General features: G+C 35.8%; 1 protein-coding gene and 1 long non-coding RNA gene across 7 annotated transcripts; one reads left to right on the top strand and one right to left on the bottom strand.

Annotated features, from left to right (window-relative positions):
* Window positions 1–30816: 30816 nt before the first annotated feature.
* On the top strand, window positions 30817–34286 carry LOC127250808 (uncharacterized). Of its 2 annotated transcripts, none has more exons than XM_051274234.1 (11): window positions 30817–31142; window positions 31229–31466; window positions 31567–31808; window positions 31919–32125; window positions 32209–32298; window positions 32408–32506; window positions 32616–32912; window positions 33007–33069; window positions 33180–33264; window positions 33733–33872; window positions 33963–34286. In XM_051274234.1, exons 1-11 carry the CDS (start codon window positions 30828–30830, stop codon window positions 33978–33980), a joined length of 1794 nt encoding a protein of 597 aa, XP_051130191.1. In that variant the 5' UTR covers window positions 30817–30827; the 3' UTR covers window positions 33981–34286. The 2 variants fall into 2 exon arrangements, with proteins under 2 accessions (XP_051130191.1, XP_051130190.1); XM_051274233.1 differs by having other exon boundaries at window positions 32604–32912.
* Window positions 34287–37434: 3148 nt separating this feature from the next.
* Window positions 37435–59331, bottom strand: LOC127251005 (uncharacterized). Of its 5 annotated transcripts, none has more exons than XR_007838824.1 (11): window positions 59141–59331; window positions 56674–56731; window positions 39918–40487; window positions 39706–39816; window positions 39575–39616; window positions 39258–39465; window positions 39089–39178; window positions 38898–38966; window positions 38681–38770; window positions 38525–38609; window positions 37435–37709 (listed from the first exon to the last, which is right to left on the bottom strand). It is a non-coding gene; the product is annotated as an uncharacterized LOC127251005 (long non-coding RNA). The 5 variants fall into 5 exon arrangements; XR_007838821.1 differs by having other exon boundaries at window positions 38525–38770; window positions 39918–40088; window positions 40159–40487; XR_007838823.1 differs by having other exon boundaries at window positions 38525–38770; window positions 39258–39508.
* Window positions 59332–72089: the final 12758 nt, after the last annotated feature.

Genomic DNA, 72089 nt, shown 5'->3' with positions numbered 1-72089 from the left:
AGGTCACCCGTTGTTCCTATGTGAAGTGCATGATGTCTTGGGAGATGAGAGTCAGCTTTTGAACATGCCGGTGGTAAAAGAGTTTGCGGATGTATTTCCTGATGAGATACCGCGTATGCCGCCTCACCGTGAGATAGATTTCACGATTGATATAATTCCAGGAGCAGAACCGGTGTCTAAGGCTCCCTACCATATGGCACCTAAGGAGTTAGCCGAATTGAATGAGCAGCTTCAAGAGTTGTTGGATAAAGGGTATATCCGGCCGAGTAATTCTCCTTGGGGAGCGCCCGTTCTATTTGTTAAGAAGGATGGTAGTCTTCGGTTGTGCATTGATTATCGAGGATTAAATCAAGTTACCGTTAAGAATAAGTATCCTCTCCCAAGGATTGACGACCTCTTTGATCAACTGAAGGGAGCAAGCGTATTCTCGAAGATAGATTTGAGGTTGGGATATCATCAGCTTCGGATTTCAGACGGCGATATTTCGAAGACAGCATTTCAAACTCGTTATGGGCACTATGAGTTTACGGTGATGTCATTTGGGTTGACGAATGCTCCAGCTGCCTTCATGGACTTGATGAATAGAGTCTTCAGACCATATTTGGATAAGTTCGTTGTGGTCTTCATTGATGATATATTGGTGTATTCTTTGAGCGAGGAGGATCACGCGAATCACCTCAGGTTAGTGCAACAAGTATTGAGGGAGCATCATTTGTATGCTAAACTGTCTAAGTGTGAATTTTGGTTGAACGAAGTAGCATTTTTGGGGCATGTTATTTCAAGGGATGGTGTTTCGGTCGACCCATCAAAAGTGAGCGTTATTGAAAATTGGCCCCGACCAAAGACGCAGACAGAGATTAGGAGCTTTTTGGGGTTGGCCGGGTATTATCGGAGGTTTGTGCAAGACTTTGCACGATTGGCAAGTCCATTGACATCGTTGTTGAAGAAAAATGTCAAAGTAGTGTGGAGCGAATCATATGAACAAGCTTTTCCAGAGTTGAAACGGAGGTTGACAGTTGAACCGGTATTGGCATTGCCGATAGATGGCCGAGAGTTCGATGTGTATTGTGATGCGTCAAGACGAGGATTGGGGTGCGTGTTGATGCAAGATGGAAGGGTGATAGCGTATGCTTCGAGGCAGCTTAAATCGCATGAAGAGAACTATCCAACTCACGACTTGGAAATGGCGGCTGTCGTGTTTGCTCTCAAGATATGGCGACATTACCTTTACGGAGTTCATTGCAAGATTTACACTGATCATAAGAGTTTGAAATACATATTCACTCAAAAGGAGTTGAATCTGAGACAACGGAGGTGGTTGGAATTAGTAAAGGACTATGACTTGGATATTTTATATCAAGAAGGCAAGGCGAATGTGGTTGCTGATGCTTTGAGTCGGAAGTCAAGTCATGACGTATGTTTGATGACATTACCCGTAGAGTTGTGTCATGAGTTCGAGAATCTGCAGATTGAGGTAGTGGGTCCTAAGATGATTGAAGGATATATGGGTGTCTTATCGGTTGAGCCCGAGATTTTGAGGGAGATTCGGGAGGCTTAGGTTGATGACGATGATTTACTCAACTTAGCGATAAAGGTGCAACAAGGTGCCATAAGCGAATTCCATGTTGGTCGGGATAGAAGCCTAAGATTTCGAGACAGATGGTGTGTACCCAAGGATCGGTTGGATATTAAGGAAAGGATACTTAAAGAAGCTCATAGTTCTCCATATTCAGTGCATCCCGGTTGCGATAAGATGTATAAAGATTTGAAAGGACGTTTTTGGTTGCGCGGTATGAAAAGAGACATTGCAGAGTATGTCGCCAAGTATTTGAATTGCCAAAAGGTCAAGGCTGAGCATAAGAGACCTATGGGTTTGTTGAGACCGTTGGAAGTTCCGGAATGGAAGTGGGACTCGATTCCTATGGATTTTGTGACCGGATTACCAAAGTCAAGATCGAGCGCGGATGCCATTTGGGTAGTTGTTGATCGATTGACTAAGGCAGCAGTTTTTATCCCGATAAACATGACTTGGAGCATGCAGAAGTTGGCAAGGTTGTATATCCAACACGTGGTGAAGAGGTATGGAGTTCCGGAGGTGATTGTCTCGGACCGCGACCCCCGTTTTCAGTCGCATTTTTGGCAAAAGCTTCAGAAAGAGTTCGGTACTCGGTTAAGGATGAGTAGGCCTTTCATCCGATGACCGATGGGCAGACTGAACGCACCATTCGGATTTTGGAAGATATGTTGCGAGCTTGTGCATTGGATTCTCAAGGCCGATGGGAGGATCAGTTGGCTCTAGTGGAGTTCTCCTACAATAATAGCCATCAAACGACCATTGGGATGGCACCCTTTGAGGCTTTGTATGGGAGAAGTGTAGAACGCCGTTGTGTTGGAGTGACCTAAGCGAAAGGGTTGTATTGGGGCCCGAAATGATTGAGGACATGATGAATCAGATTCGTAACATCAAGGCTAAGATGAAAGCCACCCAAGATCGCCAGAAGAGTTATGCCGACCTTGCTCGGAAGGATGGGCATTTTAAGGTGGGTGATCATGTATTACTTAAGGTCTCACCGAAGAAGGGTGTGAGGAGATTTGGTATTAAGGAAAAGTTGTGCCCGAGGTATGTAGGGCCGTACGAGATCATCGAAAGGATTGGAGAGGTGGCCTATAGGTTGGCCTTGCCGGAGACATTGAAAAGGGTTCATGATGTTTTTCATGTCTCTCAATTGAGGAGATACGTGGCTGACCCATCTCATATACTTCAGCCGGAATTCTTGGATCTTCAGGAGGATTTGGTGTACTCAGAGCAACCTATTCAGATTGTGGCTTTCAAAGTTAGATCGACGCGGAACCGTGAGATAAGGATGGTGAAGGTAGTGTGGTCGCGGTATGGGGTTGAAGAAGCGACATGGGAAACCAAGCAAGAAATGCGAGGAAAGTATCCAGAGTTGTTTGAGGTAGCTCCGGGCGTGCATATCGATTTCGAGGACGAAATGTCCTAAGGGGGGAAGGATGTAATACCCCGTAAAATAATCGCCGGAAGTTTGCCGGAGTCGGACAAATTTCATTTTGGGCATGATTTATTTTGGTCTTTTAGTGTAATAAATTAAAGAGTAGGGTTTAAATTAGAAGTAAAAATTGAGTTTGGGCCAAAGTAGAATAAAATAATTAATAAAGGGCTAAGTATGTTATGTTAAATAAAAGAATAATAATAAAAAAAAAGAACAGCAGCAGCAGCCATCACGCCGCCGCCGCCAGCCCTTCTTCTTCCTTGGGGATTCTTCTTCTCCAAAATTCTTCCTTTTGGTCTCTTCTCTTGAAATAAGTGGGATTAATCTTAGATAGATTGATATGTTCTAATCCCTAGACCCCTTCTATTGATATTTTTCAAAATTATTGTCAAATGGGTTTGCCTTAAAAGTGTTAGGTTTTGCCAATTTCTTCTAGAAAGTTGATTATAATGTTTATGTGAAGATTATTATTGGATGCTAAATTGAAAATCGTGGAATTTATGGGATGAGTTTGAAACCCTAGTTTTGCCCTAACCTAGTTATGGTTATTTTGGAAAAAGATTTACGATTATATTTAAATATTATGATTTTTGGAATTAGACCATGCCTATTGTGACTGAAATATTTTTCGAATATTTATTTGGCGAAATAAAGTGTTGGGTCTAATATCCTACTTTGCATGGTTAAATGTTGACAATTGGAATATTTTGAGTTTAGAACACTCATTTTGAAATTGTCTAAGAGCATGTTGAGTATTTGGTCAAATTGGTAATTGAAACTACCCGTCGAGTCCGATCAACTCGTCGATTGTTTGGATGATAAGGCATAGCCTTCCACCTCTGTGCCTTGCAAACACATGAGGGTATACCGGTATTTTAGGATAACTAGCTAACCTTGAACTAGATCTCGAACGGGCTAGGTCGAGGGATCGAGATGGCAGGTTCCCTTTTTGGGTGATTCCGATGTGCCCGTCATTCACGAAGAGAAGGTCTTTAGACCGTCATCCGTGATAGAGGGTTGGATTGCGTACAATCCCCTCTTGGTATGTTATATTGCAGACTAGAGGATTGTGGGCCGTGTGGCGCCCCTCGCAAACTAATATTAAATTGATTTACGTGTACTTTGGATTTCGAACCCTTATGTACACATTGTGGAGTTTCCTTTGAGGGTTATGACCCTATGTTCGTTATGTGAAATTATGTGACGTGTCATACGAAGTAATAAGGTTGGAAAACCGGGTCGAGCCGGCCCTAATTAAGGCCTAGTGGAGTTTTCTTCGTGATATGCTCATCGCTATTATTTGAGAATGAAAAGGAGGTATAAGGGAGGCGCTAAAAGACTCGTGTGTGTGAGTTCTCCTTATGTGATACGTGTCATTTTATTCAATTATCTTTTTCAAATCATTTTGTGGCATTATACCGTATTAATTTATCTTCGATTAATTGCGCTTACTTAACCGTTGTGTTGACCCTCTTCTTACGATCCTTTTTGTAGGTGATCATGCTTCCGTTATGCCTAAATGATGCATTTACGTCATATGATCCATCGGGGGAAATTAGAACTACTTTACCTTCTAAGATGTTTTGAGATTCATTGATTATATTTAAAGACTAATGCCTTTTGAACTATTTCCAATTTATGTTTTTTTATTCGAACTTTATTTACTTAATTGATAAGCCGGTGCGCTTTAATTCTAAGTTCCTATTAGTTGTTGGTATTTATTATTTAAGCCTTAGCGCCACAACGTAGACTCGTAGGTTGATGAACGAGCCTTCCGGTGTGGCGTGGCGGTGACGCTCCGGTTTGTGCCGGCCGTGGTGTTACACATATAGTCTTCCAAGAATTAGAGCTTCATCGAAAATTTCATTTTACTTATTCAACCATATGATAGACAAATTGCTAAGATTCATCTTGCTTTGAGATCCTTCATATGTTTTCTTCAGGTTGTTTCTTAAATTCCATATAGTGTTAACTTTTTTTTTCTTTTTTTTTCTCATATCAAAATTGCGTAGTCCAATATTTTTTCTTTACTTTTTCTCACTCTGCTCTAAGTTCTAAAAGTTTCTCTTAAAATTGCATAATTTTTCTAATGCTTTCATCTTTGGAACTTGTGAGTTCTTTCAAGCATGTTTCACTTGTCTAGGATATGTTAATCACAAATTCGCCAAGTAATGAGCACCAGCTGACGAAAACTAATATATAAACGCATGCATATTTTCTCAACTGATATGCACACAAAAAGTTTGCAGACAGATCAAACGATGCACAAACACATTGTTAGCAATTATATGAACTAGCAAGATTTTTAACCCAGTTCGATTACAAAAGACTTACATTTAGGGGGTTCCAACCCAAACATGATTTTTCTAAATTGAGAACAAGTTGAGCTTACACAAAGTTGTGTTCATCCCCTTCAAGAATTACTAATTTACCTCATCTAGGTTCCTCCATTAGCCATGGATACTCTCACACCAAGCTCACTCTTTCATTCTCTGTAAATCATTTCTATGTCTGCCTCACTCAACAAGATTGTCTAAAAAACTGTTACCTTCAAGAATCTATCACAGAAAATTTACTCACTAACCACTAAATTGTTACAACCGATTTTATTCCTCCTATGGAGGGGACCAATCATATCTAATATGGATCTGGAGAGATAATGAGGAATAATTCACTTTTGGGCATTCTTTTATTTTGATCTTGAACTCACAAAACCTATTAATTTGATCTCGTGCAAATTGGGCTACCTGTGAACATCGACCAAAATACTAATATCAAAGTCCACTGCTAATAAACTTCTCCTTTTTTCTTGTTGATGTTTGCCAACCAACAAAGAAGAGATGCAACATAAGGGGCGCAACAATTGAGCAATCAAAACAGCTCCCCCTAAACAAGCTAACCAACCAACCAAACTACCAAAGCCCCCAAATGAGTAATCATCAGAAGTACAAACAATCAACAAATGTTCTCCTCTTTAACAGGTCAACCAGACCGCCAAATAGAAATACCAACAGTAACTCCAACAACTACTACTTTATTTCCCCATTTGGGGAACATCATCCCGAAAAGGGATAGGATTTTCATAAACATTTCTCACCAATGACAGGTTGAAACTCAATTATTTCCACGTGGACAACCCTATGACTTCTTCTTTCAGCGTCTTATTGCCCGTGATGAGTAGCCATCATAATGTGTGAGTAGAGAGAGGACAAAGGGAAATTATGAGATGACTGTGAAAGACGTCTAACAATAGATCAAACTTCCTTCTAACACCATTTCTGTAATTCCAAACTCCCTTGAGAGATGGATTTGTCTAGGTTGAAAGCATTCAATCAGCCCAATAAATATGCGAGTATATGAATCCCCAAGAATAGTTCAAGAGTTATCATTATTCAGCCTAACTTCAATTGATTTTAACACTACCCTAAACACCCTAATGTGCAAAGCTTCATTCAACCTTTTAGCCCAACATATTCACTTTCAATATGCCTTAAACAGTGATTAGAAATATTTCACTTCACAAATCTAATACGATCTCTTACCCAATCAACCATGCAACGAGTTGTGTACTTGTCCCATCCATCAGTTGGCATATTCACTAATAGGAGCTCATACCAAGATTCCAATGCAGAGCTTTAGATCGATTTAAATTCAGGCCTTTTGTTTGAATATCTTTCAGTTGGGTCCTAATGATGTTTGCACCTGCTTAAGGAGAAACCAATTTTCATACTTCATTTCTTTTGAATTGCAGTCGTTCTTCTTGCATAGTTGCCACCTAATACCTATTTTCCAAAGCTTCAAAAACATTTTTCCAGTTCAATTTTAGAATTAAGGCAATTCAATCAAGCTAGCTCTTTGAAATTAATTATTTTTCATCTTGTCAGCTTTGGGCCGTAAAGATCTCCAGTTACCAGCTCTGGTGGATGATTCTTATTGGCTTTGGTGGAAAATTTCTTTTTGGTTCAGGGTTACTGTTTTCTTCTGGTTGTTTGTCTGTTATCCGAACGCAGTCTGACTCTCCCTTACTTCCATCAGTTGTATTCAAATTTTCTCCACTATGTTGTTGTTCATATTTCAGTTCTTTGTCATCGGAGCTGTGATTCTTTTCCTTGATTAGCTCGTTAGAGAATTTCACAATAATTGACTTCATCACTATCGTAGTGCTCAAATTGAACACCTGATAGGCTCGACTATGTGTGGAATGCCCCATAAAGATTGCTTCATCAATTTTTTAATCAAATTTTACCAAAGAGCTCTTATACTTCATAACATAACATCTGCATCCAAAGGTTCGGAAGTAGCTCACATTAGGCTTCTTACCTTCAACATCTCGTATGGTGTGGACGATGTGTGAGGCCTCAAGAAGACTCGATTGATGATATAACATGACGTACTTATTGCTTCAGCCCGTAGATTCTTTGGAATTTCTTTTTGATGCATCATGTTCCTAGTCATCTCTTGTAGAGATTGATTTTTCCTCTCAACGAATTCATTCTGCTTTGGGTTCTTTGGTGCATAAAATTCATGCACAATCCCATTTTTACTGCAAAACTTCTCGAAATCCTTATTTTTGAATTCTTTTCCATTTTTATTGCGAATCCTCATCACCTTAGATCTTGTCTAATTAGCCACCTACTTACACAACATTTTAAAGGCTTCATAGGCGTTCTTTTTTTTTTTTTTGGTTCTCTCAAAAATCATACTCAGGTAAACATCGTATAATCATCCACTATGGCAAAAGTATATTTCTTCCCACCAATGCTTTCTATTTTCGTCAGCCTCATAACGTTCATGTGCAGCTACAAACATCTATTTTTTTAACGTTTATCCAGCAGCTTGTGCTCTAGTTTATGTTGTTTCTCTTTGCAACAATCTCCACACATAAAGTTCTGTCATTTGATAGTTTGGGCAGGCCTCAGACTACTTCCAAATTGTTGATTCTAATAATATTTTCTATGTTGACATGGCCAAGCTCATGTGCCAAAGAGTAATGTCCTCCTTTAAGTAAGCAATGCTACCTCCGGAGAATTTTTCAAGACAACAATTATTCTTCAATCGAGCTCCACTCATAATATGTTGTCCCTTAGTCAAAACTTCACATCCTTCATTAGTAAATTTAACTTTCATCCTATCGTTACATAGCTGGCTAATGCTAATGAGATTTATGTTGAGATCTTCAACATGATATACCTTCTTGAGCTTGAGAAGTCCATCAAACTTCAATCCCCCATGACCTGAGATTTTTTCCTTAATATCATCGCGAAAAGTGACATGTCCACACTCTACTTCACAATAATCCGAGAGAATATCCTTCGGATGTGTCATATGTCTTGAGCATCCGCTATCAAAGTACCACATTTAATTTCTCCGTATATTTTGAGATGACAAAGCCATATGACATGCTGCTTGTTTCCCTTTCGGTCTCCATTCCAATTTGTCATAACATCATTCTTTAGTGCTTTAGATGGCCAACAAAATCTCCTTTCAAATACAAATCTTGAACAATATGATTACAAATTATTATTCTATGCCAAGGCTGTCCGCAGTAGGCACAGTTCCCTCGAAGACTAGACAGTTCTTTGCCTTTTTGCTCATATCTATAATTTTCCAATTTTTGATAATATTTTTTTTCTGTTCATATAAATGTCTGCTAGCAAGCATTCCACTGTTGATGAACTTCGTGCAAGATGGATTATCAAGAGTTGATCGAAGAGGGTGTTATGTGCAAATTTTACATTAACACAAAGAGGTTTCACACAATAAATAAAATGCAAAATATTTTGTTTAGGATAGTAATCTCTTTTGTTTTAGATTCTTCTTTAGTATGTGAGATTTCTGAGTTGATTATACCATCTTGAGTATTAAAGGCAATGATTTTAGCAGACTCTTCTTCATTATCAACATCCTTATCACTCGAAATCATTCTCAAATTTGCAAGTGATTCTTTATTTTTTTGGGGATTATTTGACACTTAAGACTATATTACAAGGTTTCCTTTTTGTTTTTTTTTCTATTTGTTTCCTTGTTTATCCGAACAATAAGTTGATCATTTTCCAAAATTTTTGTTGTGAAACTCATATGAGTCATCAACTACCTCTCATTTTCCTTCATAACTATTGAAACGTGATCTACCTGACCCTAAATCAAAGCGAAAAGACTTTCAATTGGCAAGGTTCCTTTTGGGCTTATCCTAATTAATAACAAATAAACTAAGGGTTTAGGGTGTTTTGGGGAGCTTATAAATAGATAGCTATGGTTCCTAGTCGTATGACATGATTGTAACTCTCTGAATCAGTATAATAAAATCTCTCTGGTTCCTGCCCGTGGACGTAGGTTGACACACCGTCACCAAATCACGTAAAACCTCGGTGTTCTTTATTTGTTTTCTTTCTCGTTTTCTCATAACAAGTGGTATCAGAGCCATATCTGATTGATTGAAGATGTCCTCGTATAATTTTGATCTGGAGAAGTTTAATGGGTCGAATGACTTCATGCTCTGGAAGGTCAAGATGAGGGCACTTCTGATTCAACAAGGATGTGTGGCTGCGTTGGAGGGGGAAGACAAGCTTCCTAAAGACACGAATGAGGAGATAAATAAGGAGATTTTGGCAATGGCTCATTCCGCGATCTTGCTGTCAGTTACTGATAAGGTGTTATGGGAGGTTATAGATCATATAACGACTTTTGAGCTATAGAATAAACTATGTGAGAAGTACCAAAATAGCTCTCTCACCAACAGGCTATATCAGAAGCAACATCTTTACACCCTCCGGATGTCCGAAAGTACTCAAGTAAAACATCATCGTGATACCTTTAACCGTATAATTCTTGATCTTCAAAGGGTTGAGGTTAAAATAGATGATGAAGATCAAGCTCTAATTTTACTGTGTTCACTACCTGGTTCATATACAAATACCATGTTATATAGTAGAACTACAATTTCTATTAATGATGTGAAAGATGCCCTTATGTCCAAAGAATTGAAAAGAAAGGTTTCTCTGGAAGAGGGTTCTGGTTCAGGTCTATTTGCAGGTAGGGGAAGACCACATGCGAGGGGTAATAGGAATAGGAGGTTCCGTTCAAAATCAAAATCCTCTAGCAAAGTTAAGTGTTATTTTTGCATGGAGAAGAGGTACATTAAAAAGGATTGTCCGCAGAAGAAGGGAAATACAAAAGTTGATTTTAGTAACAGTGGCAGCAGTGCTGCTGTGGTACAAGACAGTTCTGATGATGGGGACTTTGGTGAAGTTCTAACAGCGTGTAGTGCTAGTACTGCTGATTCCTGGATTATGGATACCAGTGCTTCTCACCATATGACGTTCTCTCGTGATCTACTCACTTCTTTTAAGGAGTGGAATGGAACGGTGAAGTTAGGTGATGATGGGGTTCTAGCCATAAAAGGGAGCGGGATAGTGCAAAAAAATTGCATGACGGTACTGTTAGAAAATTTGACTATTGGTATGTTCCTGAACTCAAAAAGAATTTGATTTCTCTTAGCACCTTAGCCAAGAATGGTTTAAAATATCACGGCGAAGGTGAATGAGTGAAATTCTAGAAAGGTGCTCTCATGATGATGAGGGGAAAACTGCAACATGGAATTTACCTTCTATCGGGCAGTTCAGTAATGGGAACAACGGCGGTATCCCAGTCCTTGGATAAACATGATGACATGACAAATTTGTGGCATCGTTGATTGGGTCACATGAGTGAGCAGGGGTTGTTTGTGCTGAGCAAGCAGGGCTTATTTGGTGGGGATGTGACAGGTAAAATCAATTATGTGAGGCTTGTGTAAAAGAGAAGCAACGCAGGGTGAGGTTTAGTACCGGTCATTACACTTCAAAAGAAATTCTGGAGTATGTTCATTCAGATTTATGGGTCCCTCTCTGGTGAAATCGCAGCGCAGTTATTCTTACTTTGTCACTTTCATAGATGATTAGTCAAGAAAAGTTTGGTTGTACTTTTTGAAAACTAAAGATGAGGTGTTTGGGAAGTTCAAGGAGTGGAAGACCATGGTTGAAAAACGGACGGATAAACAGGTCAAGACTCTAAGAACTGATAATGGGTTGGAGTTCTGCAACGCTCCATTTGATGATTTCCGCAAGAAAGAAAGTATAGTGAGGCACCGCACTGTACGACACACACCACAACAAATGGGGTTGCAGAGCGAATGAACCAAACCCTCATGGCACGTGCTAGGTGTATCCGCATATTTCCTGGCTTATATAAGCAATTCTGGGCTGAAGCAGTTAATACTGCTAGCTATCTGGTTAATAGATCTCCATTAACTGCAATTGACTTAAGAGCAGCAAGATAATACTATTTTGATAAATCCGATCAACCAGATCAGTGAAAACCTCAAGGGAAACCGGTTGAGAAGGAAACTAATGACGCTGATACTGGGGTTGAAGATTCCATAGCAGCAAAAAGGGAAAAAGAAATATTCAGAAACCAACTAGGTTTGCAGGATGTGTCAATACATGTGACATAATTATGTGGCTTACGCCTTGGCGGTTGGTGATAATCTTGGCTCTGATGAGCCAAAGACATATAAAGAAGCTGTGGCGAGTAAAGATGCAGAAACCTGGATTATAGCAATGAATGAAGAGATGCAATCTCTTGAAAAGAACAAGACTTGGGATTTTGTTGCACTACCGAAAGGGGTAAAGCCAGTGGGTCTTTAAAAGAAATGAGAGAATTCCTAGTGTTGAACCTCCTAGGTTCAAGGCGAGACTAGTGGTAAAAGGGTTCTCACCGAAGGAAGGAATCGATTGCCATGAAGTCTTTTCTCCTATGGTGAAACACAAAACCATCCGGGTTCTTTGGCAATAATGGGTGCTTTTGATCTGTAGCTGGAGCAGCTTGATGTAAAAACAACATTTTTTATGTAATCTAGAAGAACGGATTTACAAGAAATGAGGGAATTCCTGGTGTTGAAACTGCTAGGTTCAAGGCGAGACTGGTGGTAAAAGGGTTCTCACCGAAGGAAGGAATCGATTACCATGAAGTCTTTTCTCCTGTGGTGAAACACAAAACCATCCGGGTTCTTTGGCAATGGTGGGTGCTTTTGATTTGGAGCTGGAGCAGCTTGATGTAAAAACAACATTCTTTCATGGTAATCTAGAAGAACGGATTTACATGTCTCAATCGGAGGGGTTCAAAAGTTCTAAAAAGGACGAGGTATGCTTGTTAAAAAAATCTCTATATGGCTTGAAGCAGTCTCCAAGGCAATGGTACAAGAGATTTGACTCTTTCATGGTGTCTAATGGTTATACTCGTAATATGTTTGATAATTGTGTTTACTCGAAGAAAGTTTCTAGTGATTCCTTTTTGTATCTGTTGTTGTATGCGGATGATATGTTAATTGCAGCTAAAAACATGGTTGTAATTAATGGCTTGAAGACTCTACTAAAGGGTGAGTTTGAGATAAAGGATTTGGGTGCAATAAAGAAAATATTTGGTATGGAGATCTGGCGTGATAGAGAAGCAAGACGGCTATGGGTTTCTCAAGAAAAGTATATCGAGAAAGTTTTGCAGGCATTCTCTGTTGATCAGTCCAAACCGGTAAGTACTCATTTGGTGGTACAATTTAAACTTGATTAGAGCACTATACTGGCTACAGATGAAAAGGTTAGCTACGTGAAGACGGTTCCATATTCAAGTGCAGTTGGAAGTCTTATGTATGCGATGGTATGTACAAGACCGGATCTCACTTATGCAGTTAGTGTGGTGAGCAGGTTTATGGCTAATCTGGGTAAAGCTCACTGGGGAGCTGTAAAGTGGATCTTGCGATATCTGAAAGGAGCGTGTGATATTTGTCTGATATATTATGATAAAGGCCATGGTGATGGTCTGGTTGGCTATGCAGACTCTGATTACGGGGGTGATTTGGTGAAATGAAGATCACTGACTTGCTTTATCTTCACTCTGTTTGGATGTGCAGTAAGTTGGAAGTCTACTTTACAACCTACAGTTGCATTGTTGACAACTGAGTTGGAATACATGTCAATGACTGAAGGTATTAAGGAGGGTATCTGGTTACATGGTCTGGTGCAAAGTTTGGGTCTGAAGGTGGAGAAACCGATGTTATTCTGTGATAGTCAGAGTGCTTTGAGTTTGGCTAAAAATCCAGTGTATCTTGAGAGAACCAAGCATATTGATGTAAGGTTGAATTTTATCCGTGATGTTCTGGAGGAAGACATATTTTCTATTCAGAAAATAGCTACAGAATACAATCCAGCTAATATGTTGACAAAGGCACTACCGACGGAGAAGTTCGAGCACTGCTTGGACTTGGTGAATATTCGCAGGAGGTAAAGTCCTCTCGGGGCATCTGGCAGGAAGGAGACGACTGAGAGATACCGACGAACCTTTGGCGGTTGGAGAAACTCCAAGTCAATGTGGAGATTGTTGAAACGTGACTTGGATTTAACGGTTTACCCGACCCGAAACCAAAGCGAAAAGGCTGTTTCAATTGACAGGGTTCCTTTTGGGCTTATCATAATTAATAACAAATAGACTTAGGGTTTAGGGTGTTTTGGGGTGCTTATAAATAGATAGCTATTGTTCCTAGTCATATGACATGATTGTAACACTCTGAATCCGTATAATAAAATCTCTCCGGTTCCTACCCGTGGACATAGGTTGACACACCGTCACCGAACTACGTAAAACTTCTGTTCTTTATTTGCTTTCTTTCTCTTTTTTTCATAAAAATAACATTAGAGTTTTGTTATTGTTTGATGTTCACATGTTCGATTTTGATAGTAATTCGACTACTAATTTGTCAAATACGTCAATTGTCTTTTTAACTTCATACGTCTTGAAGATGTTATATTTCAAAGTATTTATTATGGTAAATTGCATAATACCCCTATGTGTTTTATTATAAATGTATAAAATAACTTGTATTTTACTTATTTTATGAAATTTTCGTATACTATATTAAAGTTTTGCATAATTAGGTGCATATTTACCACCAAATCAATTTTGGATGAATATGATTTTTTATGTATACTTTAATGTAATATAAAAACAATTTACACAATAAATAAACATAATATATTTTATGTATTTATAATAAAACAAATGTGGATATTATATACACCTAATTGGACTAGTGTGACTTGTATTGCTGACCTAATTTAGAGACTATTAGATTCGACCGAAATTTACCCAAAGAACGTTGCACTCATCTCACTACTTTGATCTCTCTCTCGTCTTTCTCTCTATATTTATTTGGGCATAATTGTCTATAATTTTTTTGTATTTTCGAACTCAGCGTAAATCCCTTGTGTACTTTAAAAACTGCATGGAGCTCTTTTATATTTTAAAAAATGTTATGAACTTCTTTTCACATTTTTGTGTAATGAGAAAATGATTTTCCATCTACATTTTTTTACATGGTAGAGGATTTCATAACCGTTTTTGAAACTATAAAGAGGCACAATACAATTTTTAAAGTACATAAAAATTTAAACTGAGTTTTAAAACTGATAAAGAGTATAAACAATTTTGCCTATTTATTGTACACATCCACTACATATTATATACATATATGTGTAAATATACATATATTTATATGTGCTAACTTATTAAGAAAATTTTTGCTAATATATATATATATATATATTTATTTATTATTTTTATATATTATTATGATTTGCTAATTAATCTAATATACTCCTCCCGTCCCATAACTACGCATCCGTTTGCTTTTTGCACGGAATTTTAAAAATATTAGTATTATATTGAAATGTAGTTGTAATAAAGTAGAAATAATTAAATAATCTTATTAGTATTGTGTGATATAAAGATAATGACATTTTGATAATATATTGTAAGTTGTAAGAGTATTTGTAATGTTAGGTAGATAATACAGTTACTGAAAAAAATAGAAATAGATACTTTGTTATGAGACAGACTAAAATGAAAAAATTAATAGTTTGTTATGAAACGGAAGAAGTATATAGCTTGTTTATTTATTTAATTTTGCTAATTTAATTTTTTAGATTTAAATTAAATAATCATGTTCTAATATTAATATATTTAAGATTTTTTTATTTGTTTAAATACTATTTATATCTGTTAACTTGTTGAGTAAAATTTTACTAATATATATATTATATATATTAGTATGGTTTGCTAATCGATATAGTAGATATTTCTTATTCATTTGTTTATTTTTTTGCAAATTAATTTTTTTTTTCAAATTTAAATACAATAATCATATATGTACTGAAGTTAATGTATTGAATATTTTTTTTTCTTGGTACAAATTGAAGTTATATGTGCTAGTTGTTTGAGAAAAATTTTGCTAATATATACTCTTTTCATTGTTCAATTTTGTGTTCATTTGACTAGACTTCAGTTTTAAGAAAAATATGTAAAAATTTAATTTTTTTTTTTTCAGAGTAAAGAAAAAATATAAAAATTGTATCTTTTTACTATAAAAAAATGATAATAAATTTAGATAAAAAAAAAAAAAAAGTGAATAAATTTGGATGACAATAAAAAAATGAAAAAAAAAAAAAAAAAAAAAAAAAAAAAAAAAAAAGAAGGGTGAATAAATTTGGATGAGAAGAGGGAGTATATGCGTTGATAGGCAAAGACAAGAGAAAAAGTGATTGCAATCAAGCGTCCATTTTGTAAAGCGAAGAGAGAAAAAATGTGAAGTTTTGTTACGAAAGAAATTACTATAAAATTACATTATGTTAATCTCTACTATTAAATTAATTAAGATTAAAGCTAATCAGCATCAGCAGCCTAACAGAAACATTTACATATATTATATATATACATACAAGGTACACTTAAATATATTACATATAATATATCTCTATGGTTACCGTACCGATTAGCCCTAATCCGTCCTATTAGAATTTAATTTAATAGCAATCATTAATTTATAGGATAAAATAGTAATTTCAATTAATATATAAAGTCACTTCGGATCATCAATAATCTTTTCTCATTTCATTGCCACAAATTATTCTCTCCTATTAATTTTTTTTTTAATCAGATTCAATTAACAAAATAGAATTAAGTTTTATTTTTAAATTTTCTATTAAAACTAAAAAAATAAACTTAATACACATAAAAAAAACACACAGGTTTAAACATAAAACATCACATACACTAAACATTAAAAGCACATATTTAAATATTTTCTACGTCCGACTCTAAGGGTCTCATTTACTTTTTGCATCATTATAATTAACATTAATAATATTATTATATTTATATATTTTTTTTTGCACAAGTGTAATTATAATATTATTATAAGACATTAATAAAAATATTTTTGTCATTTTTTTCTTAATTTGTACTACGTTTTCATATAATAATTAATATTCAAATATCAGCACATAAAAAGTAAATAGGACCCTTAGAGCCGGACGAAGATAGTATAAAACATCACATATACCAAAAATTAAAAGCATAAGAAAAGATATAGAAAAAATTATTATTTTTATTTACTAAAAATTATAAACTATATAATTATAAAGTAACTCTACAAATATAAGTTTTTTTGTATGTATCGGAAGAAAGTAATGATTATATTCTTAAACTTGCTTAATTTAGATTTTTTTGGACAAGAAAAATGTTTGTTACATGTTTGGTACGTACTTTAGGTCTTTTAATGAAAAAGAAAGATTAATTCACATGCATACAGTTTACACAAGAAACAGTGAGATGAAATTGATTAATTTAGTCCACTATAAATTGAATCTAGAATAAATATGAGACATCCACAGTACATTGCATCAGGTTCTTCCTCTCACTCTCTTTCTTTTTTCTCCCCAGTATTTCTTTCTTTCATTCATTCTCTATTTTTTCCTTCTCCTTAGCTCTATCCCTATTGTGTCTAATGAGAATTAAACTTGTACTATTGTTTTTTTATCCTTTCTTCTTGATTGTATTCTGTAATGTCATTGTACAATAATGTTTATAAATCTTTTATTATTTCTAGGCTTATTGAAGAATCAATACTTGGTTTTGGATTAAAATAAATAAATATGAGAGAGAGTTAGACAATAAACCTCTGGAGCCATCCAATGATTCACACTAGTCAATATCAAATGAATAAATATAGAAGATCGTTGAATTAAATTAAATTAAATATCATATATATTAGAATAAAATAAAATTTTGATGTAATAAATGTGTGATATTTAATTATGCACATATGTTAATTTTTGTACAATAAGTATCAATTACTAATGCAAAAATTTGCTTAAAATGGAAGATATCGTATAAATATTATGTGTATAAATAGAGCCATAATAAATTTGAAAGCAAAGTAAATTAATCTCGTCAATAAAGGTAATATTTAAATTAATATCTTCTGAAAAAAAAAATGATATAAAGATCTTGACGAAAAAGAAGGGGCACAAGCAAATCATTCAAGAATGAAAAATAGCATCCGATGAAAAATGAAGGATTATAAAAAAATTTTGTTAACCAATCAAGACGCACCACGTGGCACCATCCGAAAAGAAAATCAAGGTCACCCCTCCCATATATATAGGAGACTTGGCCCATTCATTACACACCGAAGTTCATTTGAAGACTCGCGCAAAGGTAAGTCTCTCTAAACTCTCTGCAATGTTCTTCATTGTTATTCGTGTCCTTCGAAGCGTTCTTTGTTGAAAAGTACTGATTTGGACAAATGATCCAATATTGGTTGACGAATCGATGGAGTTAACGTTCTTTGTCGTATGCTCAAGTCGGATGAAGGATTAAAGCTCCCAAAGCCATTGAGGAATCCATCAAAGCCAAGGAAGAGCCTCCAAAGTTCCTTCCAAAGTTTCAAGATGTTCGGCGCGTTCTTCATCAAAAGCATCTACTCGGCCCTCTTCGATCCAAAAGTCAAAGGGACACGCCGCCAAAAGCGTTATGAAGCACCAAATCTACCTTCTCAAAGATCAAATTCCTTCAGATAATCCAAATGAGACATTAATCCAAAGTCGATGATCAAAATCGTCAACACGTAGACCAAAGCCCTCTAAAAGCCGGCAAAGCCAAACCGAAGACCAAATCCCTTCGGATCAAAGGAGCCATTCAAATCCAAGTTGAAAAATGAATCGACCCAGGAAGAGAATCAAAGGATCCAAATAGAGAATAAGACTCGCATATGTTTAAATTAAATGTAATTTGTACAATTATAAAAATATAACACAATTTCTTTTTGTCTACAAATATTTTTTTTAAAAAGTATATATTTAAAGGAGAAAGCGCCGGTTAGAACCAAAACTGAATATTCAAAAGGCCGATTGAAAATTCTCAAGAAAAAAACAATCGAAACCAAACTATGAGCAAAACCGTTTTTGGTCAATGTTACTCATTCTTTGTGGTTGATTTGGTCAATATGGTTAGCTAAACCCTTCTCTCTTTCTCCCCCTTTCAAGCTTTAACCAAATCAATATCGACCGACTGACAATGCTTCTCTTTCTCTCCCCTCATATATTGAACGTTGATCGACCTTATATGGTGGTTGACTTGTGGTCAGTTATTTGAAATCAGGGTTTAGGGTTTAAGGAATCTAATAGTTCGATTTGGAAGTGATTTGTGAAAGTTACTACTTTGTACGCTTTTCAGGACGCTAAAAAAATCACTCAAATTTTCAAATTTTTGTAAATCTGATCAATGTAGAATGACTTAATTGAAACTGTCTTTCCTAAGAGATTGGTACTTCTTTATGGCAGTTGAGACTTTGTAAACTAACACAAATTTATCAACAAAAGTGATGAATACCTACACTGAAATCAGATTTATTAACAATCACACCGATGTACAGGTAACGAGTTAAAAAAATATCAGCGAGTACTCGCAATGGTCACAAAGGACCAGAGATCAACAGATCAACACATTAATCAACAAGGAAAGTAACTGTGTTCACAAAGGAACACTTAGAACCATTCACTGCTAGTCATAAACCAACAAATAAGCAAAGTATGTGAAACGATACAACCAGATTTAAGCCGATCCAAACATAGATCACTTCAAGTGTTTTCCATGGGCCTAGTACACCGGATCCTCAGATTAAACCACACCAACTCACCAAATCAACCTTGTAACTTGCAGAAGGAAGAAATATGAAAGAAGTAACACAATAATAGATGTAAGTGAGAAATTTATTGCAAATGAGATAAAGAAAATTCGATGCGGAGATCGATTTGAGAGCAAATAAAGGCGAAGGCGAAGTGAAGCAATTTAATTAATTGCATGCAGAGATCATGCATAAGTAAAGAAAGTGTATGAAGTAGCGTTTGTGTGCTATTTGTGTGAAGTAGGTGTATGGAGGAAGATAGAGATGGAGATGGTGTGCACAGTGAGTTCATGTGAGTGAAGAAAGATGGAGGCGAAGTGAATGAATGTAATGACTTATGTTCCAGCCTTATTAGGGCTAAGTATATATATATATATAGTATATAGTGTATGGTGGGCTCAGCCCAATGCGAGGCCCAAATCTAAGGCCCAGAAAAATGTATAATCTTTTTAACATCCCTCATCACTTGAAGGGTCATCCTTAGCAACCTGAAACAAATCAAGAAGATGGTTAAGTTTGTACATATGAATAATATATTTTGTTCCCAAACTTTTGGTTAACATATCAGCACGTTGATTTTCTGAAGAAATGAACTTAGTGTATACTACCTCTTTTACAATATAATCCCTAACTAGATGGCAATCAACCTCAATATGTTTTGTACGTTCATGAAACACGAGATTTGCAACAATTTGAAGAGCAACTGTATTATCACAAAATAGGTTAGCAGGTGAATCATGAGATATATGTCAAGCCTTCAAAACACCAATGATCCAAACTATTTCAGTGCAAGTAGTTGCCATTGCACGATATTCGGCTTCAGCTGAAGACCGACTTACTGTGGACACTTTTTTACTTTTGTATGACACCAAGGAATCCCCGAGGAGCACGAAATAACCTGTCATAGACTTTCTTGAAATGGGGCAAGAAGCCCAATCAGAGTCACAAAAGACAAATATATGCAAATTTTGATTATTTGAAAAAAATAGCCCTTGACCAGGAGAGCCTTTTAAATATTTTAAGACTTTAAGGGTAACAGTAAAATGAGATTGTTTGGGCTTATGCATAAACTGACTTAGCACTTGAACAGAAAAAGCTATGCCATGACGTGTCATAGTAAGATATATCAATTTTTCAACAAGTTACTAATATGTAGTAGGATCAGACAAAAGTGGATCACTTTCTGTCATAGTGTTATCGAGTTTCCAGAATTTTTTCCATTGGAACAAGGGCTGTTTTGCAGCCGAGGACTCCATATTGAACAAGTAATTCAAGTGTATACTTACTTTGACAAAACACAAGACCTTTATTACACTCAATTGCCTCTATACCTAAGAAGTATTGAACAACTCCAAGATCTTTAATCTTGAATTTGTCGTGCATGAACTACTTAAAAAGAGAAATAGCATTTAGATCATTTCCAGTAATCAGAATATCATCAACATATACTAAGGAAACAGTGATCAAGTCATTTACAGTCCTAACAAACAAAAAGTAATCATGAAAGGATTGAATAAAACCAAACTCTAGCATAGCTGTCTTTAGCTTCTCATTCCATTGTCGAGGAGCTTGTTTCAATCCATAGAGGGATTTCTTCAAAAGACAGACTTTTTTCTTAAACAGATCTGCATACCCTTCAGGAGCTATCATGTAGACTGTCTCATTAAGATCTCCATGCAGAAACATTATTAACATCTAATTGGAAGACTTTCCAACCTCGACTAAGGGCTAGAGATACAACACAATGGACTGTAACCATTTTAACAACCGGTGAAAAAGTTCCATGAAAATCAAGACCCCCCCTCTGATTGTATCCCTTAGCAACGAGACGAGCTTTATATCGCTCAATACTCCCATCTGAATTATATTTTATTTTGAACATCCACTTACAACCAACAGGCTGTCTATTACTCGGTAAATCTGAAAGAACCCAAGTATTGTTTTCATTGAGAGCTTGCATTTCAAGATCCATGGATTTCTTCCACTTTGGATCTTGAAATACTTTACTAACAGAGTGCAGTTTAACATATTTATCAAGGTTGGCAAGAAAACACGAGGCTGTTGGAGAGATTTATTATGGGATTTGACACACATTGTCTATTGGATATCTCACATTAGCATGTCCTAGAACACTTCATAATCTCTCAAGTATGCTGGAAGTTTGGATACTCTATTAGACTGACACTGACATCTGCCTTCTACAGCCTCATAATATGAAATGATTGTATCTAGTATGTGAGTATTCTCACTAGAACCATCTGTGTTGCTGTCTGAGGTTGCAAACTATTGTGAGTCCAAGTGAGAATCTTGGACATCAGTTACAGGTGTCATCAACGGATTGCCTTCACAGATTTGAAACATATTATCATAGGCACTAGTAAGGGTTGTTGGATTGGTTTCTTTGAATTGCAGAGGCGAGACATGGGAGATATCCTTAAAGGGAATGATGGTCTCATGAAATTTAACATCACATGACATAGAAACAGTGTTGGATTCAAGATCCAACATCTTGTATCATTTTCTATTTTCAGCATACCCAATAAAACAACACCTGGTACCACGAGTTTGGAACTTATTAGTAGGATTTACTACTGTGGCATAGCATAGACAACCAAATACCTTTATCATAAACAAGTCGGGCTTACACTTATGAATTAGCTCAAAGGTGCTTTACCACCTAAGAGAGGAGTGAGAGTTCTGTTTATTAGATGAACAACAACAAAAAGGGCATCTCCCTATAGAAAAAAAGGACAACTACTATGGAACATGAGAGCACGAGCAACATTAAGGATGTGGTGGTGTTTCCGCTCAAAAATTCCATTTTGTTGAGAAGTATACATACATGACTTCTGGTGAATGATTCCCAGAGAGGAGAACAAAGAATACATGGAACTGTTTAAGAACCCAGTTCCATTATCAGAGCGAAAACATTTAATTGTTTTCCTAAATTGATTTTTTATGAGAGAAATGAACTTTGTCACACAATTGCTTACATCAGATTTAACAACCAACAAGTATACCCAAAACTGCACGGAAAAAATCATCTACAAGCGTTAAGAAGTATTTGAACCCTCCTCTAGACTAAACTCGATAAGTTCCCTACACATCTCCATGAACAAGATCAAAATTCGAACTAGAATTATGATTACTAATAAGAAACGGTGTCCTAGTTTGCTTGGCTAAGTGACAAACATCACAAACTACTTCCTTTTTGCAAGAGAAACCAAGATCAGATTTAAGCATACTAAAACTAATATTTGAGGGATGTCCTAAGCGAAGATGCCAAAGTTCATAGTGACCTAGAGCAGTGACATTACAAGACTTATGGGAGGATGACACTTCTAATGGTAGTTTATAGAGACCATTACTGAGTTTGGCAGAAGTTAGAACAAATCCATCAATAATACTATAGATAGTACAACCACCTTTAAAGAAAGACACAGAAAGTATCCCTAAAGAGACAAGCTTTCCAACTAACAACAAATTGAGAGTAATTCTTATAGTGGAATTTTCCCCTTTCGATTACTAACAGTTTTCCCTGTAGGTAAAGTAATGAACAGAAGGCAATAGAAAAAATTTTAACATCACAAAGAATATTCCTATAAGCTACCATATGGTTAGTTGCCCCTGAGTCTAGGATCCACTCACAACAAATAGAGGTATTACAAGAAAAAGTTAAAGACATACTTGCCATGTTGAGCTGTGACTTATCTTCACTTTTTTTTTCGTGCAACAACCTGATCAATTAATTACAAATATCTAGAGCTAAAGAGACTTTATTTGAATCATATTCACTTCCAACATTCAGAGGTTGGCCACTCAAAGTATTTGCAGTGTTAGCTACAAACTTATTTTGCCTAAAAGTTTGTTTTCTATAAGGATAACCAATTAATTGGTAGCATCTTTCAACTAAATGACATGTTCTACCACAATGAGAGCACTTTAAATTTGGATTATTTGCATTTGATTTAATTGTCCTTTTGGCAGCAAAGAGACCAGTGTGTTTAGGACTTTCTATAATTCCATATATTTTCTTATGGGACTCTTCGTGTGAAACAAGATTAAAGCATCAGCAGCAACAGAGGGAGGAGAATCCATAGCTAGGATAGTACTTCTAACTACACTGAATTTATCATTTAAGCCCATTAGAAATTGCACAAGTTGATGAGTATGTTCATATGTATCTAAGGAAGACTTGTCAGCAAATACACATGTCTACAGCTTTGACAGATGCTATATGATCCTACAGAACTCTTAAATTTGAGTAATAAGTGCTTACACTATCATTTCCTTGAGTGCAGTTATTTAGTTCTTTCAACAGAGCATATGTATTGGCTGCATTATTCTTTTTATATGTTTTCTTAATTTCAGACCACAAATCAAATGCTTTAGTGTGGAAAACAAGAGTTTTATAAATGGATTTATCCACATAATTTAATATCCAAGACATGATCATAGCATTACACATGCTCCATCTTTTAAACAAGTCAGGATCAGTAGCCATAGGTACATTACCTTCAACAAAGTCAAGTTTATTTTTTCGTAACATGGCTATAGTAATTGCTCTATTCCAGATTATATAGTTTTCACATCCAGTAAGAACACATGAAACCAATGAAGTATTAGATGAGTCTGAGGCATGAAGATACAAAGGATCGAAGTAGTTCGAACTCACCATGAAGGTATTATTGGACAAACCTGAAGTCTGAGCAGTACTTTCACCCATAGTGAAAGACAACAGAAAGTGAACTAAACGATACCTGTCACAATGGTCAACTATTGGATCTCTTTTAAAGACCAGCCACTTACTTATAAACGAGGTGACAATAGAACAGTTCAAACAAAGAGGATGAAGCTTACAGAACTCCAAAGATCACAGTAGTGACAACACCTGCAAGAGCAAAGAGAAAGGCTATTAGCGAAGCTTTGATACCATTTCACCCATAGTGAAAGACAACAGAAAGTGAACTAAACGATACCTGTCACAATGGTCAGCTATTGGATCTCTTATAGAGACCAGCCACTTACTTGTAAACGAGGTGACAATAGAACAGTTCAAACAAAGAGGATGAAGCTTACAGAACTCTAAAGATCACAGTAGCGACAACGCCTGCAAGAGCAAAGAGAAAGGCTATTAGTGAAGCTTTGATACCATGTAAACTAACAAAAATTTATTAACAAGAGTGAGGAATACCTACACTTCAATCACATTTATTAACAATCACACCGCTATACAGGCAGCGAGTTAAAAAAAATATCAACGAGTACTCGTAATAGTCACAAAGGACCAGAGATCAACAGATCAACACATTAATTAACAAGGAAAGCAACTGTGTTCATAGAGGAACACTTACAACAATTCACTGCTAGTCATAAACCAACAAATAACCTAAGTATGTGAAACGATACTTTGGATCAGTTCAGGTGCTTTTCATAGGCTTAGTACACCGGATCCTCAGGTTAAACCACACAAAGTCACCAAATCAACCTTGTAACCTGTGGAAGGAAGAGATATGAAAGAAGTAACACAATAATAGATGTAAGTGAGAAATTAATTGCAAATGAGATGAAGGAAAATTGATGCGGAGATCGATTTGAGAGAGAACGAAGGCGAAGGCGAAGTGATTTAATTAATTGCGTGCAAAGATCGTGCACAAGTGAGGAAAATGTATGAAGTAGAAGTCAAAATGGGAAGATGTAACGTGCTATGTGCTTTGTGTGCGAAGTAGGTGTATGGAGAAAGATAGAGATTGAGATGGTGTGCACAGTGAGTTCGTGTGAGTGAAGAGAGATGGAGGCGAAGTGAATGAATATAATGACTTCTGTTCAGACATGCATTCGTATATGTGTAGTTTTGAAAGTCTCCAGTAAAATATGTTGTTATCATACAAATTGTTGTGATGTTCATGCCTAGCTACACATGGGTTGTGGATAATATATGAGCACACCTAACAAGAGTAGCAGTAAGTCTGAATGTTACACTACAATTTATTATTTGGTGAATTTTTCGAATTTTTGCTTGAATGCTTACTACTAGTTGTTCTTGTTGGTGGTTCAACTATATTGTTGTTAGTAGTTGTTCTAAGTATTCTTATTGGTTTTGTTTGACAAAGGAAATGCTGATGCCATTGCTTTTGCTTTGTGATTAAATTCAGGTTTTATCATATTTATGTAATTTTTAAAAAATCTTTTCATATGCTTACTTTGGTAGTTTTGATATACATTATAGAACAACGCCGATTACTTGAAATTTGAAAGGTATATGGGTTTTGGTTTTTCCATACAAACCACTTGCTGGGAGTAGACAATTTCCTAGTCTTATTGCTAGATCCATGAAAACATACCAGCATATTTCCTTTCATGCAGATGTAAAGAACTTCTCAACTGTATTTGGATTGTCTATATCATAATTTATCACTGCATCTCTATCATTATGAAAATCATGCCATAATTGTAATAATAAATATTGTTTTACTGTTTCTTTTTGGTATATTGTACAATTTATTTTTTTGTTTTCCTCTTTCGGCTTTTCTAGAATACTGTCATATTTCCTTTGAGGACTGTGACAATCGAAAGTGCTTTACTTCTGTTGTCTCCGCAACTCGTTATTGTTGATTAACGATTATCCCGACATTTAGCATTGCCGTCTTTGCAACTCGCCATTGTTGATTAACGATTATCCTGACATTTACCAACCCAATGGATAACATCCCTTAACATTAAGGTATGTTGATTGCTGAATTCAATATTCATACACCTCTTTACATTTGAACTTAGATATGAGATTGAATTCCATAGCTCTCCTTAGGAGTAATATGACATTGCTAAATAGCAATCTTTTTTAACACTTTTTATTCTCAAAATTTTTTCTGATTTGAATATGAATACCAAATATATATGTTATATCCCCGTCTTCGATATTTTTAGTTATATTGGGCATTGACGTTCATAGTTTCATACAATTTATTGCTCGATTTGTGTCCGTTTGTTTAAAACACGATATATTTTTAAACAATCACTTTTTTATATTTACGATAGTGTTATATACATTATATTATATTTTAATATTATTTTTTAAAAACAAGCCTTTCATTATTTTTAAAAAATTGAATGATAAAAATATTTTGTAGAAAAATATGTATACACATCCTTAATTAATATATCTATATAATTTAATGAATTTTATTTTATTCCTAATAATACATATCAAAACTCATGACATTATAAATTGCTCAATCGGCATTATGCCGCAACAAGATATATATATATATATGATGAGTCTAGGGTATCTAATATTAAAAATAATACTAATAGAATAAAAACACTACCAAAAAAACGGCCTTTCACCACGGCCCGAGAGTTCGTAACAATAACATCGTAACAAATAGTGGTTTTAGTTACGTGAGTATCCGTGACAAAAAAATTTCCTCTTGGTCAACGTTTCAAGTTTATTAGTTACGCAAAAAAAATGTAACAAATACGGAGATTGTAGACTTTGGTCAAAATAAGATTTGTTATGATAGTTTTTCGTAACAACTGGTTAAATAATATTAATTAAAAATTTTTTTGCAATAAATAAATTAAAAAAAAAAAGAAGAAAAAGGTAAAAACGCATCTGCGCTTTCACTCAACAGACAAAATAAACACGCTTGTAGAGATCTAGGGCAAAAAGATTTCACTTTCCCATACTTAGAAAAATCAGACAAATTGAGGGCATAGTATTTCGTCCCCTCCAACGATCGACGACTCCCTTCTTTCTTTCGCCGACGCGACGCGCATAGTTGTGGAATTGAATAGGTAGTCCGGCGCTAGCGTCCAAGTAATGTTTTAAAGTTTTCTCCAGTATTATTTGTTGTCGATTCGCAGTTCTTCATCTCTTCCTATAAGGAAAAATCGAATTAGGGAGTATTAATATTCAGCTTCTTCCTCAGGTTGATACGGAGCTCTGCTTTAGGGAGTATCTTTAGGTACCGAAAGATTTCTTCCTCATCGTTACAATTTGTGTGTGAACATAGGTATTGAGCCCAATTTTGATTTTTCTTTCTGGGTATATATTGTTCTTTCATGATATCTTGCGCTAACTCTCACATTTCACAAAGGTGTGGGGGTGGATTTTCAACTATATTTTGTTTTATTTTTCATATTTGAGCTTGCAGTGCCGGGCTGCCCTGCCCCTTGTGCAATTTACTTTTTTTTATTCTAGATTTAAGATAAGACTGTTATCAAAGTGATTCTTAATGTGTGTCTTCATTAATAACTCAGCCTCATAACGAAGATAATTTAATATCTTTTATCACCACATTTTCAAATATGATTTTGAAATAAAATAAATAAATAAATGTATATGTATGAAATCAAAAAAATAAAATATTGACAACTGCACAAAATGAACTTGAAAAGCCACCGGCTTGTGAATTAAGGATTAATAGTGCGAAGACCAGAAATTGTTGAATTGATTAAGCATCATATTCGAAAAGGGTGAAACTGTAAATGGTGCTATTCATACTACCCAAGTTTCTTTAGTAAAATTCTACCATTCAATAAGTGTTTTGGAAACAAAATCATTTTTGAAGCAGTGAATCAGTTGCTGAATAGTATGATAAAGATGATGTATGTGTGGAATGGAGAAGGAAAACAAACAAATGGGTTTCGTAACTAACTCTATCTAATTCATTCCATGAATATATGCATACACATGCACATGACATGCATTATCATCTTTTTCTCATTGTTTGTTTGTCCGTCTTTGAAAAAGCTTTGTATTTATTGTTGTTGCATTCATTAATATTAAGTTGCTTCCAGATATTGCTGATGTTGTGGGCTTAAGTTAAATTAGGCGAGCTGTTCATTGGATAATTTGCTTAACTGCTGTAAACTAATTTAGTTTGATGTGTGCTAGATTAATTTAGTGAGCCAACAGTGTTTGTAATGTGTATATCTTAGTTGTTGCTGCAAATTTAAGTAGTTCTAGCCTATCCTGTTAATCAATCTCGTTGTAATTGTAATAGGCTCAGTCAGTTCAGATTGTTTAGGTTAAATTTAATTTCTTACTATGTCTGTGGTACATTAGATAGTTAATATAATCTACTGTTGTCATTATACTTAGGCTAGTTTAATTATGTTGTTCCTTGCTTGGTTAGTCGTCAATTCGTCAGCTTCATTCCCATCAGAATAATAGCATTTCACACTTGTAATCCTTTCTTTTAGTTTTATGTACTTCAAATGTTAATCCTGCCATCATATAATACTAAAAGTGATATATATATGTACCAATTCAATCCTACAATAAGTAATGGATATTGTAACGTAGTGCATGTTTAACTTTTGTAGTAGTTTGTGCTATTTTTACTGAAAATGAGTGCATATTTAACTTGTATTTTTTTTTTTACAGGATACTAAATTGTGGAGACAAAGGCGTGCAGTGTGAATTCAGGATAAGCATACTTGAGTTTAATGAAAGGTCTGATTTCTTTTTAATGCATTTCCACTGTGCAAAGCTTCTAATTTTTCTATGTTTTCTCGGGTGGTGGTGTAATGGACTTCAATCTGGAGTTGCATAAACAACAGTAGGGTTGTGTCGAAACCTGTAGAATAGTCATAAGTAGGTGCTATTTGCTATCTTTGCTTACTATGTGAACGATTGACTTATAAGAAATTTCGATAGCACCGATTTGATATGTTAAATTGTCATATCTTACATTACTGCTAGTTACTGGTTCCATGAAATCTTCTATGTACCCAATGATCGATTGCTAAACTGCCATCATGTTTGATGCATCCATGATTATGTTACTAGCATTCCACTTATTTTTGCATTTGTTTCTACTATGCAGCGATGACATTAGGGAAAGGCGCAGAACCATGAGCCAGAGCAGAAGCTGAACTTTGAGAATTTATTAGTATTTTCAAATCTATACAAAAGTTCCTTTGGATTATGTGTTTACTGTGCATGGACTTAACTAGCGCTGCTATGTACGCAAGGCCACGCCCTCTGCTTCAACTCGGGATTTGCTTGTCTTTCCTCTACTGAGGTTGTGACACTCTATCCTTACCTTATCTGTCTGTGCTTGTTTTTCTTTTTTTGGTTCATAGAAAAGAGATGCATTGAACTGTACAGTCGTGCTGCATATGATATGGATCTTAATAGATTGCTTCTTGCCTTCTTCATTTTCTTCTAAACCTCACTGATTTTGATTTTCTGTGGAGGTCTCTGCAGGGCACTGCTTCATTGGTTTTCTGCATCTGTATGCACTTGTGCGTGGGATCTTCAATTCGGAAGATTGTGGATCTCAGCTGGCTACACTGCTAGATTCCATGTTTGTTGCGTGCTCTGCTCTGCTCTCCTTAAATAGATTTGTTCGATTAGGACTAAAGATGAAAAGATAGATGCTTTGCACACTCCTCGGCGGCATATAATCTCCACCTGTGCTTGCTTGGTTGCAACGATTGATTGATTGATTGATTAACTCACTCTTTTAGGTTGTATAATTGAGTAGAGAATTGAAAGCCCATTTTGAAAATAAAGAAGAAAGCAGGGGAGGGGGTCTGATCTGCTGTAGGTTTTCCTTAGGGTGTTATACAGTTTCAGCGGAGCCATCATCACATAATACTAAAAGTGGTATATATGGTTCTAATTCAATCCTAAAAGAGGGAATGCATATTGTGAATTATTGCATGTTTAATTAATGTAGTACTTTGCGCATTTTTCATTGAAAATTAGTGCATGTTTAACTTATGTTTTTTTATAGGAAGTGAACGTATGTCAACGCAGGCGTGCTGTGCTCATTCAGGATACCTAGCTTTGAGTTTAACAAAAGGTCTGCTTTATTTTTTATGCTATGCCACTGTGTAGCAACTTTTCTGTGATGTATGTTTATTGGGTGGGTGGTGCAATGAAGTGTTAAGTGCATTCCTACGAATCTAAAATATTTTTTTCCCATCAGATTTCAGAATTATTTCATATTTGTTTTAAAGGGTTTCTACTAGAGGTGTAATCAACATATAGAGGACCCAGGTTCCTTGTCGGCATGATTGAAAAACATCATCACTATGAATTCTATCCTACAGCACGGGAAACTCTCTTCATCGATCTGCACCAACTGAATAACATATTCAATTTCATTATTTCAAAACACATTTGTGCATTGACAATTAACTCAAAGTGCATGCTTAATGAATTTCCTTTGTCGGAACCAATACCATTTTTTTTGTAACTTGGTTGTATGCGTCGATTTGTCGGAAGCAACACCATTTGGGCTATTTTAACTGAAAATGAGTGCATATTTAACTTGTGTTTTTTTACAGGATACTAAATTGTGGAGACAAAAGTGTGCAGTGTGAATTCAGGATAAGCAACATTGAGTTTAACGGAAGGTCGGATTTCTTTTTAATGCATTTCCACAGTGCAAAGCTTCTAAGTGTTCTATGTTTTCTCGAGTGGTGGTGTAGTTAAGTGTTATGTGCATTCCCACAAACCTGCTTTACTCTTTAGACATCAGATTTGAGCATTTTTTTCATATTCGTACAAAAGGGCAAGGAAAAATTTAGAATAGTAGGAAATTTTTCTTGACCCAAGTAGGGTATGGATAATTCTTGCTGCTCTAGTATCTAGAGATGACGCTCAGAATTTTTGGCGGAGCGTAGACATCATTTAATTCTCATTAAATGGCATCCATAAAAGGTTCTAAAGTGGAGATAATGGCTGATTTTAAACCATGGGCCTTAATGTTGTGATTTTAAAAGGTTCTAACACTGGTGTCTTGCAGGTTATGGGCAAATCTCAACGTGCTGCCGTTGGAGGGTCACAGGATCCGGCAGTCTCTCCCGCAAGACGTTTTACCCGGGCATCCGCACGTAACAGCCCCCTAGAGGCAACTCATCCCGCAAGCAGGAATCCATCGCCCATCCGCAATCCCACAAAGAAAGTGACAAAACGGAAGGGATCTCGGGTCTCGCCACTGCTCCAGCGACTCCGGTCCATCACATCAGAGTGGGAGAAAGAGCGCGATGCTCGTCGTCAAAGCATGAAGCCAACATCTTCCACTCGAAGGGCAGTGCTTCAGGATTCAGAGGGCCCTTTGGAGGTAATGTGGTTCCTTTGCCGAAAGCATGTCCTTATTTGAACTCTCAGTATAACACTATAATAGGCTGACACTGTTAACCCCAACAGGAACATGATGATAGGGATGTTCCATCACTTTTTGATCCGACGGCACTGACACAGGATGACGATGATACAATCCCCCCCACACAAGCAGATGACGAGACACTTCCGCCGACGCAGGACATGGAGACTGCAGAGAGTGATATGCCACTCTTGGATGAAGGGCCAGGCTCCGACCCCACTCTGATGACAGGAACAGAGGCGGGCAATATGGCACCATTGGACGAGATGACATCGCACGACGGTTTGGAAATTAGCCTTCAAAGATTACCGATTACATTTAGTGACTTCATATTTTGCATGTAATATCCTTATTAGAACATGTAATCTCCTGTTTGTGTCAGCTGGTTCGTCAAAGAAAAAGCAGGGGAGAGGGGCGGCACGAATGCCGCGTGGATGGGGAAAAGATCACAGGATGCTTGTATTCACATCGCCGGATGGTAAAAGCATCGTCGGACCCGACGTAAACGAGTACAAGACAGCCATTGGGGTCATTGCACGCAACGGAGCTCGACTTCCTCTACATTACCCCACGTTCGCTGAGATACCGGAGACGAAAAGACAGGGTGCATGGATGGAGGTTCAGGTGATGCAAACTTCATTAAATTGAAAGTTCTTTTATTTCATATAGATTCTTATATATGGCCCTACCATCTTCTCCGGACCTGGTGGAAACCGTGTGAAACGGCATTCCAGAGTAACAGCGGATTACCAGACTCAGCGGAGAAAGTGGTCTTGGCTGACCTAAGGGAAGTTTGGAGGCACTGGAAATACAGCATCAAATCAACTTACTTCAATCCGATCGAGGACGATGAAGAAGCACTGAAGAAGGTTCCCTCAAGCAGGATTGTGCCCGATCAGTGGCCGAAGTTGGTTGAGTATTGGCGCGACGAGAAGGTGAAGGTACGCATAGGGACATGCCAAATTAATATACGTTAAATCTGCACGGGCATGGACTGAGAACTAAATAACTTTGATTGACGTAGCTTCAATCCAAGAAAAATGCGTCGAACGTAGCGAAAAGAAGCTTTCCACATCGTACTGGGCGGAAGTCATTCACGACTCTGGCAGAGGAGGTACCTTTTATTACAATTAAGTAATTAGTCATGTCATGCTCCATCCCCCTATTTTCCTCTCCTGTATTTCATTATGTTTTCGATGACAGAAGGCCTTGTATTGCTGCAGATCAAGGCAAAGGGGAAGGACCCCGACAATCTGGAGATTTGGATTTCCAGTCGCACACAAGGCAAGGGAAAGGATGACCAAGAAACCGAGGAGATATTGGTAGAATAAATTCGTTCCCAACTTAGTTACAATTCAGTCAGTATTTACATCTCTAACAACAAGAGCAAGTTCGGCCTCACTTAAATCTTTCCTGTAGACTTATTTACAGAATGAGCTAAACAAGGTTCCCCCTGAAGGGCGGACTCCCTCTGTTCGGGAGACTCTGTACCGACGGGCCCTTGGGGGAAAGATTAAGAAGCGGTCAAAGGTCGACAGTGCGGCAACTTCAGCTCATCCCCGCAGCGAGTCATCTGGTTTAACAGACAGTGTAGCATTCCAGCATGGGTGGGAACAACTACAGAATGGAATAGAGGAGCTGAAGGCAATGATGGATGAGTTCAAAACCATCAAGGCTGATGTGTATGCATTCATGCACAGAAACTCCGGAGCGGTTACTGGCCAGGCAGTAAGTATTCATAATCCCTGACCTGTTTGGTATGAGTATCCCATGAGATTTGGATGGCGAAGGAATTTACCATCCTCGGCATGTTATATGATAGGGCACATCTCGTATTGATTCAGTCCCTGAGATTCCCAGGCCTGTGTCCGAGCCAAGCATGACGGTATGATTCCGTGACGCCCTGGAGTTTCTTAGAAATCAGTGCAGTGTCTAATTTAGGCTACTCTTGACTGCGTACTACCTTATCCAACTCATATGCCCTGTCTGTTGTAGGTCGGCACACATGTGCTTCTATTATCCCGCACCGGTGAGAAAAAAGTTGTTGCAGAGGGACTTCTGCTCTGCCCCCCTGGGCCAGGTTGGTCCGGTATCTTTGAGGATGTTTAATTAAACTTTTAATATGCCTCAGCGAGATATCGTAGGTTTTCGTGACTGTTCAGGCCTCATATTGCGTATTAGCATGGATTCACTAAGTGTAGAAGTATACAATGATACGATCCGTGGATTTCCAAAGCGATGTAGACTGTTAATGTAGGGGTGGTAAAATAACTGCTATTATGACGACCCATGTTTATTGAAGGATGTTTGGTTTAAAGATCAAGCTGCAATTACATAGGAAATTAGGGTATAATGTGCTTCGCTACCTAACTCATGAATGTAATACCATGTACTGTACGACATGTCTGAATGTACGTACTCCTCTTGTTCTAGTTCCAAAGTATTACACTTATAATGTCTGTGTTATGACATGTTATATATACAGTTCGAACGTCTGTTGATATATATGCTTGAATGTAATCAAAAATTGCTCTTGTGAATGCTGTAGGTGACACACTTTCCTTGGTCAAGGTCTTCGTGACATCCGCGTCAGTCCCGGACACACCCCTTATTTTGCCGACCATTTCTGGGGCGACTACCCTTCGCGATGTCGTCGGCGAAGATCCTATTGAGTGGAGCTACAACGACGTAAGGATCTACTTTAATACCTTTCTTGTATTGCCTTCCGAAATTTATAAGAAGTATGACTTAAAGTAATCTCTGTGTTGGCAATTGCAGCTCATGCGCCGGGCTTGAAATGTTGGTACCGATACACCCATGTTAATTGCCCCGTTTGTCATATGGATTGAATGTCGAACCTGTCTTTGGATGGATTGTGTTGAGTTTTTGTTGAACTATGTCTGGAATTGATGCGTAGACCTTTGTGGTTTGAATTCGTTTGGTGAAAAATGTGCCTAATGGGATTGATGGATAACCGTATTTGCTTATTGCGTTGTTTACTTCTGTTTGAACTGTTAAGCACGTTTTGCGGAACAGGTTGTTGATGTGTAGATACTAGTAGGCTTGTTCTATGGGTTGCTTTACTTTGTTGGTAGGTATGGAATTCAGATTTTAGTATGAATTAATGTTTGCGCGGGGCGTAATGATGATGATGTTTATAGCAATCTTTGTATTCGTAATTTATTTTCGTATCATACGCATCACAGCAGGTCCATTTGTTACGAACAATTTCAATTGCAGCGTACCCCCTGTTTTTCACAATACGCTATTTTTCCGTAACAAAAGGCCAGAAAATTGTTACAAAAAGTGGTCTTTGGATATTTGTTGTTACAGACGGTTTCGTGACTATAAGTAGGTAATATTTTTTTTACGGGGTTCAATGCCGTTACAAATAGTCGTAACAAAAACCAAGTTCTGACAACCGGTCAATGGAAAACACTTGTAACGCGAGGAACTTCCGTAACAAATACCGTAACTAAAAGTCCTGCCACACGCGCGGAAGGATCTACCTTTCGTTACGAGAGAAAATTCGTAACAAACATCGTAACAAATACCATACTTCAGGGAGCGTTGACCGATCGTAATAGTTACGAAAAGTGGCGTGGCAAAAAACATTCGTTACGCGAGTACACATTACGGAAAAAAGTCGTAACAAAGGCGTAGCAAATACGCAAATTGCACGAAATATGGCTTTTTGTTACGATTTTCCGGCCGTAATAGAAAACAGTTTTTTTGGTAGTGAAAGTAATAATGATTTGTTTGTGTTATGTATGCAAATTTTACTGTTCATCATAATTGTTGTACTTTCGTTGCTTGCCGTTACCAATATTTGGGCCAAGAATGAATGGAATGGGTCAGCTATATATATATATATATATATAGTGTCACTGTACCAACTTGCTAATATCAATGAAATTTCAACACCCTGTTTGATAATATTATGGTTGTATGGTTGTTATTTTAGTATTTTAGGAATGGTAGAATTTTTATTGTTAATTATTGTAAATTATGAAGTATCTTGGATGTAATTTTTATTATTTTTTAAACATTGTCAGAAAAATAATATTGTATTCTTCTTGTAAAACACAGGTATAAAAATTCTTGTTGAGACTAGTATGGTAGATAAAAGAACAAACAGTATAAATCAGTCGGCTGTGAATTTATTCCTTAATATTTTTAAGATTTATCGAACAAATTTTGTATAAAAAATACGGCGAAATCGAATAAATGCAAACAACTTAATACCAAAACGGAAAAAGAAATCACAATTAAACAAAAGCATATTAATTTCTGAAAATTAAAACAAAACCAACAGCCCTAATGTTAAATTAAAGAAAGGCAAGACTTTCCTGCTCGTTCAATTCGAAATTGGGAATTGCACTACTCTTTCTTTTTATATCAGATTTTGATGGAGGATAATGATGAGAACGTTGTTTGCTGGACTTAAAAGAAAATAGTTAATATTTTGGGTTTTTCTATATAATTATATCACATTAGTTAACTAAGGTCCACTGTTATAGCCCATTTAATATGATATATATATATATATGTATATTTAGAAAAGTGTAAAATCAATTCAGTTTAATTGTATTATGAAATTAGAAAGCGTAATCGTATTCCTCTTATCTCTTTAAAGAAATTCTACAACTTCTTCAATTTCCACCGCCGCCGACCTCCTCCGAGTGACAACGTCCAGCAGCTCCGGCCAGCGACGACAACAACTCTCCGGTCAGGAACTCCGGCAGAAGATCAATAGCAGTGGCAATTTCTCCGATTGACACCGAAACATCATATCTTCTCCTTTCTCCGAGGCACTCGAACGGACTGCGGGAGAACTTGGACGACAACAATTCATTCACCGGGGAAGGGATGGTTGAATTTCGATTTCGGCTCAGTCCATAGTACGAGAATGACCCGAGGTAACCACGACCGCAAAGTAGAGGCCGGCTCTCACCCTAAACTTCGACACCCACCGAAATCGGCTATCGAAAAGGTTCGACTCTTACCGGAATCACTAACCGGAAAACCTCACCGAAGACTAGTAGTTTCTCTCCCTCTCCGTCCGCTCTCTAAATCGGCTTCTCAATTCTAATTATGAAACTAACACCCTCTCTCTTCGGTTTTGTCTGGTAAAATCGCCTCACCAAAATCAACAAATTTATTCACCTAATTTGGATAAAATATGGATTAAAGGGCTTGGATATGGACTAAAGGGATTGGGCCGAATTTAAAGGGATTGGGCCAAATTCGGTGGGCTAATGTACCAATTCATTTTATTTACCGAGGGGTTAAGTTAGATCTTGAACAGCCAAAATTCTCAACACTGTCATCGTATGCTGTTTAGCCTATCTAAGTATTTTAAATCGGTTGTTTCTATTTTGGCCCTTTTATTTTGTTATTGTTTTTCTATTTTTTTATTTCTATATAATGGTCATCTAATACCTAATTTTAATAATATGATTCTTGATAAATACTGTATTTCTTAAAATAAATTACATATTGAGATAATATGTACAATTTACATAATCATAAAATATCAAAAATTCAATAAAAAAAAATTATTTCTTATAATATTGACATATTTTTTATACTTAATATAAATATATATATATACATACTGCCAAAGGTCAAAATTTTGTAACAAAAACCCTTTTTCGTGCAAAATAGTTTTTTGTGTTGACTCTGTTACAGATTTTGACCGCTTCGAAAAATCGTGGTACAAAAAGTCTTTGTTGCAACAAAATTTGTAACAAATAACGGTGGTTAACCCTCAAACTAAGTACATGTTAATTACATTTGTAACGTTTTTTGTATGTAAAAAAGCATCGATCATGTTTTTGGATCGATATATATTCGTAACAAATAATGCAGAACAAAAGTTCAATTCTGTCATAGAAATATTTGTTATGATGTATGTCTGCAACAAAAAATCCATTACAAATGTGTGATATTGTCAGAAAATTTGTTGTTGCATACTTTGTTCGTAACTAAAAATGCGTTACAAAAGTAGATCCCTGTATCAAATAAATTGTTTGTTACAAAATTTTTCTGTAAGAAAAAACTAGGTACAAAAGTCAAGCAACCATAAAACACCATTTGTACTGGCCAATGTCTATAACTAAAAATACACTACAAAAGGTGTCCCTGTATGAAATACAGTTTTGTCGCCACAAATACATTCCTGTTGTCTAAAGTATTTGTCCAGATTAATCTGCGTAATAAGTAATTTAAAGCATAATCTTATGTCCCAAATCCATGTTCATACTACACAACAACATCAATCCAACAATGTTCATAGTTCTGAGAAAAATAGAATATTAGGCATCAATAGTGCTTTAAAGCATCCCAAATAAAACACCAAGCCGTATGCCAACATAACAAAATAGCAAAATTCAACCTGCTTACGCCAACAATCCCATATCATACAACAAGACGATCTTATAGGCAACTAACTAACACAACTACGAATAACCTAGCTCATTGAATGCAGAATCAAGGAGGAGGCAATCAAGGGCGGCAAACCAACTGCAATGTGTTTTCAAAGACATATAAGCATTTATTACGGAAATTAAAGTAATTTAATTCCCAAAAGAATAAAATAAATAAAAGTGCAAACATTCTTGTAAGTCCACTCGATATTATCTATGTCGAGCACCTCACTGAGGATCTTTGCTCAAGCATTAGTTAGAAGGATAAGTGCGGTTTCCGGGACCATTACAGTTGTACCATATACCTTAACAATGGCTAAGGTATCGCCTATGTAAATACGTAAAACAAACACTAGTTATGAGAAAGGTGCAATTCTTTTAACAAAATGGATGAATATAATAAAATATATAAATATATCAAGAAAATAGTAGGTCTTGGAACTTCGTAATAGAATGAAAGTTACGCTTTATCTTCATCTAGGACCCTATCTTAAATACAAGTATAGAAATGTTTAAACCTGAAAGCACTAATAAAGTAGGTTGACCCACAAACATTATAAAAATAAAAAACACAACAAGGAACTACGAAACAACTCCCCTAACACCAATAAACTAATTATAAATAATCAGAAAAAATGTTGGCCGAGCCTTAAGCATTAAAAAAATTCCATGTGGTGGCAAACCTCCGGCAAACAAAATAAAAAGAGCAGTCTCTCCAATAGTAACAAATAACCACCAATCAAGCCCTACAAATACCATTCGACGATACAACTACCTTAAACCCAAATAGACCTGCCCCACAACAATATAATTAAAAGCTAGATATGACAATATTACACAAGAACCATTCTACTTCCATTTCACGCTCTATAGTTACACAATCAAAAGCAGAAATATGAAGTCCAGACGAACCTGGTATAGGGAAGCTTAGCATCACTCATTCGCTGACCACACGTTTCTCCTATCCTCGGGAGAGCAAACGAACACGTGTTCCAATCTACGCCAAAACATTTCTTACGATCGTCAACATAATTTCAAACAAACACGTGTTCCAATCTACGCCAGAACCTGGTGTAGGGAAGCTTAGCATCACTCATTCACTGACCACACGTTTCTCTGAACTGTTAGGATTTTGTTGAGTTCAGAATTGAGATATTTCTGCATAATACAGTGAGTTGAAAACAAATGTAATTACATCACGTAAGGGATGAAAACACAAAAAACTATGTTGTTCTTAACAAATAGTTGTTGTTACTAAAATATCATCAGTCGTCTCATTATCGACCTGTTGTCCCTTGGTGCGAGATGCCATTCAAATTTCCAAGCTATCGGGTTGTTTGCCATTGGCCTTTATCTACAAGTACATTTACCCCTGCCTTACTGAAAATGCTCATGCAAGGAAAAAAAGGAAAGACAATGGCATATACATGCAACAAGATTTATACTGTTAAGCTAAAAAATAATGTAGAGACAAACCTCCTCAGCGAAGACGTCAAATGATTTTCTGCCCGTTCTATGTGGAAAACTTCTTTTCACTACATTTGCCGCATTACTGCTAGCAATATCCTACAAAGAACATACATGTGAGCACTTGATTTGTCCGGTAACAAATCCTAAGAAAAATTGTACTTCGTCGAGCACGTACTGTAACTTTTTTGTCTTTCTAATAGTGCACTAGCAACGGCTACTGATCTGCAACAACTCGCTCTTTCGGAGCTATTTTCAAAGGCCTCTTCATCATTCTCTATTGGAGTGAAGTGTGAGGCCTTCACATTGTATTTCTAGTGGCGCCAGACGTCTTTAAGGTCAGAGAGCACTACCTTCTCAGCAGAATCAGGTAGCGCGTAGTTTTTCTAAAGATAATTGACCCCATCAAATAGTAATGTTTCACCTAGACTAGAAGAGATCGGGCTAATGTAACTTTAAGTACAATGACAGAAACATTCAAGATCCACTTCGTACCTGTACCTCAGCCCAGATCTCCTTTTTAGTTGTCTTTGGGATCTGTTGAAATGTCGGATAGTCAAGGGGAAGACGTAGTCCATTTATTGCTATCACCCCAAGAGCACTATCGTATTCATGAACATCGGTACCTGTTATCCGCTTGCCGTCGTATGACACAAATACAAGGAGGGGGTTGTCACCACCCCAACCACGAGGCATCTTCGTGGCACCTCTTCCAGTTTTCTTTTTAGAAAGAGGACCTACAACAAGTCATGGTGTCCAATATAGTTGTTTGTAGTTATATATTCATGTGAGAATGAATCCATAAATAAATCAACACAACATATAGAAGTAGTAGTACCATCATCCTCTTTTGTTGTATCATCTTCGCGAATGTCATTGCCTAATATTTCCCGGAGTTGCACGGCCTCTATTTCACGTGTTTCACCGTTGTCATCAATATTGTAATTAGTTGGAACCTAATCTTCAGTTGGACCAATTTTCTCATTATCCTCTTATTGCCCTCTTTTGACTATGACAATCTTCAGTTAGCATTTTAAATATTCGTACTTTAATAAATAGAGAAGAGAACAAGGGTGCACCTCTTCCTCCTCCAATGCATGAGATTCCTGGAGAATACTTCGACAGACTGTGGACCGAGTTGTAGTTGATGGCGACCTGACATCACGTTTTTTTTCCACTCCACGGTAATCAAGCGTAATCGGTCCAGCATAGGTGATACGTGCGCCCCAGTTCAAGTACTTGTATTTTTCTTGGCGGGAACCACTTTCAAGGGAAAAGATTTATTCGGAACAGCCTTAGACGACGGTGATGGAGTGGCACGCGCAAGTGCCCTAGTGACACGGCGCAATGGTGAGTTGACAAGATCTTGAGAAGTAGTTGCTTTTCCTCAGCTGGTTTTCGCCATTACCTGAAATAAGAAATGGTATATGCATTTATAAGATGTCCATAGGTGAAGATGCAGTGTGTAAACAGAATTATAACACCAAAAAAAAATATATATAGAGCATGTAAATAGAGGAACATCCAATATCACAACACTGGAATGACACTAAACACGATTGATAATTTATTGTATCAACATAACTAAGAAACAGGAAGGTACCTGAAAGTCGGTTTATGATATTGTGGTATCCTATATCTACTACGTATATATTACCTCCCAACAATATAATGCAACCAAAAACTCCAAAAAATTGGGAGGGTTCCAAAAAGTCACTTCATAAAAAAGGAATACACTCCATTAAAATGAAGTGTAGTCTGATTCTTCATACGAATCCTCTTCAACCGTCCCTGCTAGACTAGTGCCTGCATCCATGTTTGTTTCACCTTCCACTAGTATCCTCTCTACAGACTCCCTCAATCAATAATCAGCCACCTCCTAGAAGTGCAACCACCATCAAGGATAAACCTTGAGCTGAAATTATCATCCATGGTCGTGTAAACATCATAGGTATCTCTCCTAGACATTGGAACAACAATGCTCCAGTTTTCATCTATAGGATCGATGATGTACCAAACCTGTCTTGCTTGCGTAGCTGAGATAAATGGTTCATTTGTTGGGAGATTTGTTGTGTACATCAAGTGTCGAAATTTCACCATCTTGTACTCGTATTCATCATCCATAACACCCTTCTTTAGGTCCACCCAGTCGCATTTTAATAGAAGGAAGCGGATTTCATTATTGTATTCCACCTCTACAATGTCAGTTACTAACCCGTAATATGCGACCGAACCTGCAGGAGGATTTGGGTCTCTTGCACTTGCGTAGCTCATGGTCTCCTCATTGACCATCACACCAGCACATCGAGTCTTTTTTCCTTAGTCTCTTGATTTAACTCGAAAACGGATTCCAGAGATTATGCAAGATGTGAATCTTGTTGCGTGTGTGCAAGATCCTTGTGCTGATGTCTTCATATAAGCAGTGATTTTGCCATCGAAATTGTGGGTAGGATCCTCTACCTATACACAATTTAAGTATGTTTCCATCCACATTAAATGTGTTCAATGCTTATTGTACCCAAAATTTTTAATTGTGATGTTCATGTACGTACATGAACATCACCCTGGAAATATTTTGAAACCACCATAGAAATATTTTAGCGTGGATCTGTTGCACTTCTCGTGGACTTGCATTGGGTCACATTATTTTAATACTTTCAAGATGTACACTACGGAAGAAATAGGCACCCCCACAGAGTTTAGACATGGTCACCCATAATAAGCCAATATAGTACTAATTGAAGATACATACCTTCTGAGTGGACCAATAACTTCCATATTGTCTAATATGTATTCATGTATTTGTTGCAAAGTGATGAAATCAAGGTTGTACTGGGTCCCAAAAAGACCACGCCCTCTCATTGATCCAAGATCGTCATTTCTCACTCCTCGATTCTCTTTAGTCTTTAAATCTCCAAGATATCTCGAACAGAATGTCATACACTATTCTATGAGGTATTCTCATGCAATTGAACCATCCGGGTTCGCATGGTTCCATACATATCTTTTGAGAGTACTTAAATAAATTTTGATTGGATACATCCACTTATACTGAACAGGTCTTCCAAGCATTGCCTCATCCGGTAGGTGAATAGAAAGACGCTCCATAACGTCGTAAAAAAAAGATGGGAAAATTTTCTCTAAGTGACATAGCGTCAGAGTAATTCTATCTTGAAGCTTCTCAAGATCACGTAGTGTGTTGTTTGTTGAACACATTAGATTGAAGAAGACACATAGTTCCATTAACAATACAACGTCTTTGGGCAAAGCTCTACAAGAATAGAAAGTATTTTTTGCCACAAAGTCATACCATTATAGTATCAATAGTACAAAAATAATGGGTTCGGAAGTGCACAACATACCATCAGGCTGCAACACCAAGGATTCGCTACATGAGAATGTGGCAATCATGGCTCTTCAAACCCATATTGTTTCTTGTTCAAGTTTGAATTGATGAGATAAATTAGAACTGAAACCATCCGGAGGTCTCAAATTTTTTAAAACTGATAGGAAGATTTCTTTCTCAAAAGACGACATGGTGTATACGACAGCCGGTAAATAAACTCTACCATTAGCCTTGGACACTGGATGCAAAGAGTTTTATATATTCATCAATTGCAAGTCCTTCATCGCACTAAAGTTGTCCTTTGTCTTCCCCTTAGTGCCCAACAAAGTATGCAAGACATTTTCACAAACATTCTTTTCATTGTGCATCAAGTCAAGATTATGTCGTAAATCATGATCAATCCAATATGGTAATTAAAAAAAATGTTTATTTTTTCTTCCATATGGATGCTTTTCTTTGGTCACCGTGACGTCATTTTCTAGATAATTGAGCCACGTGTTGTGCAACCATATCCTCCTTACGGTAGATAGTAGAAATATCCCTCAACTGATCATGTAACTTGGCAACAATTATGCGCATGACGTGGGCCTCGAAGTTCATTGTTCCATCAAAGGAATTCCGATCACGTCGTATCCTATGCCCCTCGGGCAAAAAATACCTATGGCCACAGCAGCAAACTTTGTGCCCATTCTTCAAATAAGCTAAGTGTGTCCGCCAACCACAGTTGGGGCATGCATTTCCCCTGCGGGTTGGCCATCCAAATAACATAGCATAAGTTGGAAAATCACTAATTGTCAATAGTAAGGCGACACACATTTGGAAATGCTCTTCACTTACTGCATCAAATGTCCCATAATTCATTCAATTTAGTCACAAAAGGCTGCAGAAACACATCGATCCGATCGTCCGGCCCTTTAGGACCATCAATTATTGTAGAAAGGATGAAGGATGGTTGTTTTATGTCCCTGGTGGTAGATTATAGACCACGAGCATCACTGGCTATATGCTATAACTAACACTCATTTTACTGAAAGGGTTGAAGCCATCGGACGGCAACCCCAATCGTACGCTCGAATGTCACCCGAAAATAAAGGATTTCGAATATCGAACCTTTTCTATGCCAAACTATCATCCGGGTGCCAAAAAACGCCATCATCAACATGAGATTCAACATGCTACCATATTGATGTTGTTGTTTTCAAGGATAAGAACATTCGTTGCAATCGGAGAATTAACGGAAAGTACCTCATCGTTTTTACTAACATGGTGGAGCTACCTTCAACGTACCTCCTTTCACCACATAGAACGAAAGCTTGAAGATCTGCATCTTCTCCGGTGAACAACATACAATTGTTCATGCATGCATCTATAGTCTTACAAATAAACCCCAACTCTTTTGTTATTTTGTTAGGCTCGTAGTAGTTCTTCGGAAACACCACATCATCGGGTAGAGCATCCCTTAACAAGGTTAAGGAGCTCAAATGATTTATTTGACCATTGACACAAAACCTTCAAATGCATAAGGCGTGCGATAAATGATAACCTACTCAATTTTTTACATCCCGGTATTAGGTCATTTTACAGATATTCTAATATATCTTTCAATCCTTTCGTACTGCTCTCTAACTCATCTTCAGGATCCACATCATTTATGTTTGCATGATTATTCTCAGGGTTTACATTATGTGAGATAGCACACTCCTGCAGAAGCAAGTCTAGTTCATCTTCCCGTTAAAAAGTCATCACATCGCCAACTAAGTTACTAGTGGTCGTCTCACCTCTTGTTTCCCAATGCCAAGTCCACACATTGTAAGATGTGTCAAACCCATACCTAATACCACTACCAAAAAACAGGGTATTAACCACGGGCTGAGGGTTCGTAATAATATCATTGTAACAAATAGATATTTTGGTTACGATAAAAACTGTGACAAAATAATTTTTGTTCGGTCAACGTTTCAGGCACAGTTGTTATACAGAATTTTACGTGACAATTAAGAAGAAGGAAAACTTTGGTTGAAATAATATTAGTTACCATTAATTTTCATAACTAATGATATTAATTTATTTTTTTCCATTTAAATTTAATATTTGAAATTTTCAAAAAATTACAAATATATATATATATATAAACACGCATTGGTAAGACATCACCCAAAAATCTCAAATACAGAAATTAGGGCACACCTTCTTCCCCTCTCCCTCGCGCTTTTCTCCAACCTCCCTCGCACTGCACTGTACTCCCCTTCCTTCCGCCGACACAACCATCATCGTCAAATTGGTTGTATTGACAAGCTACTCCGGCGCCGGCGTTCATGTAAGGTGTTAAGGTTTTGTCCAATAAAATTCACTGTGGACCTACGGTTCTTCGTCCGTTGCATTCTCAAACTAATATTTTGAGGAACACAAAAAATTGGCTTCTTTAGGTTCATACGGGTTTGGGTATGCCATGATTGCTTTCTCTTTGTTCAGGTCCGTGTCTAGAGCAAGCTTTTGAGGTCGATTTTTTAAATCTTTTTTGCAGAAAGATTGTTTGTTAATGATATCTAGTAAGACTCTAGGATTTCTCCGGTGATTGGTATGATTTAATTGAACTAAATTTAGAACGAGATTCCGTAGTTGAAATCTGCACAGTGGGCTGCTCTAGGTTATGTGCAACTTTTTCCGTTCTGGGTTTCAATATTGGATGTAATGTGTTGTGGGCATTTTTGGTTTTTGTTAGGGAAACGATGGATAATTGCAGTTTTGATGGTGATTTGTTGTGCTTTTACTATTTGATATTTTCTACTCAATGAGGAAAGCATAAAATCAGTAGGGTTCTTAGTGTGATTCGTACGCCTAGTCAGTTTGGGATGCGAATGATCAAGTGATGGCATTAGGTGTAGTTCAATGTTCAGTTTGTATAATTGAGGAATCAATTTGTTCAGCTCAACAGGTGCTTGTGAATTTGGATTCAATAAACAGGAAAAAGAGAAAAGGGGAAGAGATTTGAATTTAGTAAATGAATTCTGATTGATAAAGCATAATAGGTTAAACCAAAATATAGATCAGGAATGGAGATACCTTACACAGCTCACTTGATAATTGTTCAGATTTCCGCTTAAATGTTGTATGTTATAGTGTTGGATATGTTTTCCATTTTATCTCTATGAATGGATTGAAATAGCATTGTTTATACTTCCGATCTTACAATATATCGTAATAATAACTTATGATTCAGTATTACAGATAGGCATTAGACACCATCATGTATAAAAGGTTGGAGGTAGCATAGTTGTAAATGGATTGCTAAGGTGCAAAGCCTGCATTTTTTTGTTAATTAGTTATATTTGTTGTGGTTTAGTCTGTATTTACCGAGTAAATAAGGATACGAAAAGCATATTTCTGTTTCTTTAAGTTTTCTCAAGCTCAAACCTACTGGTTCTATAGTCCCCTTCTCAAGTCTGCTGTTATGTAATTTTGGCTAAATTCCTTAAATGTGTACTACCCTAGTCTCTAGTGTTTTTTATCTTCTAGCTGTAGAAAATTTTGAATACCTTGTAAAACTGGAGGTCATCTTATCTAAATCCTGCATGATTATGGGCTTCAAGTATCTCATTGTTCATTTGCAAACATCTAAATGGTTGATAAAACTAACACTATGTTGTATAATGTATTTAATCCTTGTATCTTAGACTTAAATAGAGCCACGACTAGTTAGGATAGAGTTTAGATGACGAACATGATAATGATGATTTTAAACATACAAAACACCTAAAATCAGGGTGGAAATGGATACATCAAAGATGATTCTGATCTCAAATTTAAATAAACAGTTGGTATGAGACCCGACACACATTTTATGTAATAGTACATACTTGCTGGTTTCATAAGAAAGATTTGCGACTATTGAAAAGTATTTGGCCATGTTTTTTATATTTGTTACTCCTGTTAGGGAGGTATACAACGTCGGTTTTCCCTTTATATTGTGAAGATTTTGTGTTAGTTATGAATACACAATATGTGTCTTGCATAGACATAAATTTCATTTGTTTCTAAACAATGTGAATAACCTCGTTCTTCTTATGAAACAATGTATACCCGGGGAAAAAATATGCAGCATGGTTTTACTATGTGTGTTAATTTCACATAGTGTCGAGATCCTAGAATTTATAGGGGAAACAACAGTAACTTATGATAAATTAATGAAGGAACTAATTCAAAGGCTTATGTTGCAGTTTCAGTCCTTTCATCAGCATGTTATACTAAAAGTGATATATATGTACCAATTCAATCCTACAATAAGTAATGGATATTGCAACGTAGAGCGTGTTTAACTTTTGTAGTAGTTTGTGCTATTTTTACTGAAAATGAGTGCATATTTAACTTGTGTTTTTTTTACAGGATACTAAATTGTGGAGACAAAGGCGTGCAGTGTGAATTCAGGATAAGCATACTTGAGTTTAATGAAAGGTCTTATTTTTTTTTCAATGCATTTCCACTGTGCAAAGCTTCTAAGTGGTCTATGTTCTTTGGGGTGGTGGTGTAGTTAAGTGTTGTGTGCATTCCTACAAACCTGAAATATTCTTTGGACATCAAATTTGAGGATTTTTTCATATTCGTACAAAAGGGCAAGGAAAAATTTAGAATATTTAGAAATTTTTCTTGACACAAGTAGGGTATGGATAATTCTTGTTGCACTAGTATTTACAGATGACGGATCAGAATTTTTTGCGGAGCATAGAAATCATTCAATTCTCATTAAATTGCATCCATAATAGGTTCTGAAGTGGAGAAAATGGCTTAGAGCCTTAATGTTGTGATGAATGTTATATTTTACTTATAAGTGCAGTACATGGACTTATAGGTACCAAAATGCAGTTTCTTAAATCCGATGCTATAACTTTGTTCTTTTAAATTAAGGGTGCATGCCCGTATCAAGACTTAAACATTACGAGTTTGAATGCATGTTATGTTGATGGAATCACATGTATATTGCCTTTTTAGATGGATAGGAGTTGGATAGACGATGCGAACCATATCTCCACTCAATATTTGGATGGGGGTCAGGGCTTTCTTAGATTTTGCGTTCAAATATAGGAACTCTGATGCTTCCATCTATTGTCCCTGTACGTCCTGTGGAAATCGCATAACAAAATCTCGTAGGGATATCTTGCTCCATTGTATTCACTATGGATTCTGACCAATCCTACAAGGTCTGGACTTGTCATGGGCAAGGAGAAGTGAACCATGCGGCTGCAGAAGACAATGTTCCAATGCGTTGGGAGGATGAACTAAATCTTCTGTTACAAGAGTGCGCAACAGCAGAGGACACCGGGCCGGGGCCCAGTAACACCGAACCTCTTAATGATAAAGAGGATGAGCATATACATCGTGACAGTAAGGGGTACAGAAAAATGTTAGAAGATGTAGAGAAAGAGCTTATACCAGGGTGCAAAAAAATGAGCAGACTCTCCTTTATCGCTCGCCTTTTGCACTTGAGGGTTTTGTGCCACTCGTCTAATAAATCTATTGACTTGTTGTTAGAGTTGTTAAGGGATGCACTTCCAGACGATGTTGTCCTCCCGAAGAACTTCTATGAGGCTAACAAGATCACGAAGGACTTGGGGTTCACATGCAAGACTATCCATGCATGCATCAACAATTGCATGTTGTTTATCGGGGAAGATGTTCACCGTGATGCTTGTGTTGTGTGTGGGGAAAAACGATTCACACAGGGTAAAGATAGATCTCCCGTGAAGAAGTTGAGGTACTTTCCGTTGATTCCCCGATTGCAGAGATGGTTCTTATCTTCCAAAACTGCATCTCTATGCGATGGCATGCCGAAGGGCGTGTCAATGATGGCAAGATGCGTCACCCAGCAGAAAGTCCTGCGTGGAACGGGTTTGATCATCGGTACCCCACGTTTGCTGAAGATATTCGCAACGTACGCCTTAGGTGTGCCATCGACGGTTTCAACCCCTTTGGAACTTTGAGCGTCAGCTACAGCATTACTTGTGATATATAATCTACCACCATGGCTATGCATAAAGCAACCATCGGTCATCCTATCTACAATTATAGATGGTCCGCAAGGCCCGGGGGATCGGATCGACGTCTTCCTTCAACCTTTGATGGATGAGTTGAAGGAGCTTTGGTATGACGGTGTTCGGACATATGATGCGAGAAGCAAGGAGGACTTCCAAATGCGAGCTGCGTTGCTGTGGACCATCAGTGATTTTCCAGGTAATGGTATGTTGTCAAGGTGGCCAACTCGTGGGGCGAATGCATGTCCTGTTTGTGGTGTGAAAACTCATTCCAGGTATCTAAAAAATGGCCACAAATATAGCTACTGTGGGCATCGAGGTTCCTACCGAGTGGGCATAGAATGCGCTATGATAAGCATGCATTTGACGGTATGATGGACTTTGAGACAAAGCCGTCTCGCTTGACTTCCAATGAACTGCTCCAGCAGCTTCAGGATGTGCGAACTGAGTACCGTAAGGTTGATCTTATTCAGAAAGTTGTTGCACAGAGATCCCAAAAGCGTATCCGGGAGGTAGATGTGAACCAACGTACATGGAAAAAAACAGAGCATTTTGTTCGAGCTCCCTTATTGGGCCGAGAACGAAGTACGTCACAACCTCGACTTGATGCATATTGAAAAGAATGTGTGTGAGAATGTATTGTATACATTGTTGGGGACTAAAGGAAAAACAAAGGATAATCTCAACACAAGGAAAGACTTGCAGTTACTGCAAATACGCAATTCTTTGCACCTGGTCTCCGGCCCGAGGGGTTCTATATACTTGCCTGCTGCTATGTACACTATGAGTAACCCAGAAAAATGAATCTTCCTATCTATGTTGAAGGATCTACGACCACCTTATGGATTCAGTTCAAACTTATCGCGTCATGTTAGGGTACAACAACAACAACTATGGGGTCTTAAGAGCGATGACTGCCACAGTCTTATGCAACGACTTCTTCCTATTGCAGCCCGACGGTATACCGTTGTAACACAATTATATTACTTAACCAAGTCACGCTTCCTCTTAATATAATTAAAGGTACCCCTTTATCACTTCTTACAGGTGTCTTCCCAAGAATGTTGTGCACGTGTTGATTGAACTTTGTAACTTCTTCAATTCTGTGTGCTCAACTAGCAACACAGTTCGTGAGCTAGAGCGAATACAAGAAAGGGTTTCGTTGACATTATGCCACATTGAAAAGCTATTCCCACCTTCATTATTCAATGTGATGGAGCATCTGCCAATCCACTTGGCTGATGAGGCAATGGTCAACAGTCCGGTGCAGTACCCAGTGGATGTATCCCATTGAGAGGTACCTTGGTACTCTAAAGAGGTACGTACGGAAACGGGCCCAACCTGAGGGTTCTATTGCACGTGGATACCTTATGGAAGAGTGCGTGACCTTTTGCTCAAGATATCTCGGGGACATAGAGACCAAAGAGAACCGGGGTATTCAAAGTGATGAAGAAGGGCCAGATTACAATACGATGCGTCAGATTCATGGTTACATCCTACGAAATGTAGATGCAATAAGTCCGATACGAAGGTTATTTCACCTTAACTTCACAATACTTGTATGCATTCTTTATTGATGTTCAATATATTCCAATTTTTTTGCACTGTAGGATTCACGTGGATAGTATTAGGTCCAGTCGAGGTCGCGCATCTCTGCGTGAGGTGCAGCGCCAACATAACGAACAATTTACGTCATGGTTTCAATCATATATGAGTATCCTTTACCAGTAACCCTACACGGGAACGCCCCAAAAACAATACCGAAACCATGAGTGTTCATCAACTACTTTAGATCAAATGTATGTAGATGATCCAACGCATAACGATGTCTGCCCAATCTTGGATTGGATACGTGCATTGGCCTGTGGACCATTGTGTAGTGCAACACGGTACTCTTCGTGCATTGTTTCTGGAATACGTTATCGGGTTAAAGATCGGGATGCAGGAAAGAGGACACAATGTGCAGGTGTTATGGTTACTGCAGATACAGTAAGTTACGCCTCTGCTAGGGACCACAACCCACGAGAAGGTTTCGTGGCATATTATGGGATTGTTACAGACATTGTAGAGGTGTACTATGACAATCTACAGCAGTACCTTCTTTTAAAATGTGATTGGGTGGATCCAGAGAGAGGTGTTAAAGAAGATGAGTTCAAGTACAAGCTTGTGAACTTCAATCATCTGATGTACCCAAAGAACTTGCCCACTGATGAGCCATTTGTCCTGGCAACCCAAGCCAATCAAGTTTGGTACATTGCAGACCCGGTTCAAGAGGATTGGAGTGTTGTTGTTCCGGTGACTCGGCGGGACACATATGATGTGTATAGTACAATCGATCATAGATTCAGTACTAGGTTCGCTTTAGATGACGGAGGCAACGCCTAGAGAAGCTGCCGACTTTTGGCTAAGGGAAGACGTTGAGAGCAGCTACTTGATGGAACAACACAGATTGACAATGCAGAGATTTCAGCTCGGCATTCAGAGGAAACCTCCGAAGATGAATATGCTTAGTGGTGAAGAAAGAAAGCGGGCATTTTTTATTGTATATAAATATTGCTTGGTGAACGCCCGCATTTTGACAATGTGACAACCACACTTCCTTTTTAAGCTCCAGTATCAGAATAAATTTCACCTCTCAACATATGGTACTTTTGTCCCAAGGGTGTATCAGTTCAAGTACACCTTAGGTAACAACTTTGAGTCAATCATCTCATTTCATCAACTCTATTTTCTATCGTTATATGTTCTTTATCAGCTACATGCATTGTTTGTTTTATTATGTTGTGACTTTTGTGTTGTTTCGCACAACTCCCTAATGCTTATAAGTTGCAGGTTATGGCAAAAACTAAACAAGGTGGCGTAGGAGGGTCCCAAGATCCGACTGGCTCGCCCATAAGACGTGTTACCCGGGCATCCGCACGCAACAGCCCCGTAGATGGAACTAATGTAGCTAGAAAGAACCCATCACCTATGCGGAAAACTGCAAAGAAAATGACAAAACGAAAGGGAACGTGGGTCTCACCATTGCTCCGGCAAGTTCGCTCCATCACATCAGAGTGGGAGAAAGGGGGCAATATACATCCTCCCACCAAATCAACGACATCGTCCGCTTGACGGGCAGTGCTTCAGGATTCGCAGGGGCCTGCAGAGGTAATGTTGTTCTTTTGCGTCACTTGGTTCTTAACTGTCATTGAAATAAGTTCGTAATGTGCTGACAGTGTAACCTAACAGGAACATAATGCTAAGGATATACCAGCTTCCTTTTAACCAAATGCACCAATGCAGGATGAGGATGAGACAATACCCCCACACAAGTAGATGATGAAACAATCCCACCGACGCAAGATATGGAGACTGCGGAGAGTGATATGCCGTTCTTGGTTGGGGAATTGGGGCCCGACCTTGTGGCGATGGAAGACACAAAGGCGGGCGATATGGCACACTTGGATAGGATAACATCAGATGGCAGTTTGAAAATCATCCTTGACAGTTTATGTCTTGCATTAACTAATGACGAAAGTGCTACACACGCTCCTTATAATAACATGTAATATCTTTTTTGTATTAGTTGGTTCCTCGAAGAAGAAATAGGGAAGGGGGCAGCGAGAATGCCACATGGATGGGAAAAAGATCACAAGATGCTTGTATTTACATCGCCGGATGGCAAAAGCATTGTTGGACCTAACGTAAAAGAGTACAAGACCGCTATTGGGGTGATTGCGCGCAATGGAGCTCGACTCCCTCTGCATTACCCAACATTTGCTGAAATACCGGAGACAAAGAGACAGGGTGCATGGATGAAGGTTCAGGTGATGCAACATTCATTAATTATAAATTCCTTCGATTTTTTTTAGAGTTCTATTTACTCTCATACTAAATTGACTGGATGGGGCAATAACCACGACACATGTCCTACAAGAGCAACAGCGGATTACCAAACTCAACAGAGAAAATGGTCTTGGCTGACTTACGGGAGGTTTGGAGGCATTGGAAATACAACATCAAATCAACTTACTTCAACCCAATCCAGGATGACAACGAAGCATTGAAAAAGGTTCCTTCAAGCCGGATTGTGGCCGATCAATGGCCGAAGTTGGTCGAGTACTGGCAGGACGAAAAGATTAAGGTATGCAATAGAGACGAACAATAATTTGAATATTATATTGGCAGAGTCCTATTTGAGATCTAAATAATTCGTATATATGTAGCTTCAATCCAAGAAAAATGCATCTAACGTACAGAAAAGAAGCTTCCCGCATCGTACTGGGCGGAAGTCCTTCACGACTCTCGCCGAGGAGGTACCTTTTATTACAATTAAGAAATCAATCCAAATTTCTTTGTTTCTATGTTATGCTCTATCCATACGTTTTTCTTTTGTATAGTTGATGGGTTTTTCAATGACGCATTGCCTTGTGTTGATGTAGATCAAGGGGAAGGGGAAGGAACCCGACAGTTTAGAGATATGGATATCTAGTCGGACACAAGGAAGGGAACAGACAATCAACAAACCGAAGAGATATTGGTATAATAAATTCATTCCCTATGTTAATACAATTTAGACATTAAATACCTCTATAACTATACATGTAAGGTCGGCCTCACTTGATTCTTTTGTTGTAGACATATTTGCAGAATGAGCTAAACAAGATTCCCCCGGAAGGGCGGACTCCGGCTGTTTGGGAGACTTTTTACCGACGGGCTCTTGGGGGAAAGACCAAAAAATGCTCAAAGGTTGACAATGCAGCCAGTTCAGCTCATCCCCACAGTGACGCAACTGATTTAACAAATATTGTAGCATTCCAGCAAAGGTGGGAAGAAATACAGAGCGGACTTGCAGAGTTGAAGGAAACGATGGCGGAGTTCAAACCCATCAAGGCTGATGTGTATGCATTCATGCACAGAAACTCCGGAGCAGTTAGTGCCCCATCTGTAAGTATTATTAATATTCATACTTTCTTTAATTGCATCCCACGAGCTTTGAATGGCTAAAAAATTCACTACGATCTGTTTATTCTTCATAGGCCACAACTCGTATTGATACGGTCTCTGAGCTTCTTAGGCCTGTCTCTGAATCACCTATGACAGTATGATTTTGTGAAACCCTAAAGTTAACTAAGTGTGAGCTTTAGGCTAACCTTCATTTTCAACATGTATGCTTCCAACTCTTCTGCAATCTCTATTGTAGGTTGGTACCCGTGTGCTTATATTATCTCGTACCGGGGAGAAGAAATTTGTTGCTGAGGGACTTCTGCTCAGCCCCCCTGCACTAGGTTCATGGCATTGTGCTTTAATTTTATTCTTTTGAATCCTTCAATATGATGTTCATACCACATTGTCGATGTTGTGACCGTATAGGTCTCATAGTGCAGTTGATTATGATTTTATTAAGTATGGGCATCTTTAAGTTGACATATGTGGCAGTTAGAGTTGTGTATATATAGGCTGTTATAGTAGGGACAGTGGTTATGTTGGTGTAATGCTGATTCTGTGCTGATCTTATATTTTTTATCGCTGACATGACATTGTTTATGGCTATGCTGTTATTATACTATCTAGGCGCACACTACAGTCCCAAAACCGATGAATGGATGCTTTATTATTGAGTATTTGTGTAATCCCAACCTGCACACAATAGGTTTTTATGTGATGAGGATCACTAACATATATTTTAATTTATCAATGGTCATTACTCTGAACTTGAACTCATCCGCGGGGGTCTGCTCATATTTAGTGTATAAATGATAATTAATCTTCAATGGCATGATACTACAACACATACATGGAGCAGCCCGGGTTTGAGGGTAACCGTAAGGAATTATTAATTATTGAAATAATTATTTTAATATTGTACATGATCTACTGCTTTACGTAGGTTTTATTTATGGATGGTTGGTTTATAGTTCGAGTTGCAAACGCATTGAAAAGTAGAAAGTAGTGTAGTTTGGTGCCGAACTAATGGGTCAAATATCATGTATCGTAGTACATGTCCGAATGTACATACTCGTGGTATATAAGTTGGGAAATATACACTTCAAATAATTTATGATATGTTTTACGTACAATTTAATGTGTTGATATATACCGTGAACTACATACTTTTAAATTGCTCTTGTGAATGTTGTAGGTGACACACTTTCCCTTGTCAAGGTTTTCGTTACATCCGCCGCAGTCCCGGACACACCCCTTATTTTGCCGACAATTGCTGGGGCGACTACCTTTTGCGAGGTGGTCGGTGAAGATCCTATTGAGTGGAACTATAAGGATGTATGGATCTACTTTCACAACTTTCATGTATGGCTTCCAAAATTAAAATAATTATTACTTAAACTAAATCTTATTCTGTTCGTAATTGCAGCTCATGCGCCACCCTTGAAGCATATCGACCGGTTCCTTTATGTTTTGCCTATGTTTGCATTATCAATTGCATGTCGTGGATGTACTTGGATGGTAGGTTCTAATGGCAATGTGAAATACCTATGGAATAGATGCACAGACATTTGGATGTATCTTTTGTGTGGTAAGAATTGTTGCTATGGATTGATGGATCTCCCCAATTGCTTATTACTAGGTTGGATGTTTGAAATGCTTGTGTTTGACGAAACATAATGTCGAAGTGGAGATGTTGCTAGCCTTGTTTGATTGGTTAATTTACTTTTTTGTTTGCTGGAGGAAATCGACTAGTAAATACTGCTATGTTAATATCCTATGTTGGGATTTCCTTATAGTGTTTATTGTTTGCAATTATGGCCGATCGTAATATTTATAGCATGGTTGTATAAGAAATATCACAGCAGGTTAATTTGTTACACACAAATTCAACTATTCCACAACTACTCTTTTTTATGAGACGCTATTTTTTCGTAACAAAAACGAGAAATGACGTAACAAAATGTTGGTTTTGGTGTTTGTTGTTACGACCGGTTCTGTGACCATAACAATGGATATTTTTGTTAAGGGTTCAATGACCTAACAAAAAAATGAAATGCTGTAATGAAAAGTGGTTTTTTGACGTAACAAATATGAAGGGATATTTTTGTTACGGCCGGTTTCGTGACCATAAGAGAATATATTGTTAATTACGGCTTCAATGACGTAACAAAAAATCGTAACAAAAAGCGTACTCTGAGAATGGATCAAAGTAAATTTTTTTGGTAACACGAGGCATTGTTGTAACAAATATCGTGATTAAAAGACCTGGCACACGCGTGGAAAGCTCGACTTTTTATTACGAGAAAAAATTTGTAACAAATATCGTAACAAAAAACTTGCCATAAGGATCGTTGACCAAGAGTAGTAGTTACGAAAATGTGCGTGGCCAAAAACATTCGTTACGCGAGTACACATTACGGATAAAAGTCGTCACTAAGGCGTAGCAAATACGCAAATTGCACGAAAACTAGCTTTTTGTTACGAATTTCCGGCCATAGCAGAGAACTGTTTTTTTGGTAGTGTAAAGTGGAGAAAGATCTCCTTGCGACTATAACTTGTACGATTGCCACAAATCTTACAGGGGCAGTGTACAATTGATCCCAAAGTTTTTCCATTGAAAGCATAGCTTAAGAATTGGATCACTCCGTCTAAGTATTTGTTGGAAGTGTAGTTGGTTTCTTCTATCCAAGTTATATCCATCTAATAAACAATTTTGGAAAGAATCCAATCAACTAGCCACCAACATAGTTATGTGGCAAATGATAACGCATTATGTGCTAGTTATATATGTATTGCAAATGCTACTATAATTTGACTTATTTCTTTCCACTTTCAACTATTTGTGGACATGAAAATGCCTATCATTTCAAGAAAACTTGCATATTCTTTAAAAAGTTTATAATTCAATAATGTGTTCTAGAATAAAACAACCAACAATGTAATACAATGTATATTGTGTAATGTAGTAGCAACCAAATAAGAAACATAGCCACTTAGGGGTTGGGAACAAAAAACATGTACAAATCCATCATGATGAGAAACACCGCTCTGCATTAGACAGCCTCACCAAACCAAAAATGATAGCGGAATCAAGTTTGTCCGATCTTTCCGAACGGAAAGTTAACTCCAAATCTGTATCTCCTATAAGTCTTAAGCACAATGTTGTACCACTATAATACTCAGATTGTTATGAACTTCAATTAACACCTTTAAAGGCCATAAAATTGGAAGAATGAATAACTTACAAAAGTTGTTAACTGTAAGCAGACATAAGCAAAAGAATGGCCTTCTACCTGTAGGTGATCTTCAAAGACAACATCAGCCCCTATGCACCTTAACGCTCAAATTTTTCTGCCACAATAGACTATTCCTATTAGAGAATAAAAAATATAGTGTAAATGCATAAACAAGTAAATACCTACTGCTCGCTTAAAACGAAAGCTTATAAGCAGAGGACAAATAAATTTTAAACAACAATGGCAAATTAACTATCAAAATCACGAATACAATGACAACGAAGGTTACAACACATTTTTCCACTTTCTTATTAAACAACAAGTTAATGAAATATATTAAATTATCCTATAAAATATATCCATAATTAACATATATATAAAAAGAGACACATAGTGAACTCAAAGATGCTACAATTGCAATTATAGTCCTATATACTTACACATTGAAACCAAACATGTTACTTATTGAGAAAATAAAATTGAGCTAGCAGCTCAGATTTGGCTCAACCAATAAAAGAGCTTCATTTCATCACTAGATCATAGGAGAATAAGACTAAAATTCTAAACCTCATTCGGCTGTTTTTTTTTTTATAACTAAAACAAAATGTTTCCCAGTTGCCTATGATATTGTAAACAGATTGTCTCGGACATAAGTTATGTTGGCATGTATGTGGCTGTGTATATAAAACTCCACTTGAAATAACACAAATTTACCATCACAAGTTCAAATATTTGAAGCCGTTTAGCGTGCTTGCTCTCCTAGTTGGTTGGCTTAATCATTCAATTACTTACAGCTCAGATATAAATTTTAGAAAGTAAAAAAAAATTGTCAAAATAGAGTAAGAATACAAAATTTACAATAAGTGTATAGTGTCCCATTAGTAATTTATCTGAGATAACTAAATCACACCACCAAAATAAGTGAATAAACACTACTTCTAATATTCCTCATGTACATCTCCGAATTTCCCACCATTGGTCTCAATTCTTCAAAAAGTATCAATCAAAGAACAACTCTGAATTTGATGACCAAACCAAATGACAAAATAGCAAAAATTGACAATGGGCCACCATTTCATAGGTTACCATTCTAATATAGAACAATATTAACCAAACCTACACCTTCACTTCATAATACTCGACGTTTAATCAACTATAGTTTTTGTTCTTTCTGAAGAACGTAGTAGCTCAATTTCCTATTAATTACCAATCTACAATCTTCACATAACATATGATTATGTCTGACTTCTTATTATCACAGTTTTACTCAGCCATATTCAAGTTCCACATACTTCAAAAGAAAGCATATATTTTATGCAACCGGCTAACACACCATTCAACATCTAATTTGACTGATTCAATCACATTTATTAGTAACTAAGTGTACTTAAATACAAATGCGCAACAAGCATGCCAAAATCTGAACTTCTTAGTTGATGATAATGAACCATAAAATTGCTAATTTAGTTATGTTGGCAACAACTGAACATCCAATATGAAAAATCAAGCTTCGACAATACTTCAAAGAAAATGAAAAATAACTTTGATGCCAGTGTTTGTTTAGAATACGAAATTGAGTATTCACTCTTATGTTGTTCACCATGTGAACCCAGCTGTATAAATTCAAAATCTAATATTTCCTGCCAAAAGAGGTTGCCCTTTGTTTGGTTGCTTAGGTCCATAAGTCGATTCTAATGGGGGCGTTAATGCATCCCCATGAGTAGTGGCATGCTAGTAAAATAGGTTGAGATAATGACAAGTATAGACCTGGGCAATAAAGTGCACGAGGGAGGAGAAAAAAGACAGCATAAATGCTTGAGTGTAAGAGATCAGTCATTGATGATTCACACATTGCCAACGGAATCTCTCACAATAGTTATTATTATAAGAAAAATGCCATTTAGTCACTCAAATTAGGTGTTGCAGAGTAGATTATGTTCAACATAATAATTTAGTTTACAACTTTCATCTTAAAATGCAGTTTAAAAAATGCAAGAGACTAGGGTTTAGTGCATTACCAATAAATAGAATGAAAACCTCTAGGAAAACCTAAAGCTCCAATATAGTAATAAACCCATTGATCCATTAATTTAACACTATTTATAAGTGAATCATAGAATGTTGCATAAACTTCTAGCTATTTAATCTACAAATGAAATAAGTTCAATATAGAAACAAGTTATAAATTTAGAAGACTTTAGAGTTACAAGACTGGAAAGGCATGCGCAAGTGACAAATATTAGGTAATATTTCCACTTCTCAGGAAAACCTACAGCCTTGATATCACTTATTTTTACCCATTTGATTTGTGTATTACCAACAAAATAATTTCAACCATAATGTTATCCGAAAGCCACAAAATCGAATTTTAAGCTGTCGATGGGAAACCTAGGTTTTAAATCCAAAAACCTATGTTGCAAACATTTAATCGAACAAATGAGCGTCAGCTAGACGAGTATAAAGCAATAAAAAGAAAAACCTCAAACACACAAACACGTTAGGTTTACCAATCGTTTTAACTCACCCGTCAATTGTGCCCTAAAACGCAGCGCGAACGCCCACCTTCGAACCTAGGTGATGAAGGTTGCCAGTTTATGGTGATTTCTGGGTTACCTTCCACCAGCGACGGTGGAGCTAGGGTGGAGGCGATGGCGGAGAATGGGTGGAGGTAATAACAGCTCAGATTGGAGGCTACTCTGTAATTTCGTCGATAAAGATAATGTCAACCAAAATTTCCAAGTGTTTTCATTGTAAGTATTAATCTATACGTAAGTCATAGAAAGCGTCTTCACGCTTTTTATTATTTTTTTTTTGTAAATAATTTTCAAATTTGATTTAATTTGATTTTAAAAAATTATTGTAAATAAGCTCTGAAAGTGTAATGGAAAGCGTGTAGTTATTTTTTTGGTAAATAATTTTATATTGAATTTTTATTCATTTTTTAATATATAATATTGACATTTTTTGTTACGGTGTGTCTTCGTAACAAATATATATAAGATGATTTTTCATCAAAGTTGTATTTATTACGGATATATTTTCATAACAAAAGAAAAAAAAAGTTGACCTTCCTAGTTTTTATTTATTTATTTATTTTTATATCGACATAAATTGTAACAAAATTTACTTTTTGTAACATAATAATTGTTACAGTACATTAGCCTGTTACAAAAGCTCAATGTTTTAGTAGTGACATGGAAAGATACACAAATTCATACCTAATATAATATAAATAAATAAATAAATAAAATATATTTAAAAATATAAAGTGAATATGACTCAATATTTCCGGTGTGTTCTTTTAGTAAAAGATACCAAATATATTTTTGGAAAAATTAATTTATTACACATACTTACTATTTTAAAAAATTTTCTATAATTCACATAATTTTTTTTTTTTTCCAAATCAAAACAAAAAGCAAACAAACCCTTCAACTTTGTTGCTGATCGATAGATTTCATCAGTCTCATTTTTGCATCTTCAAGGGTCCATTTGTGTTTTGTATCGATTTTTGAATGCTTGCGGCTGTTATAAGTTTTTGGTTTTTGTAATTACAAATAAATAAATGATAATGTTAAAATATTATTTAAATTAAAATTCAAACAAAACCAAAACAAATATTGCGAAACAGTCTATTTGGTGAAATATTACTATTTATTTGGAAAATTTGTAAAAATATTCTCCATATATATTTAATTATCACTTTTATTTTTTATTTATCTTGTTGGTAAAATATATCTTATACCGTGGCAAAAATCGTCATTTTTGTTATTTGGCCGCGCACGGAACAACCAATGTGTGAACATCACGCGCAACCAAACGAAAAAAATGACGAATTTTCACTACAAGAAAATATCAATTTTGTAACGATATTTTTTCATTCCTAAATCCACTTTTTCCGTTACTAATGATATTAGCGACGGAATTAGATATTAAATTACGTTAGCTACGTGAACTTTAGGAACGGAATTCCGTTACAATTATATTATTTTTTTTGTAGTGTTAGACTTACCTTTTGGTTTGTTTCCTTTATTATTTGTTGTCTTTTATTTTCCTCAATGACCTCTATATAAGGTCTTTGCCTATCCTTGTAATGGGAACTTTTTTTTCACATCTTGAATTGAATTTCACTTTTACAATTTTCTAGTGTTAATGAGTGATTTCCTCGCATTTAGAGTCTCAAATTGAGTCTTTGGATGATTCCATTCTTTGCAGTGGGATTTAGCCTATTGTTTGTGTTTTAGCCTATAGATTGATTTCAAGTCCGAGACTTATTCTCGTGGTTGGTTATCATCTATATTAATTCACATTCTCTGCATTATCCTTTCTTCTTTATCTCCACTTCTTTCAAATCAGGTCTTTTGAGTGATTTCATCGGTTTGTGACTTCTAATCCTTTGCGGTGGGATTTAGCCTATTGTTTGTGTTTTAATCTATAAAATGATTTCAGGTCCGAGACTTATTCTCGTGGTTGGCTATTATCCATATTGATTTACATTCTCTGCACTATTCTTTCTTCTTTATCTTCCCTTCTTTCAAGTTGGGTCTTTAGAGCGATTCCATCGGTTTGTGGCTTCCAATCCTTTGTAGTGGGATTCAGCCTATTGTTTGTGTTTTAAATATGGTTTTGATTTCAGGTCCAAGACTTATTCTCATGGTTGGTTATCATCCATGTTAATTGACATTCTTTGCAATATCCTTTTCTCTTTTTTCTCCCTTATTTCACATATATTCCGTTCTCTATTGAACTTTCTGGCTAAGGAAATTATTATGGGCATAATTATACGCGGTCGGACCGTGTCAGTGCCACCTCCACCTTTCTGGGTCGTCGACCGCACTCCGCGCTGCCTTCCTCAACCCATCAACAGCGAGCCGCCGCTGCCCGCATATGTCCTCAAACGCCAACCCTAGTTCTTCTCGTAAGTTTGGATTTGTTTGTGAGATTTTTGTATTTTTTAACTAGTTAGGTTTTTCTTTATTGTTGTTATTTATAGATTTATGGAGGTTAATGTGATTTACACTTTCTTTTGAAACATTTTTAGGGCCCGATTTAGTTTTTTTTTTTTTTTCCTTTTTTGAATGAATTTTGGGCAAATCTACTTTGTACAAAAAAAAATAATGTTGTTCTGAACAGTTATTTCATATTATAAAGTTTTTGGTAGAAAAGTTTATTGAAAAGAATGGGTTTCTGAATTATTGATCATGGTTGCATGTCCATCTCGTTTGATTGATTGTGTTAGAACTCAAATTTGATAGGGAAGACCCAATGCATCACTCATTTTCGGATTAATGATAGCTGGTACCTAATATATTTGCCTGGTTATGGGTATGAATCATTAGCACATTCGTTCCGTGCAACATATTAACATGTCTGGTGCAATAATTTCTATGGAATTGAACCTGAATTCTTACTTTACTTTTTAGTGTTGTGGATATTTTTAAAACCATATATATGTATGTTGGTTAACAAAACAGGTATGCAACAACGCCGCATGAGGTTCGGACAAATTAGGAATGGTTCACTAAGGACTATTTCCTTACCCGGCCGACGCTGGTCTCTGTGTTCCTCCTCATTGATGCCAGCATCCTTGTAAAAAGAATCGATCTTGATTATGCAAGCTCACTGGGACCAAATCAGGTTTGTAATTCCGTGTGGAATTATATGTACTAATTCCAACATACACACACATGACAGGTAGGATAAATCTATGAAAGGAAAGAAAAGGATCAAATAGTACTACTGCTAGGAGAATAGGCTAAGGAAAATATATGTTTGGTGTACTTACAATTCATTTGATTGTTACTTTCATATTAAATTAGTTTAGTTGTCGGGAATGGGATGGATTATGTGTGTATATTGATATGTGTAGGTAGCATTTTTGTTTAGCTGATAATTATATAAGCATTATATTTATATATTTTATAACTAGTATATACGATGAAGTACGGATGTACACTTGAAAGTTCTTTTCTACCTTTTGCTTTATCGGATATTTCATTTCCTAATCCCTATTTTCCATCCGGGCAATGACATCAGTGACATTGAGCAGGTTTCTTTACTATGCATCTTGATTTTTGCCTCTTTTTCATGTTAGCATTTTTTCCCCTTAGTAATATCCATTTTTCATCTATTTTTCAGGAAGCAATTTTTCGAACCTTCGTTGGTACTTTACATTTGGAAATTGCATAGTTTTCTCCTGGAAAAGAGCATGATTCATCGGGTTTTTTCTCTTGGAAAAGAGCATGATTCATCGGTTTTCAAGGATCACAAGTTAATATCCATCAGCAAATGGGTGCTGATCTCTTTAGGTGTGCAAACTCCAAATGTTTTCCTTTTCTTTTCTTGTTCATTTGTCATTTTGTGCCTATTAAAAATCAAAGTTTTTTTAGAAGAAGTTAGGTGATTCTTGCATACCAATTTTAAGCAGAGCATATGATTATACAGTTGCATAATGATTCACGATTGGAAATGAAAACTTGGTAGTTTGTTTGTGGCATTCGAGTGGTTTTGTGTACTCAATATCCCGACTGGTTAGTGGCTACAATCTAAATAATACCATATTTGAGATCTTCAATCCTACTAATTATGTAGTTGTAGCTCTCATTAAATTATGGTCACATTACTCGGACTCTAAGTGAGCTTCAATGTTGTAATAAATCATTTGCACTTTCACCGGTCAATGACGTAGTTGTAGCATGTTCAATTCTTGTGAATGAGAAATATGTGCTTTGCAATATTACAGGGCAGGGCAGAGAATTGCAAGCATGTTTCATATCAATTCTTAATGTTTGAGTTAATATCTTTAATATTTTGTATTGATTAAATATTTTTGCGATATATATATTTTTTCTGATAATATGCACATGTTTTCTTTTTATGTATGTAGGTGATACCATTGATATAGTGAAAGTTTTTGTCACGGCTGCTACCATTCCGGAGGCCATGATCATTCTACGAATGACCTCTAAAGCGCAAACACTTAGTGAGTTTGTCCACGTCGAGCCATTCGAATGGACATTCAAGGACGTACGTAACCAATTTTTGAAGAATTTCCCTTAGATTATAACTTAACCATCTCGCAAGGAAATTTTTATATAATTTTGCACTATGTTGGCAGCTCGGTCGTCACCCGTAACTGTCGTGCGTGTTCACTTTGATGCTGCATGAGGCGATGCAACATTGCACGTAATTGTATGATGACTGACTTGTGTTTGTGGATTGATAATGATGGAGTCCTTTCCGTTGGTTAATCTCCTTGCATATTTACTGGAATTTTTATGTTTCTTTTATGCTTTGTTTTTTAATTGTATATGTTTGACAGTTTTTGGATAATAGTTATGTTTTCAAACAATGTTTACTTATGCAACCGATGGGGATACAAATTTTCTGTAATATTTTTATATTTTGTAATGTCATTTCATACTATTTTCTCGTATCGTAGAAGTTTTCCGATTTCGGTATTAAATTTTTGTTATTAATGAAAAAATATAGAGACTCTTTTTTGCTGCAAATTTGTTGTTGGTACAAATATCGGTATAAAAAATATCAATGTCATTTAAAATACTTTTCTGACATCCAGCTTATTGTAACAAATTTAAGATCGTAATAAAAGTCGTTACAAATGCATGAATAATTATTGTTACGATTTTTTTATTACAGGAAATGTTTGTTACAAATAAATTGAAAAAATATTGGTATCGTTACGAATACCGTTAAAAAACCATTTTGCACGTGCGTTGACCGCCTACTTTTTGTTATGGAAAATATCGGTACAGAAACTTTTTGTAGCTTGAGTATATGCACCGGTCAAAATTCGATATAATTTTGTTACAAATAGCCTTTTATAACGAAAAATATTCATTTGTAGCGATTTTTTTAACCGCTATAAATAGCCATTTTTTTTATATTGTGAGGAACATACATATTGTAATTTTAACTCTTAAATTGTTTTAAAAATTATCAACCATCCAAAATCTTTGGATGCATCCTCAAATGGTTGTCATTATTACACATATTTTAAAATTATTGTATTAAATGCATATTGTATATTTTAATTATTTGTTTTTTCATTCAAAAATTATTTAAATTCTGGAACTAATAATGGTTTGTTCCTTTCTAAAAAAAAATTAACATATTTTTTCAAAAAAAATTAATTTACTAAACACATTTATTAATTTTATAAAAAAAAAATTATGTTTAGTTCAAATTTTTTTTAGAGTGGAGGGGAGGGGAGGAGAGGTAATTTCTTCTAATTGTTTTTTTCCCTCCAATTTAGGGGAATTTGTCGGGGAGGAATTATATCAAAAAAAAAAAATTTATCTAATTACCTATTATACCTTTTATATATTTTCTTAAAAAAGTTTTAACATTTTTCAAAATTTTAATATTTATTTATTTTATTTTTAATTATATCAAATAAATATTAATATATATTAAAATTATATTATATATTTTGAAATAGTTTTAATTAATTTTTTTTAATCAAGTTTAATTATAATAATTTTTTAATAAATTACAAATTAGCATATAATTATATCTATAATATTAATATTTTATTTCTTTTGTCCCATGTAACATGAACATATTATTGTAGATACGAGAATTTAGATAAAATATAATTTGTAAGTAATTAAGAAGTATATTAGTAAAAATAATTATTGTATAGTAAAAATAATTATAGTTTAAAATTAAGATAGCTAAATAGTTTAATTAATATTAAAAAATTATAAATTATAAAATTTAAAATATTTTTATAATATACTTAGTTTATATAATTTTTGTTATAGTGTTATTATTTATAGGTAAAACTATTGTTTATCTTTATTGGTAAATTTAAGGCAAAATAGCAAAAAAATCCCCATGTAGTTTTACGAATTCGCTGAAAACCCCCCGTGATTCTAAAATTCCAAAAAATCTACTTGTGCTTTCCAAAATGTTGCACACTCTCTCCCCTCTTTAAATTTAACTAACAGACGTTAAATTTTATCAAATTTTACAGTTATACCCTTACTTATATATTTTTTAATTTATTTCTCTCACTTCTTCTGTTCTTTCTTCTTCGGTTCATTCTTTTCTCTTCTCCCCAACTTTTTTCTTCCATCTTCTTTTCTTCCCCAAATTCTTCTTCACACTTTTTTTCCTCAATTTTTTTTTCTTCTTCTCTAATTCTTTTTTACGCCGCAGTTCCACCCGGTTCTTTTTTTTCTTCTTTTTTCCCCAATTTTTTTTTCTTCATCTCCAATTATAAATTATAAATTAGAAAAGAATAAGAATAGAAAGAAGATGACAAGCAGAAGCGGCTGGAGTAGGGAAGAAGGAAGGAAGAAAAGAAAGAGAAGAAAGAAAGAAGAAAAAGAAGAAGAGGAGGAAGAAGGGGCTGGACACCAATTTTTTTTTTTCTCCAATTTTCTTTCTTTCTATTTTTTTTTCCCCAATTTTCTTTCTTCTTTATTTTTTCTCTCCAATTCTTCCGTACATCGTTGCGACCAGAAGCAAGCAGGTTTTTCTTTCTTCTTTCTCTATCTCTTTTTCCCTAATTTTCTTTTTTCTTTATTTTTTCTCCCCAATTCTTCTGTATGCCGTTTCAACCAGCAGCTGGTTCTTTCTTTCTTCTTAGATTGATTTCAAATCTTGATGTCAAATTGATTTCTTAAATTTTTGGGTTTGCTAAAACAAAAGAAGAAGTATTTATGGGTCTTGTAAAACACAATAAGAAATATTTCTGGGTTTGGTAAAATAGAAGAAGATCCATATCCGGTCGATTAACTGTGATAAATTTGGGATCAGTTTCAAATTTGGTTGTGTTTAGCGGATTTCAAATAAAAAAAAATGAATTGAGATTAAATTATGAAAGTATGGATAACAATAAAAAAGAAGAAGAATAAGGAAGCAGAAGAACGAGGGAGAAGAAGAATAAGGAAGAAAAGTCATTAGAGTATTTTAGTAATTTTACACAGAAATATATCATTTTATGGACCAAAAATCGCATTTCAGGCGCGTGATATACAACTGCAGATAAATCCTAACGGATGGGGGATTTTTTGCAATATTTTGGAAACCACAAGTAAGTTTTTTTGGAGTTTTAGAACCACGGGGGGTTTTCAGCAATTTCGAAAAACCACAGGGAGTTTTATGCTATTTTGCCTAAATTTAATGAATAACTAATGTATAAACTATTTGATGTAATAATATAATTATTGTTTTTATTATATTGGACAAATAAATTTTGTATCACATTTTATAAATAAATTAATCGAATTTTATTAAATACTTTTATTTTTTTATATAATACAGGTATAAAACAGTAAAATTAATATATTTTTTCTTCTCTGTCTAATCAAACACAAAAATACTATTTTCCTTTCCTTCCCTCCCCCTTTCCTCCCATATAAACCAAACACACTCTTACAATTTTAATATTTTTTCGCCTCCCTTCGGCTTCCCTCTTTTCTATTAAAATCTTTCCCTCATTTGAATCACACAGATCCAAGTGATGAGTTCATTGAATGCTTGCTTCAAATCGTGGCCTGTATTCTTATTTCTTCTTATTTCTTAAGAGGATAGATTGTATGCATTGGATTTTTTTATTTTTTTTTATAACGTGAAAATTTGGAGCCATCATTTGAAAATATATACTGGATAAATTCCGACAAAACCTGATATCCTGCCAACTATGAATTCTAATTTTTAATTTATTAAATGATGGTACATGAACCCAAGACAAGACAAGATACTCTCTATCTGTGTTGATGGTCAAAGAAATTTGCTGGTGATATTATTATAATAATTTCAAATCTCAATCGACCATAAATAAATAAACAGAAAGAACAATCATAGTATGTAATAAATTTATGCCATCACCAAATTTAATTACAATATTTGTAATATATATATCTGCAAGACTGCAAATGTACGGTTTTTTTTAGGGGGATTGTCATTGACCCACGTCACCCACCCACATTGACATCATCATCATCATAATAATAATAATAATTATTATTATTATTATTTTCAAACTTGAATCCATAAATTTTCTTCTTGTTCATTATTATTTGTCAAATCACATATCTTACTGTTACAGTGCTATTATCCAACATTGACTTTCCCCACTGTGCTCTGACTAATTAATTAATTGATTGATTGATTGATTATTCAACAAAAATTTCATTGCATGTATATATATATATACCTCACGATCTGATATAGTTGTGCTGCAGCTGTAATGGCCGGGCCTTCAACACTCACAGATCCAAAATAATTACAAATTTCAATTTTTTTGGGACCAGAGAATGTATTAAAATTGGATGTCATCATGGTCCGAATATCCATTTATCTTAGTTTTTAACATGCGGATTTATTAATGTGATTAGTATTAACAAATTTTAATCATAATAAAAAAATTTTACTGCAGTAACATAAACCAAAAAAGAAAAACAGTGTATTTAGCAACTTTAAAACAAAATTTTAAGTTAAGCTACAGTTTCTACAATTCAAAAATCATTTCTAATCAAAAGTATCAATATATATTGTTTTTTTACACAAATTGAATTTTGTTATCGACAAAACCTTTCTTCCCATGTCCGCAGGGTTATTTTTGAAAAATATCTTTTCAAATTTTATCAAACATTTAGACACAATATCATAAATTAAACAAAACCTAATGTCTATATATTTGAAACCATGAAGTAACTTTTCAAAAGACCATGTTCCTTCTTATTTTCATTAATTTCATTAACCAATTCATTTTTACGTTTTGATCTTATTATCTTACTATAAGTTTTTTGTTCAATCCCACTTGCAGATTCAAAAACATCAAAGGCAAATGAAGTAATATCAACATCATCAAAACTATATGGTTGTCTAATTATCCTCCTAGTCCTATCACTAATCAATTGATAATTCTCAACTTCTCGAAGGCTTCCTACATTTAATTCTGAACCTAAATAATCAGAATTTTCACATAAATCGAACTGTTCATGCAAAATTTCAGAATTTAAAACACTTTCAGACAGATTTTGCACATTTTCATAATTTAAAACATTTTTGGATAGATTTTGAAAATTTTCAGACCCTAAATCTGGTCCGAACTGAATCTGGAAATTTCCAGGTTCAGTTTCCGGGTCAGATTCAGTTTTTGTGCACGTAGGAACATTTTCAGATTCAAGAATAACAATTTTATTATGCTCCACCTCATTTGAGGTGTTATCTAAATCACTAAGAGTTCTATTTATCTCACTTGGCACATTGTTCATCAAACAAAGCATTTCATTTTCATTAAACATCACATCCTGACTCACAAAAGTTTTGAATCCCAAATTAGAAGTTAGCCACAACCTATACATTTTAACTCCCTTGGGGTATCTTAAAAAAATGCATTCTAAGATTCTAGGTTCCAACTTATCACTAGAAACACGAATAAAAGCGGAACAACCAAACACTCTAAGGTTGGACAAGTCTACACCTTGACCACATCAAATCGATTTGGGGCAAGATCCCTTCAAAGGGACCGACGGTGACCTATTGATTAAATAAGCTTCCGTGACCAAGACTTCTTCTCAAAATCATTTGGACAACCCGGAGGAAGCAAGTATGCTTCTAACCCTCTCTAATAGGGTTCGGTTCATCCGTTCGGAAACCCCGCTTTGTTGGAGTGTATCAAGAACGGTTCTTTGACGCTTTATTCCATTTTCTACACAAAATTTGTCAAACCAATCATTACAAAAATCCAAACCATTGTCGGTTATCAAGTATTTAATCTTTTTACTCGTTTGATTTTCAATCAAATCCTTCCATTTTTTAAATTTTTTTAAAACATCGGATTTTTACTTCATCAAGAAAACTCACTTTTTTCTAGAAAAATCATCAATTATAGAGAAAAAGTATCTACTCCCACCATGTGTGGGTTCACTAGAAGAACCTCACAAATCGGCATGTAGATATTCCAAGATATCTCTTGAAAAAATTTTATTTTCAACGGTAGTTTTAGGAAATGAAACTTTATAATGTTTTTCATAAATGCAATTTTCACAAAAAGGCACAGCTGAAATCTTCACATCACCAAAATACCCGGATTTTTGCAAAATCTCTAATCATCTATTACTCAAGTGGCCTAATCTTCTATGCCACAAATCGGTTTTATCTTGAACAACATTTACAACAAAATCATATTTAATTTCAGGCACAGCAATCATCACAGACATATATTCTTTATTTCGGCTTTAAAAACTACTAAAGAGCCTTTTATAATTTTCATATAATTTCCTCCCCACTTTCCCTCTAATCCTAGGGAAGATAAACCCGCACAAGAAAGTAAATTGTTAGACAAATCAAACACATTATGCACATTGGACAGCTTCAAAATGGACTCGGAACTGAATTTTAGTAAAACCGTTCATATTCACTCAACTCTACAAATTCTACTATTCGCCATAGAAACATTGCAATTTGTAAGAGTTTTATAGTCCGAAAAAAAATTCCTTAAAAAATGTCATGTGATAAGTGCATGCCGAATCTAATAACCATTCATCTTTATTAAAAGAAGACATTTTAGAACACAATGGAAAGACCTCAAACACATCAGCCAAACATTCACCGGTTAAAGTCATATTGGCATGCTCATTACTAGAGGTGTTAGTCGGATTGCTCACATTATTGCTATTATTATTGGAGTTATGGTTCTTCTTAGGACAATCCCTAATTAAATGAGAAGGATCACCACAATTAAAACACCGCTTGACATACTTAGAGGGGGTTTGAGATCTATTCTTTAACTTGCTTCTAGACATCTTATTATGTTGACTATTATGATATTCCATTGTTTATTGTTATTGAAGAGAAGTCATATTTGCTAGGTTTAACATGCATAACCTCTCAATGGCTTTCTTTATTAACTTTAAAAAATTGTCAATCTAATTCCTTACTTTTCAAGCCATTTATCACTACGTCTAGTGTTATCATGTCCTTCCCGTACTTAATAGCCGGTTTCACATCCGAATAAGAACTAGGGGTAACATTTAATAAACTATAGAACTATAGTCATCGATATTCCTATCACAGTTAATTTTATATCTTGTATAAGTTTGGTAAAAACATCAAGATTTTCATCTATAGACTTTGAAAGATCCAATCTATAACTAAAAAACTTTTCTAGCAAATGAATACGATTTGGAAGAGAAGTTTCAGTGTACATTTGATTTAGCTTATCTCATAAATTTTTGGCCGATTCATAAACTCCAATTTTCCTAATCACATAATCCGCAAGATTCAATATAATGCATGATGAAGCCAATTCATCTAATTTGGCCCTCTTTACAAGAGAGATATCAATTACATGTTCAACTTCAAAAGCTTTAATCAATCTTTGCGAAACTAAGACACTACGCATTTTCTGTTTCCATATAGCAAAATTTATATTACCATCAAAATATTGAATATTGTAATATGCCGTAGCCATTTTTCACAAAAATAAAAAATAAAAAATAAAAAATGGATTTTAAGAAACTTTCTTAAGAACATATTTTAACAAGAAAAATGCTTTCAACAAGAATATAGCCACGGACTCACCCAATAAACAATTAACCTATTAAACAAACAGATTTCTAGGCTATCCCAACAGAAAAAATGAGCAGGCAGCTAACAGAGATCACTTTCAAACAAATTTCCAACTAAAACAGCAAAAACTCAAGTAAGAATAACAAAACAACCACAACACACCCCAAAAACAGCAAGCAACTCAAGTAAAAGTACAGACAGCCACTGCACAACAAAAAACAGCAAAAGACTCGAGCAAAAAAAAAAAAAACAGCAGAAGGCTCGACCAAGAAAAAAAAACCCCAAACAAACACTGTTCAAAATTTTAGAATTTAACCGAATGTAAATTTTACCAACTCCAAGCTCTGCAACAGTTCTTTGACTTTCTTTTTGTAATCCAAGAGACTCCACCTGTCAAAACTTGTTCACTGCACGCTCAAAACACAAATTAGTAATGTTTGGATGAATCAATTAAGAAACTATACAAATTCAGCCAATATGGTTGAATTTCAATTCCAACCTCCTTCAAAACCAACTTTGGTTCTTTTCAAGGAGTTACTCACTTTACATATTAGAGGAAAACCACATAAATAGGTTTTTTTTCTTTAACAAAATCTAATACTAATTCAGGGCATAAACCAGGGGCAACGAGAACAAGGAGTTTCCAAAATTTTAGAGATTTCGAAATTCCAATGAATGAAACAAGCCCTAACAACTCTGATACCACTTGTTATATATATTCTAGGACCGATAGCTAGTTATTCACACATAATCGCATGGAAATCAAAAGAAAACTAAAGAATCTCTTATATATTTCGAAATCAAAAGAGCTCGGACTCAGTTTTACCCGAATATATCAAACGAACTAACCAGAACACTCAACCTGATCTGCTCATTCGAAACCTGAATTCGAAACCTGAATTCGATACCTGTAAAGAAAGTGT

This window comes from Andrographis paniculata, unplaced genomic scaffold (assembly GCF_009805555.1).
Source record: "Andrographis paniculata isolate CXL003 unplaced genomic scaffold, ASM980555v1 Contig38END, whole genome shotgun sequence".
In the NCBI taxonomy this organism is placed as follows: Eukaryota; Viridiplantae; Streptophyta; class Magnoliopsida; order Lamiales; family Acanthaceae; genus Andrographis; species Andrographis paniculata.
Note: the sequence above shows the minus strand (reverse complement) of the source record. Positions and strands in the feature narration are given on the sequence as shown.

Bases quoted from the DNA above. Each gene is read 5' to 3' on its own strand.
- LOC127250808 (XM_051274233.1), top strand. From the start codon at position 30,828: ATGGGCAAATCTCAACGTGCTGCCGTTGGAGGGTCACAGGATCCGGCA. The intron at 31,143-31,228 runs GTAATGTGGTTC...TAACCCCAACAG, and splicing joins ATTCAGAGGGCCCTTTGGAG to GAACATGATGATAGGGATGT. The intron at 32,507-32,603 runs GTAGAATAAATT...TCTTTCCTGTAG, and splicing joins AAGAAACCGAGGAGATATTG to ACTTATTTACAGAATGAGCT.